The 66409-nt window shown below is 37.2% G+C and overlaps 2 protein-coding genes across 2 annotated transcripts in view; both read left to right on the forward strand.

Moving 5' to 3' along the window:
• Positions 1-5145: 5145 nt before the first annotated feature.
• LOC121387145 (multiple epidermal growth factor-like domains protein 11) lies at positions 5146-37225 on the forward strand. Its single transcript, XM_041518169.1, has 15 exons — positions 5146-5283; positions 6037-6178; positions 13493-13639; positions 17704-17844; positions 18988-19197; positions 19734-19922; positions 24601-24732; positions 26214-26357; positions 27173-27313; positions 28130-28276; positions 31183-31326; positions 32822-32965; positions 33732-33863; positions 35707-35809; positions 37213-37225. Exons 2-15 carry the CDS (start codon positions 6052-6054, stop codon positions 37223-37225), a joined length of 1914 nt encoding a protein of 637 aa, XP_041374103.1. The 5' UTR covers positions 5146-5283; positions 6037-6051.
• Positions 37226-55410: 18185 nt separating this feature from the next.
• Positions 55411-66409, forward strand: part of LOC121387146 (protein draper-like) — a 25835-nt gene continuing 14836 nt past the window's right edge. The window contains exons 1-3 of the mRNA XM_041518170.1: positions 55411-55491; positions 57732-57866; positions 61708-61917. Coding sequence (XP_041374104.1) covers positions 55416-55491; positions 57732-57866; positions 61708-61917 — 421 coding nt within the window. The 5' untranslated portion in view covers positions 55411-55415. The remainder of the gene's footprint in view (positions 55492-57731; positions 57867-61707; positions 61918-66409) is intronic.

Consider the following 66409-nt stretch of genomic DNA (forward strand, 5'->3'; position numbering starts at 1 on the left):
TAGTGATCGATCTACTGTTTTCTTCTACATCGATAAGAATGGGTTCATTCACTCGTTAATATATTTCTAACTCTTTTTTCAGTCTGTCGACCTGGCACTTTTGGTCATAACTGCCGTCAGCTCTGTCACTGTCTGAATGGAACGTGTAACTACATAACTGGAGAATGTACAGGAGAATGTCAACCAAACTGGACTGGAATAACGTGCAGTGGTATGCATTTATTCTTTCAATATCTGAAACTAAGGCAAAAAATGTCAGACCAAAGTTCCAGAATTGATGTGATTATATGTTTTTTTTAAAGCATGGATTGTACAGAAATGGTGGGTATATTTCACACCGAAATAAGGGACACATTTAAATTGAAATCAGAATGCACGCCCTAGTCATACGCGATGGCATTTTGACTCAAAATGCGGTTTTATTACACATATCGTGAAACATATCTTCGTACATATCAAAGTTATACTAGAAGTGGGTCGTAGCACCTCGTCGTCACACGATTGGCTCATGCTATTACCCGACATATATATATATATATATATATATATATATATATATATATATGTATGTATGTATGTATGTACGTCTGTGTGTGTGTGTGTGTGTGTGTGTGTGTGTATGTGTGTGTGTATTTTTATATTTTGAATATCTCTATTGTATGTATGTCGGGTTTTGACTTAAACATACATATATTCAATGACGCACTGGCACAGGGGATATTAACATCCTTTATTGCCTTCACAAATTTCCTCATGCCGTTACCGAGACCCGAACCTGTGGCACCCAATCGCCCGCAATTGTTGGGCCGGAACGCTACCAATCAGACCAACTACGTTCCTGAAAAAACATAGAACGATCGTTAGTCGACCATATTCGTACCGGTCCAACAACCACGCGGTTCTAAGGCCCCATGGCTTGGCAACGTTTGACTTACATGCAGATGTGGACATACCTGGCACTGGCTATATATATATATATATATATATATATATATATATATATATATATATATATCATATATATATATAAATAAAGTGCAAAGTTGCATTTTTTTCAATATAACGACGCCGCTAGACCACATTGAGAATTGATTGATATATGGGGGTTCGGCTATTGGACGTCAAACATATGGGTATTCTGACACGTGTTTTTAGAGGAAACATTTAATTGAAATCAGAATGCACGCCCATAGGCTACTCTTTTTACGACAGGCAGCAAGGGATCAATTTTATTACATATTTGCGCTTCGAGCCACAGGCAGTTATATAGCACATGCTATTAACCGACATATATATATATATATAGATATACCATATAAACCAGTGTATGGATCACTGGTCGGTGTGCAACCACTGTGTAATCTGTTTACAGTATTTGAATACCAATTGAGTTTTGACTTAAACATAGCACTTCAATGACGCACTCAGGGATATTAAAAATCCTTTTGGTCACAGTCCTCATGCCGTTACCGAGACCTCCAACCTGTAAAAATCGCCCCATGCCAGGAACGCTCATATATACAAAAAATTTAATCACCGGACCTACAAAAAACCCGGTCCAACAACAACGCAATAAGAAGTTAATTGCTTGGACGTTTGAGTACATGCTAGAGGATCCAACCTGGTCTAGCATGATATCATTTAAATTATATATATATCCATAATGGTTGATATATATATATTATATAGGAACCAATATACCACAGACATCAAAGCAACATATCGATATGAGGCCAGTCCAGGGTACCATGTTCCACGCTTTTGACATAAGTGAATGTGTGATGATATATACTTGGTTGGAACGATATAAAATTTTCTTTATATATCTAATGTTCGCGTAAATTTCTCTTGGACTGTCCACATTGTGAAAGACTGTCATGTGTTAGTAAACAATTGAGGTAATTTTCGTAGTCATAGGAAACCTGCAACGCAAGACACCTCAAGCAAGCGCTGAGCCGACTGTTGCTAAATCCCGCCCCCTGGTAAAAAAACAAATCGGTTGGTGGAGATAGATGTTTCGACTGCACTTAGCACCTGGACGCTCAGCCGACTGAGCTAAATCCCGCCCCCTGGTAATTGCGAATAATTAGAACGAATAGATGAGAATCTTACTCAAATACGTAGACCACTAAATACGTACCACATATACGAGGTTAACACGGAAATTGGTAAATTACAAGTACCGAGTCTTAGGATCAGAGTAATTCCAGAAACTGTAACAAGTGTTCCAAACCCGCATACACATTCAGCTATCAACTTGTCAGACGAGGTTATTGATGATTTACTTGCAGATGACATGCTACTTGATAACATTCCGGAAAACGAGAATTGACAATGCAAGTAAAAATTGTATTAACGATATTGATCAGTTTATGTCTGTTAATGAAAAGAAAAATACATCCCTAACAACAAAATATGACATGAAAATTCTTAACAATTATTTGACAAAATCACTACAGAAAACCCGAAAAATAGAAGAAGTAGACTTGATTTTATGCAAATTGTTTTATGGAGGTCCGAAAACCTAATGATGATGGACTATGATCCAACCAGTTTTCGGTGTATTCGGTCTAGCATTGATAATCATTTAAAACGTTGCAAATACACACCATCCATAATGGTTGATATATTGGGTACATTGTTTGCAGGACCAATATATGGTGGCATTTTTAACATCAGTGTCAACACCAGATGTCAATCGAATGAGCCCTTCCATTCACCATGTTTAACGTTGTCGCATCATAATATCAAGTGAATCGGAAACTTCTGATGAAAATTAACTTCATTCTGTATTTTAGAGTTCTGATTTAATTTCTTTACACAACTTTTCTAATGTTCGCGTAATTTCTCTCTTTAAAAAAGTTCAAATTCCAAGGAAACATAAATTATCCTTCGTTGACATTGTGAAAGACTGTCATTGTTTACAAAGTTTCATAATTCTTTAATTTGTTAAAACGTATATGTACCATGTTTAATGACCAACCCCCCCCCCACCCACCCCCAAAAAAAAAAAGAAGAAAAAAAAAAAAACACCACCCCCCCCCCCCCGAAAAAACCCACAAACAACAACCCCAAAACAAACTCATCAAAAACCGCAAGGTGGTCACAAAGTATTACAACACTTTATCCACAATGTTTGTTTTCAGTCAAAATGTACGAAAATTACCCATTTTAATTTGAGACTATATTTTGAGGTGAACGAATCAGGCGGCATACAGCTAAACACTGATCACCTGCATTTTCCATAGTGTTTTCCCCAAAAGGTAAACGTTTATTTGTTTTGGTTGTTTTAAATTAAAATCGATAATGGGTAATCATTTTGACAATTATTTCACGAAGCACATAAACATGTTACGAAATAGAAGCGAGTTTAATATCCTATAATTACGTCATCGCACGAATGGCCCGGAAAAAAATCGACGTCATACCGCGAAAAAACAACAAAAACAGATGTTGACGCACGATGGTCAAAATCGACGCGTGCTCTGACCAGGACTCTACACATTTTATTTACGGTTATATGGCGTCAGTGCCCTGACCAGAGACCAGACCTTTATTTTGTTTGGCCTAATCACGTTTGTTTTCTTTACTACTGTATTGTGATATATATGCATATAATTGCATGTACCTACAAATAAAACACGTAAATAAAACTTTATCTTATATCAGCCGTATGTATTTATAAATTTTGTATTTTGTATTTTTATTTTGAAATCATGTCCGTGTTGGCAACAGAAAGTTACAGTCTCGGTTATATTTCGACAATTTAGAATTGACCGTGAATATTATGGCGGAAAACATACTTCGACATCGACACGCACAATCTACGTCACACAAAACATATATCATTTCTGAGTTTTAAACCGATTATTTTTCCATCGGTTTGTGTTACAAAACAAAAAGGTTAACGGAAACGTTTATTTTGTTTAACGACACCACTAGAGTAAATTGGTTTATAAATTATCGGCTATTGGAAGACAAATATTTTGCAATTCTGACATGTAGTCTTAGAGAGGAAGCAATGGATATTTTGTATGCACTATCCCACAGACATGATAATACAGGGTAGTACATACCATTGCCTTCGTTACACCGGTTATGGGGCACCGGCTAGAACAAGACATATCCCAAATTGCAATGGACCCACTGACTGGGATCGATCCCAGACCGATCAGATTAATGGCATATGTTACTGGCTTTATCTCGTGAAGGTAAGAAAGAAATGTTTTATTTAACGAGGCACTCGAGAGTCAACACATTTTATTTATGGTTATATGGCGTCAGACATATGATTAAAGACCACACAGATATTGAGAGAGGAAACCCGCTGTCGCCACTTCGTGGGCTACTCTTTTCGATTAGCAGCAAGGGTTCTTTTATATGCACTATCCCACAGACAGAATAGTACATACCACGGCCTTTGTTACACCAGTTATGGAGAACTGGCTGGAACGCGTGAAGGTGTCGTTTGTTGCTTTTGTTGCGACTTGTTTTAGTTGGGAGTGGGTATGTTTGTTTTTTGTTTATGTTTATGTTGTTTGTTTGTATGGGGTTGTTTGTTTGTTTGTTGTTTTTTGTTGTGGGGTTGTTTTTTTGGGTTTTTTTGTGGGGGTTTTTGGTGGGGAGGGTTCGGGGGTATTGTGTTGTTTTTTAAAAATCATTCAGCATCTCAACAAAGAGTGAACAAATCACCTGTATTCCTGAATTTTGATATAATGTTCAATCTAATAAATCAAACATTTTGTAAAATTCATGACATTATTATTGTAAATTGTAATATTTCTACGTCAAAATATAGTGTCTAAAGTCATAACTTCTAAATAAACATGTACTTTGTTTATATTTATATCTATATCGACCCAGACAGGTCACGTGTCAACCGATACACTGCTTCGTACCACTCGGGACTATCAGCTGTAAATAATAATAATTTTAAAAAGTTAATATATTAACGAACTATTTAAAGAGGAAACATCAAAAGTGTGCAATAACTATGTATATGGCTCGTAAATGTATTTACAGAGTCACTTTAATCAGTCAATACATACAGTGGTTGTCTTGTAAACAAAGTAAACCATCATCAAATGGTCAATTATTTCATTTTTAGCATGTCATTCATGTAGTATGATATATTTCCAGTTTGTGATTCAAATCACTATGGTGAACAGTGTACTGAAGACTGTTCCACTAGACATTGTAATGGAACGTCAACGTGTGACATCATCACCGGACGGTGTCTTGGTGGATGTACAGCAGGATGGATGAATCCAGACTGTAAGACAAGTGAGGCTAACCTATACTTTCTGTTTCTGTTCTAAATATCTGTCTATCAACATCATTTTAATGGTTTGTATGATCTGTTTTATGCAAAATGTTTTATGTGTCAATAACTTTGACAGTACCGAACACTGCGTCATCCATAAAAAGTAAACGTAACAGTGTTTCTCTCTGAATCAATATATAGTTGTCGACCATACGTTCAGATAGTGTAAGCTTTTCTTTAGTCGAGTCGTTAACAGATCACTAGGTGTCTAGAATAAAATGCCGGGAGGTCAATTCTCATTTGTTTATAATAATGTATTCACGAGCTGGAAGACGCCTATGTTGTAATTTCACACTTTAACCATGATGACGCGGATCTGCAAACGGATTCAGCTGCTAGTGTGTTGTCCATGATGTTTGTTAATATAGCATAGTAATGTCTCCATAAAAACACTTATATGTTATATGGGATTAACTGTCTGTAATGTGAATTGAATGTAACGAACTCAGTTATCTTCCTGTTACTATGGATGAGGGTTCTGGTTGCAGTCATTCTTTGCTGGTTTTGTTTATGTGTTCCCTTATTTCTGTCCATCAGTAGGTTACATTAGCAAGATTTTGTAGCAGTAAACGTATCTAATAGACTCTTTCCATGATACACAATGCACACGTGCGCGCCTGCGTGTGTGTGTCACACTTTACTGAAAACATGTAATATTTTCCAGCATGTCTATTTACTGCATTTTGACGTACGTCTGTTTTGTTTATGTTCAGCATGTCAGGCTACCTATGGTTTTCAACTGTAACAAGTCGTGTGATGCCAGACACTGTCTTGGTAGTAAGGACTGTGACGTGTTTTATGGAAACTGTACAGGTGGTTGTCAAGCTGGCTGGGAGTTACCTGACTGCACAACTGGTAGGCAATTACAAGTATTAAATACGAATTATTATACTACATGTATTATACTGTTCTATAAATGCACACAGTACGATTTTCTAGGACAGAAAGGGGGTTTGACGATATTATCTGTGGCTTTATTTTGTTAATTAGTAATCTATAATCGATAAAAGTAGTGAGTCCTTTTTATAACAAAAATAAGTTTATTGTCGTTCTAAAGTTTTAAATAATTTGGACGACAATTTCGAGGGGTCCCTAAAACAATGGACGCAGACATGTGGACCAATTTTGATGCCACGACTTAAAGAAAAATAATGACTGCCCACCCTTGGACCTTCAAGTTATGGGTTTGTATTGTGCGAGGACGTGGTAGCATTGAATAAATACATGAATTAGTGAATGGAGAGAGAGAAAAACCAAATAAGAATATGAATACGATACTAATGACGAAAACTTGTTAAAATACATATATCGCAAGTTGATAAAAAAAAGGGGGCTGGATACATAAACCAATAACATTTTAGAACACAAATAAGAGGAACATTTTAGAAAACAAATATATATATATATATATGGATTTAAATAATGCTAAAATATATCTGATTGACATAACCCGAAATGGATAAAGTGTCGATGATGCGGAAAAATAGAAGGTAATTAAAAAGCAGAGAGAGGGATTAAGTGGATACTTTTTTATATATGTTAATGACACATTCTAGAATATAGTTGTCGATCTGGGGCTTGACATGTTTTGGTGGGTTTGGAAGATATTCTGCAGAGAACGAAAGACCCATAATGTAAATGAAGGAATTTAGAGGTTTCTTGGGATGTTCGAAACCTGGGCAAACCTATACATTATGTTTGACATCTTCGGTTTGACTACACTGAAAGCAACTGGGTGTTAGTCAAAATGTATTTATCAGTATAATGTTCCCCTGCGTGTGCTGTAACCTCACCGTGGTGCAGGGGTGTAACATTCTCTTTGAGAATGGCCAATACAGCACAAAATTGAAGTTTTGAGTAAAATTCATATCCGTAAAATTCTGTGATATTTGTGTTTTTGCACAGTTTTTTACACTGTTTTTGTTTAAGTCTTGAATTTTTATATTGGTGTTGATCATCACTTTATTTATTTGCATTACCATAGTTTGACACCCAATAGCCGATGTATTTTTAGTGCTGGGGTGTCGTTAAACATTCATTCATTCATTCATTCAGTATAATGTTTTGTATTTAAAACATATTGACCATCGGTCTCCAGACTGGTTGGTACTATGTTCTAATCCCAGTCGAGGCATCGGATTATTAATCCAGATACCGACTCCAAACCCCGAGTTAGTGCTCCGCAAGGCTCAATGGGTAGGTGTAAAGCACTTGCACCGACCAGTGATCCGTAATTGGTTCAACAAAGGCCATGGTTTGTGCTATCCTGCCTGTGGGAAGTGCAACTAAAAGATACCTTGCTGCATATCGTAAAATAGTAGCCTATGTGGCGACAGCGGGTTTCCTCTGGAAAAAAACCCGTGTCAGAATGACCATATGTTTGACGTCCAATAGCCGATGATAAGATAAAAAAAATAGATGTGCTCTAGTGGCGTCGTTAAATAAAACAAACTTTACTTTAAAACATATTAAGATACATAAGTGTACGAGACAGGTTGCAGGCGTTGGGCAAACCTTCAGATTCGAGCAATAACGATAGAGCATTACAAGAAGTTTGCTAGCGTGGCGGTCTATTTTTAGATTTATGACGTGCCATCCGTCTTAATACAGAGTAGTTATTTTGCTGTCTGCAACAGAGCCGGTGTATGAGGAACGCAGGTCCCTAGGAACAGTAGTCCTATCGGACCTCCATAGCTTAGGAACCATAGTCCTACCCGGACTTTCATACCTGATTTATTTTAAAGTAGATTTTATCCTAGGACTTGTATTCCTACCGGACTTAAATTCCTTCTACAGCAGTGACAGGAATACTAGTAGATATCCGTTTGTTATGCTCTGCAATTTGCACGAGCTGCCAGAAAGACACGAGAGAAAAAGTGAGGTTTTGGCAGCCTTCCCTCGTAGTGTGATGGATAAGTGTACGAGTCCCTTAAGATTATTGTGGGTTCATATCTCTATGTCAAAATATTAATTTTAAATTTTAGTATCAACTTAATTATTTGTTTACGTCATAGACTTGTGGATCAGATACGTGAGTGAATTTCTGTAATCGTCTTATAGTTTTTGTCAGCATATTGAAGTAGGACGAATATCTTACTGTTTTTTAAAAAGTAAACTAGTGTCCAAAAGAAAGTATACACACTAAGAATATTAATAAGTTTCATCGAAATGAGAAAAATTTGATAAAACAATACATAAACATGTCTCATGTACAAACACAACATTTCCGGGAACAAAACGCGAAACAAATTGACACTGTACGCAAATACCGCATTAAATAAAAAAACGACTTTGGGTGATGTAGCACGAAATCCACGTGCAGACAGGTCACGAGCACAGCAATCAAAAGCACACCAAAGTTATGCCACGATTAAGCAGTATTGAGAGGGAGCGAGCTATTGGAATGGCCCAGCAAGGAGCCACAAACACCGCCATTGCAAGAACGCTCGGCTGCACCCGCGTCACGGTCAGCAGACTGATGCAACGTCTACGACAAACCGGCCACACAGCAGACAGGCCTAAGAGCGGTAGACCATGAGTCACCACGCCAGGTGAGGATCGACACATCCGGACCATTCATCTGAGGGACCGCTTCATGACAGCGACGTCAACGGCAGCGACGGCACTGGGACATCGGATCTGTCGACAGACAGTGTATCGCCGATTAAGAAACTTCGGTATTCGAGCACGTCGACCCTACCGCGGAGTTCACATGACACCTCAACACGGACGTAACCGACTGATATGGGCCAGGCGATATCGACGTTGGCAAGTGCGTAATTGGCGACACGTGATATTCACGGATGAGAGTAGGTTCTGCCTGTTCAGGAATGATGGTAGGGCACGAGTATACAGACGATTAGGTGAATGTGTGGCGCCAAATTGTGTTCAACAAGTCCACCCATTTGGAGGCGGTAGCGTCATGGTTTGGGGAGGGATCTGCAGTGATCTGAAAACGAATCACGTTATTATTCACGGCAACCTGAATGCTCAAAGATATCGGGATGAAATTTTGCTACCCGTTGTGCAGCCATTTATGCAGCAACAACCACATGACATTGTCTACCAGCACGACAGTGCGAGACCTCATACGGCAAGGCTCACCATCGACTTTCTTAATAACGCCAACATCAATGTTTTACCGTGGCCAGCATGTTCTCCAGACATGAATCCCATTGAGCACTTATGGGACTACCTGGATCGGGAAGTTATAGGACGGCCAGTGGCACCAATCACCACTCAACAACTGGAACAATGTCTTCTTCAGGAATGGCAACGCATCACGCCTAACGTCATTCGTCGTCTTACGTCATCCGTGCATCGACGTGTTATGGCGTGTATTAATGCGCATGGTGGGCATACACACTATTAATTCGACATTTGATGACATTTTGCTGAAAATTGAATGACATTTTACAGATTATGAAGACTTGTTAAACAATTATCGTACTGTGCATTTTCACAACCTGACACACACACACACACATCCCCCCCCCCCCCCCCCCCCCCCCCCCCCGTGTTTGTGGGTCTCAGTCAGGCGATATTTCCATGTTTGAATGATTTGACATTGTTCACACTAGATGGCAAGAGTCTCATCTAATGAAATATATACACATTGATTTTCTACATGCTTTTGTTTTCATTCCATGGTTTCCCAAACACAGTGTATACTTTCTTTTGGACATTAGTTTATATAATGCAACTACAGATATGAAGTAGGCTATGTGTTCATGTGTTCAACACGTAGAAATATATATCTAAAAAACAATATGTAACCCAAAATTGTTTTAAAGGCATACTGTCACAGATTTAAGAACCTTATTTTTTTTGTTAAATGGATAATAAGTAAAACATTAATTGTTGGAAACCAAATCTAGCTATTTCATCACTTTAACTGAACCATGATGGAGTGAAATCCATGTCAACCCTCTCGGCAATTTTAGTTTTTGAATTATGGACCATTGCCATAATTCAATTATTTTCACAAAATATCATTAATAAATGGAGTATGGTTGTTATGAAGATGGTTGAAAAAAGTACATTTAGGGACAAATCAAATTGTTTTTGTTCAGGTAATACTTTGTTAGACCATTAAATAGGTCAGTGGTCTGTGACAATATGCCTTTAAATACATGTGTATATATATATGAAAACTGCTAACTCCAAAAAAGTTAACATTTGGCGAACAGCAAAAGACAATTTCTGTATATACCAACATAATTTGTAATAATATGTTTTATAAGTTTATATTTTGAGGGTAAATCACAATCTGATTATTCGTGATTTTCTTAATCTTTGTCCGATCGGACTTCCATTCCTCGGAATCCTAGTCTGTGGGACTTGTATTCCTAGGAATTTAAGTCTGTGGGACTTTTATTCCTGGTACTCCTGGTCCACAGGACTTTCAATCCTAGTATTCCTAGTCCTCTGGAATTTATTTCCGATATTTTGCTTATTACATATATATATATGATTCCTGAAAATCCCTGAAATAAAACTTTGAAAACTGTACTTAGTTCTAGTAGTTAGTACTAATAACTAGTACTATAATGACCAGTTAGGCCCTACTACAATATAAAAATAACAGGAATAATAAGCATGAAAAAATACCTTTTACTGATGAACAATTAAAAATAGCTTCAACACACTTGAAATTAATTATCACTGACTGTCTTATGGCAGTTTTGACCATCATAAGCATAAGAGACGAGTCGGGGAAAGGGTTTCTGTATTGTTATACCTGGCCGTTAGGAACATCATAAGCGTTCGAGACTGGGTGGAGGTGGGGTCCAGGGGGGGGGGGGGTCACGCCCCCAGTGCTGGGGGGTCAATGGACACTTTCGGGTCAAAATGAGCTGGCCTGAAATCTTCATCATGTATTTCCATCATTCTACTCACAATATTAGTTGTAATCCATGCAGACTGATTGGTTTGTAATCCTATATAGCGTCTTGATAGTAATGCGAATATAAATATACGTTGTGTTCCAGATTCGGACATTTTCGTTTCATTCGGGCAATAAAAATCAGCCTGCCCCACCCCACCCCTACTCCCCAAAAGGGAGCCTGAATGCTTATTGTGACCAAAACTGTCAGGTGTAAAAGTGTCATGAGTAGTTAGTCTGTTTAAAAGTATCTTTGTAAATTGTGTGTGCATATTATTGACAGTATGATAATTGTTCAGGGGTTACTGTTTTGTCTTATTCGGTGTAGTGGCCCATTGAGCTGCTAAAACCCACAATTTCTATTAATTGATAAACCTTAATGATAACCATTTAACATAATTTGTTATCGATGGTATGGTTGGTTGGAACTAAGATATCATAGAGCCCAGAGTCTGATATGTCATATGTTAGACCAAATAAATTTTTGAAAATGAGCAAAATTAACAAAGCAGGCACATGTTCAGTAAATTATGCAGGGGGGAGATCTAGACTGTGGCAGGTAGAAATTTGTTTTGAAGAAGGATGTGTAGACCACGCCACCCCACTCCACACCCTATGTACACAAAATGTGTACATACTCTTGCAAATGATATAAATGGAAAATACTGGAATAAAGAGAAAATATTTAAATAAAGAGAGGCGCCAGTATCCCAAGTTAATTAAATAAACCAGCAAGGAAACTGCTTTTCATTTTGTTTACATTTGTAATTTATTTTTTATATGTACCACCGGACTTAAATTTTGATTGTCCAGGAATGCAAGTCCGGCCCGGACATAATATCCTGGCAGTCAGACCAGTAATCCTAAGGAACCTAAGTCCTAGGACTTGCATTCCTAGGTATATTAGACCTGGGACCTGCATTCCTAGGAGACTAAGTCCGGCCAGACAACTATTCCCACGGACTTGCATTCCGTTTACACCGGATTAGTCCAGTGCAGAGAAGGGGTGTAATCATAAAATATTTACTTGCGCTGTACAGTACAATACCGCTGCACGTTGACACTCGGAGTTGAGTGTTTGCGTACAGGGGCATTGTACATAATGTTTTATTTTGTTTATTGGTGTTTGTGTTACAGGCCCACGAAATGCACAGAACACAACGCTCATTCACCCTTTGCTACAGGAGCAATGATACAACTCTCGCATGTCAGACTTTTACCGAACAAGAGACACAAAAAACATTTTCGTGTTGTTTATAAGACAAAAATTGCAAATATTACAGATTTAGCATAATCTACAATCAATCCCTAAGTCATAAGAGCCCATAAAATCGAGAAATTGATACATTTCTTGACACACCTTGACGTTGTCACATTCGCAACCAACAGCAGACAAGAACACGCATATGGAGTGCGCATGCGCTGAGAGTAAGATAGATGGAAAACCTAACTTTTTTCAATGAAAAAATTACTGATCGTGATCTGCACTAATTAACAAATATATTTACACTGATAACTCAGCAAGTATCTCAGGCATTAATTGGCTAGCGACCCGGAAGGAAACCGCCTCCTGTCAAAATGTTTGACACTGGGAATCCCTTGTAGTCTCCGATTTTAGCACGGAATCCTCAAGCTTTTTCCATTAGAAATGGAATCAAAACGATTTAAAGACATGGAAAATCACTATGGAAAAATCAATCGGGAAAAATTTAACAAAAATATTTTCGGGTATAAAAATGTTTGGTTCCATATTCTGAGTGAACTGGCTCACGGCCGCTATTTTATTAAAATAAAAATGGTGTTGACAGTGAAAAAGCCAATGCCAAAACGTTACTTAACCATTGAATTTAATTAGGTCACCGCTCTGTTAGCAAACTTCTTGTAATGATATTTCGGGAACCTATTTACCATGTATTTGCATCATTCTACCCGCACATTTAGTTATAATCTATGTACACGTGTGCACTGATTCCCTTAGAACCCTATATAGCTGTTTGGTAGAAAAGCTAATATGAATAAATGTTGTTATCCAGTATCTGGCATTTTCATTTAATTTGGCAAAAACCAGCCTGCCTCCTACACAAATGGGAGCCCGTACGCCTATGTTAAGGTAAGATAGCATTTAAAAAGAAGAAGCACGATGTGTGTTTATTCTCTTGGATGTAATAAACGGAGGTATTGACAGTGACTAAAAACACGGGGTAGTCCCTTTAAATTTAATATTAAACTGAGCTACTATTCAATAGGTTAACGTAACACGCTGCTGTATGAACATGTGTCTACAGATTGTCAAGATGGTACATTTGGACCCGGATGTCCGTCAAAGTGTAGTGAACGACACTGTAAAGGAGACAACTCGTCTTGTGATGCTCAGAATGGAACATGCCAGCATGGCTGTCAGCCGGGATGGACGAGTCCAAGTTGTAATATTCGTAAGTAATCAAACATATTATAAATTGTATTTGATACTTATGTAATTGTTTTATCTTTAATGGTTAATCTGTATTCCATTACTCGCTAAAAAAAAAATGTTTTCAAATTAAGCATTTTAGTTGATAATATATGCATGCATATATACTGAAAGGAAAAAGAAACGTCGGGTTAACGTTAAAGCCAACAGATAAAATTGTATGACACGACATGTACAATTGTACTTCATATCTATGAAGGACGGACACTAATGATAATACTGGCAATTGTTTTTATTTAAATGTGAAAGAAAATGGCAACATAATCCGATTGCAAATGAGGGTACCCCCCTATAATTGAAATCAAACACTCATGGAAACAATGCATTAATATCCGTCACATGTCATTTAATTCTCGTTGGTCTGTGTATGAGTCCACTAGTCTCACTGGTCTCACTAGTACCGTGTGTGACCACCCCGTGCCTGTGTAGCTGCCCTGACCCTCCTGGTCATGGAATTCATCAAGGCATTCACACTCCTTATTGGAATGTTATTCCATTCGTCTACCACGGCATCTCTGAACTGGGCAAGGGTGATGGGTGGGTTTGGACGATTCCTCACTCTCTTGTCCAACTGATCCCACAAGTGCTCGACGGAGGACGAATCGGGGCTGTAAGCGGGCCAGTCGAGGTGGACGATGTTGTTCGCTGCAAGGAAGTCCCTACACACTCTTGCAACATGCGGCCTCGCGTTGTCTTGTTGCAATGTCAGGTTGTTTTGCTGGACAAAGGGCACGGCATGAGGCTGCAGGATCTCATCCCTGTATCGGACGGCTGTCAGGTTCCCATCGATGACCACCAAAGGAGTTTTCAACCCATGGGAAATTCCACCCCAGACCATGACTGAGCCACCCCCAAATCTCTCCCCACGACGTCGATACACGCGACGTCGCCCGTCCTACCTGGATATTGTGAACCTTGATACATCCGTGAACAGTACACGCCTCCATTGCATCATGCGGAGCCTCCCCGGTGCATGTGCACGCAGCCAATTCATCCAACGTTGTCGACGTAATGGCGTCAGAGGGAGACCAATGTAGGGACGACGCACAACTAGATTGGCCTCTCTCAGCCGATTCCTTACAGTTTTTGGATGGATGGGACGATTGTGGGTGCCTATGGTGTTGCGAGCAGTTTCGGTGGCAGTAAGGTAACGATCGCGCAAATGCGCAAGCCTGATTGCTCGGTCCTCTCGGCGTGACGTTACACGTGGGCGCCCGGACCGGGGACGGTCGGCAACCCTTCCTGTAACCCGTAAACGTATCACAAGACGTTGTATTGTGCGAACATTCACACCAAATTGCACGGCAACTTTTCTTTGTTTATGACCTTGCATGAGCTGTGAAATTGCTTGACCCCTCTCAACTTCGGTCAAGCGTGGCATGATGGCAATTAACGTTTTACCAAATAACGCATCGGATTGTTTTCTCTAACAGGTAACACTACACTGTTGTATGAGTTGTACCCCCGACTTCGTCCGAATCATGCTTTTGCACGTGCTTTTGGTGATTTCCATTGTCTTCCCGTACGCCGCTCCCTATCACACTTCATTGAGTGTGGATTCACGGTATAATGCACAATAATCCAATGAGTTATTTGTACAACTTCCATATAAATCCGCCCACTTATTTAGGAATTTTTCCACAATTTATGACCCAACGTTTCTTTTTCCTTTCAGTATATATCGTTTTGTATCAAATATCATTGTATCAAATAGTTTAAAGCTATCAGCTACACTTATATCTCCGACCTTTTTTTGGTATCTAAATAGTGCCAACATAGACTTATTTGCCTGAGCAGCCAGACACAGATGGTCTTTAAACCAGGATAATTTTGGAGTACACGCAATACCCAAATATTTATACAATGATACTGTATTGCATTATATAGTTTTATTGTATACCACATAATTATAAGCTTTGCTATAAGCCAATACCAAAATTACAATTTGCTATGATTTGGATCAAATCTGTGGTTACCCCAAACGTCCTTCACTAAACATATAAAGTACATAGAAAGGTCATCACGTATGCACCAAAATAGACAAGATGGAAATACCAACATATGTGAAATCTCTCATTAACATGTCGGTTATCCTTATTATTTATCCCAGTAATATAGAGGTATGAAGCTATTTATCCTGTAACTTACCCATGATATCCATGTCATAAACCAATGAGATAATTTAGTGTATTAATCTGTGTAATAATGGCATGCAAATGTAAATTTATATGCACATTTCTATGGTTTCTAGGAAATAACAGTAGTAACAAGGCCTATTGAGATCCATGACCTACTTTGTCGTGACCTTGGCCTACTTTCTATGACCTTGCCACGTCACGGTTTTGGCATGTGACCTCGTCCTACTGACCCGGTCCCGAACTACTTAGACTGGCCCTGACCTACTTAGACTGGTCAGAACCTACTTAGACTGGCCCCGACCTACTTAGCAATGCCCGTGAGCTCTGTCGGTTGAGTGCTCGCTTGAGGTGCTTGCGTCACTAGATCGAACCACCTCGAAGGATCCATTCAGCTGGTTGGATTATTCTCGTTCCACCCAGTGCACCACAACTGGACAAAGGACATGGTACGTGTTTTACTGTATGTGGGAAAGTGTAGGATCCCTTGCTACTAATGAGAAAGTGAAGCGTGTTTCCTCTCTAAAACTGTCAAAATTATGTTTGACATCCAATAGCCGATGATTAATAAATCAACGTGCTCTAGTGGTGTCGTTAAACAAAACCTACCCCTTCTATGTAACCTGTAGGCCTATCTCGCCTTTTCCCCCTTTATTAAGATGAGACAAACACGAACGCGTGTCATTATAATACTGCAGTTTGTGATAAAGATAACTTTTGTTTTTGAAAATTATCTGTGAGTATGATTAAAATACAAAGCAATAGGAATACTCAGAACAATGTGTAAAGTGGTTTATATCGTTTCTATACATGTGCGTGCCTGTGCGTCTAAAATAAAGGTATTTAAAGAAAAAATAGCTGGGGTAATAAATAGAATAATAAACGAGATACCAGTTATTATCAAATTTATGTCCCTCCATAAAGTTCATGACAACTAAAAATTATTTCACTCATGAATTTTGTTTTAATGAAACTGGTATCTTGTTTATTATCATCTACATACCTCGGGCGCTTTGTTGTTAGTTCGCCACGAACATGGTGAATAATTGTTCTGTGAAGGGGTGGATCTAAAAAAAATTACACACCCATTGGTGAGAACATCATTTGTTATTGTTGATAACACATACGTTTAACTCATATGTTTTCAAAACCCTCCGATAACCCAGACATATGAAATAGCCCCTAGAATTTACATTCACAAAGTGTGACAGAAATACGAAATGATTTAAATAGGTGTTAAAAGGAATTATGGACTAGTTACAATCTACAACTCCAGTTGTGTAAGAAGTTACATCATAACATATCTAATTGAAATATAATTGCTTTTACTTTTTGTTTCAATAAAGATTAAATGCCTTTGTGACAGCTAGAACACTTGTTAAACACGTTCTTTCGGCAAACCTCATGGAAAGTAGAGCTCATACCACACGCTCGTACATTAGTATGGCAAAACTGAAACTCACGTTCAAAACATAACAGTTATGAGAATTTTCTGTAATTTCTTTTCAATTCATAGGTGTATGAACAAAAAACATGATAAAATTGTGTGAATCGCTGAAGCCATTTACACAAACGTTTGCCATCCATTTTTGATGAAATGTTTATGGCTATACAGAGATCAACGACTGGTCCAATGAGATTATGTTATTGCTATCTCCACATGAAGATTAATATCCTATTAATCTTCATGTCGAGATGTCGAGATAGCAATATATATATATATAAATGTTATGACGGTTAACAGAGAGATAATGTGTGTGCGTGCGTATGTGAGGAAGGTAGTGGTTATGATGATGGTGATGGTGGCTGTGGTGGTGGTTATGATGATGACCATATGGTTATCGTTCTGATGATCATGATGATAAAACATGAATAATGAATTTGTCTCTAGGATCCTGCCCACCAGGAACATATGGGTTAAACTGTAGCTACACGTGTAACTGTGATGTATCCAGGTGCGATGCTGTCACGGGTTGTTCCGGTGGCGTCAGATTCTGCTACAAAGGATGGTATGGAACAAGATGCACAAAAGGTAAACTAAATTAATTTATATCAGATGTATAGGTAAACTAATAGCGCTATTTAGTAATATTATTGTTTACAGACAGTTCATTTATATATATATATATATATATATATATATATATATATATATATATATATATATATATAATAATAATAATAATAACTAGCATAAACCAGTGTCATCTATGTATATGATGTTTTCAGATTTTATTCGTAATAAATGATATTGCTGATACTGACACACACACACACTCTCTCTCTCTCTCTCTCTCTCTCTCTCTCTCTCTCTCTCTCTCTCTCTCTCTCTCTCTCTCTCTCTCTCTCTCTCTCTCTATATATATATATATATATATATATATATATATAATATAATATAATGAGATTTAATGTTTGGGATGTAAACTTAAACACGGTTTGTTTTCTGTACGGGCATGGTCTCGGATGTGTAGTAGTTAAGCCATCGGACATAGTATGGTGATTTTTTTTTTTTTTTTTCTAAATAGTCCGACACACTTTATTTTGATAACCCGCCTAATTTACTGAAATCATAGTCATCTTTTTTGGCTGAGCATTCAAAGTTTATATGAGCAGAATGATTGTTCTCCTTTTTGGTTTTAGGTCTCTTACCTTCTAAATGTATTCCAAATTCTGCCCACCCCAAACTTACCCACCGCTTCCTGTCCCGGACTTCGTCACTGACGAAGTTGGAGACTAAGCCCATGATGGGCATGCTAACAAACTTCGCGTTATAGGAGCACATAAAAAAAGAGTTCAGATTGAGGTGTTGTTAAACAATGTGGATATACTTTACTTTTAAATTGGCATTTCTTTTGTCACGATCTGGATTTTTTGTTCTTGCAGTCAGATAGCCTATTGTTTATTAAGGAACTGAATACTATTTCACTCTTTTGTCATGTATATTTCAGAAAATGTAACTCTATTGAAAACAACCTTCCTGAGTTCATACCATGATGGCATTCTTCCGAATTCGTCTGTACGTGCTCACGATCTGTGTTTTGGGGGTGTTTTCTCTTGCAGTCAGTTAGCCTATTATTTATTAAGGCATTAAATCTTATTCCACTAAAATGAACACTTTTGTGTTATATATATATATATATATATATATTTTTTTTTATTTTTTTTTCTTCAGAAAATGTAGCTTTATTGAAAACTACCTATCAAAGTTCATACGGTGATGCCATACTTCCGAATTCGTCTGTGCTTGCTGTAGATGGCAACCGTAAGGTTGATGATGCAGACTACTGCATACTAACCGGTGCACAGCCATACACGTGGTGGGAAGTAGACTTGGGAAGAAACTATTACATACACACACTATCTATTTTCTTCCTCGCTAATGGTAAATATTTGCATATACAATACACGTATAAAACGTAAGCTTGCATATTTATTGTGCTTATGGTTGCTTAGTTGGTTATTATATTTATTTTTGATATGTAGTTATTGATGGGTTTTTTTTACGTACGGACGTGTGCCTGAGCATGTGTGTACATATGTGTTGTTATGTACTGGAATGGTTGCAACGCATTCTCCGTAGAAGCAATATTAGATCATACTTTTGCTTATGAGTTCGCTTTGAAATACAAATCATGTTATAATAATCTTTATCATCTGTAGTCATTGTTTTAAACGTACAACTTTGTTTACCATTATTGATCTATCAGTATTTCAAAAGGTTGAGAAAATGCATATGTTGGCAAGCCTTGTAACCTTTTTGTCGAGTATCTCTCAAGCACCACTTCAAACAAATTTTTAACGCATCTGCGTGTGTAGTTATACCCTTCATGTAATGTACTATGAACATGTAAACGACACACATAATGCTGTTTTATGGTAACTATTAAACTGATTTTTATTTTATTATTATTTATGCAGACACAGTTCGTAAAGATGGTGTAAATGTATACAGTTCTCTGTTTGCAAACCAAAGTAACGCCGGGCACTTGTGTGAAAACATAACTCTAAGTAATCAGTTCGTAACCTTTCTGAATTGTGACGACACCGCTAGATACATCACACTCTACGGAAACACGTCAATGGACTTTTGTGAAGTTGAAGTATACGGTAAGACAACCATCTGATGTTTTTAGTAATTAAATATACACGTACATATAGTTCTTGAATACATTTTCTACAAACATATTGTTCTCTCTCAACATAATGATTCAGTGTATTTTCGGACATTGTGAAATATCTTGCACGCATATCAAAAATAATAATAAAGAGGTATGTTTGTAGTAACGCTGCAGGTCGGGCGACAACACGAACAGAACAGAACGTAGTGCGTTTTAATCCTGCTTTAATTATTGAAGATAGACAATCTGCATGCATGTATATGCATGTATGTATGTTTGTCTGTCTGTTTGAATGTATGTATACGTACGTATGTATTGATGTACACGTATCTATATTCTATGTGTGTCCGGTTTGACTAGTACACGCATTGATATCAACTTTAGGAACCGAATCTCCAACAGTTTTAAGACCACCACGGTGATCCCTCGGCCACCGCGTCATTCTTCGGCTCGGGGCACAAGATCATACAGAGGGTATAAAAATCCATAAAGTCCTCGTCATGCTTCTACAACTTATAACATCGGACTACAGGCTGGTAGGTACAGGGTTCGCAGCCCGGTACCGGCTCCAACCCAGAGTGAGTTCTTAAGGGCTCAGTGGGTAGGTGTAAGGCCACTACACCCTCTTCTCTCTCACTAACCACCAACAAACTAACAACTAACCCACTGTCCTGGACAGGCAACCCAGATAGCTGAGGTGTGTGCCCAGGACAGTGTGCTTGAACCTTAATTGCATATAAGCACGAAAATAAGTTGAAATCAATCAATCAAACAAATTATAATGTTAGAACAACCTAGGTGTGCAGCCATATCTGCATTGTTGCTGACATTTTCGATTTTGCGGTACAAATGGACTAAAGGTAGAACTGTGCGTGATTTATATTGGCTGTTCCATCACTAGGCATCATAACTATGTCACAAACGAATATTTAGTCATGGCAATTGTATAGTATTTTGTAGAGAAACGTTTTAGTTTTACTGGCATGTTTGTTTAAAAACAAATGTCTTAAAAGGTAAAAGGACTATCGTGAGTTTGCAACCATTATACGATATTTGCTACTAACAAAGTATGTTTTTTTAAACTTAGAATATCAGTGTCTGTAAATCCAATTTATTTACGATCGTGTGATAATATTTTCTGAACTCATTTTTCATTTTACGTTGTGATATATATTTGTTCGTACGTACGAATTACTTGAGAGTTAAATTCTGGTTCGGGCTACTACAAACATTAACACGGAAATTTAATGTGTACTTTTATTCATCACTATAGGATATAAAACGAGTTTCCATTTTGTATCATGTTTATGTCCCGAGTGAAATATTTTTTAATTGTCACAAGATTTAGCGAGTAACAATGTATATTATTTCTTGAGGGACATAAACATGATACGAAATGGTAGCGAGTTTAATATCTCATTTATTACCCATAATATATCACTCACTTAGTTGACGTTCTTGTAAGGTTGTAGTGCGTCATCGTGTGCCATCGAAGTGTTACCCCCAAATTAGCGTTCTAATGGGACCAATCACTTTCATATGTACCAGTATATTTTTAACTACATGGGTAATAACAAAAGTGTATGGTTCTCAGACACAAGGAACGCGAACACTAAACAGTCACTTTAATGATATGTTTTAAAGGGACATTCCTGAGTTTGCTGTACTTTCTAAGATGTTATCGACAAACAGAGACTTTGTAACGATTGTAATTACATATCAAATATCTGCATACAATATTAGTGGCTGTATAATAAATGTGTTTCTGGTCGTTCTACTAGTTGTACTAGGTTAGAGCACATTGATATATATATATATATATATATATATATATATATATATATATATATATATATATATACATATATATATATATATAATGTTATTACCAGAGTGTTTGTCGGTATCGTCAGTATCATATATTAGGAATACAAATTGTATTATGCGAGCCTCTGGAGAGCATAATACATTATTCTTATTCCTAATATATGATATTGACGATACCGAAATACACGAGGGTAATAATCTCTTTATCATATAAGCTCAAGCTTAATACAACGTGTTTTTGTAAACTGTACACGCAACTTTAATTCCAGTCCGCCATTACTAGATATCCAAATGACGTAAGAATATGTGGCGCGGTGTATTTTTGAATATACATGACGTCAAACTCGAATGACGTCATTTTGGATGTCCTTACATCAAAATAAAGTTATGGCTAACATGTTTTTGTTTTCTGAACGCTGGACAGCTTTCAGTGTCAAATTACCATTGAAATGTTTTTATTTGATGACTGAATGCATACGTCAATCATGGAGTGTCACCCATGTACGTTTGCTTAAATGTGAATAAACCTAGTGCCGAGACCTCGACTAATTTACATCTAATTTGCAAATTTATCAAATTCTTAAAGTATGTGATCTGAAAAATACCACATACTTTGATTGCACTGAAAATGTAAGATATTATATGATATAATATATATATATATACATATATATACATACATATATATATATACATACACATACACATACACATATATACATATATATACATATACATAATATATACATACATACATACATATATATATTATATATATATATATATATATATATATATATATATATATATATATATATATATCCATACATACATATACTCATGGGTTTCCCCAGGGCGGTTAGGCATAGCGGCCCGACACGCCTTGGTCCGTAAAGTAAGCGCTTTGACGGCGTGGAAGCGCCTTAAATCAATTGCCGCTACGCCTTGATTTGAAGTACTTTAGAAAAACAATTATCACAAGTACGAGCGTGGCAGTCGACTACCTCTTGCAAAGAACTTGTGTACCAGTATATCAAGAACACCTTATCATTATGACAGGTATAACACTTCCAAAATACGTAACAATGGACCAGTCGTCTGCTCACAATTGGTGTTTGGTAATTTTACCACATCTACTGGGACCGCTAATCCTCCAGGAAGGCGCTTACGCGTAATGGGATTCCCGTGCCGAGCAATCAAGCTTCAAGGCCGATCAAAGAAGGTGCCAAATGACAGAATCATCTGTACCAGTTAACTGAATAAAGGATAGGTGAATCACTTTTTAAAAGTGCAGTTAAGTTGGCAATTAATCATTTCTATCCTAGCACACACACACGCAAAAAAAACCATCCAGGATTCGCACCATCGGTTGCCAAATTATCCATTGGCAAAGTAAATATTATTTTTACAAAAAAATAGCTAATACAGTTTGCAAGTGGCTAAAATTGTGGCTGAGCCATTTTCTATCTTCTGATGTGAACAAACGGTTACATAATCTATCCGACACCTCAAACATAATAACAATATCAAATGTTCAATTAGCGTAATAGCATTTCCGCGACCGGTAACGAGAAACGGTGTTATCCAGAATACAGCGTAGGCCTTATTATGTTTGCTTCTTTTAATAATCTCGGTTATTAATTTATTAATTTTAACGGCATGCATTCGACATGTATGGCAGCATTTTGACGGTGATTCAATGTCTGGAAGATCTGTAACTTGTTATTTTAACTTTATAAAGTCTTTGAACCAAAGTAATAAAAACAAACCGACAATGCGTGACAATTTGAATACACATGCCAGTTCAGGGCCAAAGCCATGTAGGCTATCCCAAGGCTGAGTTCCACCAGACCGAGCGAAAATAAAACATTCACTACACTGGTTTGTGCGCTTCACGTTAAACCAAAATGGACACGCCGGAGACCAATCAAATAGTTTGCGAACGTTAGGAAAAACATTCGTTGGCTGAACTGAGGAGAGCTCTCAGCGCGAATACACGTCATGCTTCAGAGTCAGCGGACACTCACGTGTCAAGAGACATCGTTGAGGACATTAAACAATACGATTACACAGAAGTAAATCTTCATGTAAATTTGCAGAAAAACAGTAGTTTACCTAATGAATACCTAACTGCAGTTTCGTTTATTTCCTTTGTTTTGTTAATTTTGTACCTATGGTCGAGAGCACGCATGCAGATCGCAATCGCGGGAAATGAACATGCAGTATTTATACAAATTGCAGTTAAACGTACACTGAATTAGTTTACAAAAATCATATTTGTTAGATAATGTTAGAGATATAATTGTAAGACTGTGAGGTGACATTTAATAAGTTAGCGGGATTTTAAAAAGACCGTAAATATTAACTTTATTAACGTGGGTTTTAAAAAAAAAAATTATTCTTATTTTTTTATATAAATGGAATATACTGTGAAGTCAACATTCTTAACCTAGGTATTTTACAAGCAGAAATTACAACACGCATTTAACACTACGCTGAAATCAACAGCAACGACATGGATCAAATTATGAAATTGTTGGGGGTGGAGAATTGAAGGGTTACTTAAAAAAAGTTAAAAAAGCATGATTGGCTGGATTGAAGGCAAACATTTAACTGTTTTCAACCCACTACCCCACTTAGTTTTTGGCTTGATTTGTGTTATACTGATGCTAAACATGTAAGCGCCTTAAAAATATCCTGGGAAAGGCCTGATACTGCTCGGTGTGACTTTTGTTTTCTTAAATAAATATTGTTGTTTATAGTAATCGATCTACTCTTTTTTCAACATCCATAAGAACGTGTGCAATCACTTGTTCATATAGATCTAACTCTATTTTCAGTCTGTGAACCTGGCACGTTCGGTGATGGCTGCACTCAGTTTTGTCACTGCCTGAATGGACCGTGCAATCATAATACAACTGTGGAATGCGCAGGAGGATGTAAACCAAACTGGACTGGACAGGCGTGTAGTGGTATGCAATAAGTACAGTTAATCAAAGCAAATACAAATATCGCAATTTAAAAAAAAAAAAAAACGACAACACACAAACATTCCCATGCGTAATCGTTGGTTTAGTATTGTTTCAGTATCTGAAACTAATCACTTTTTTAACTACTGAGTATTGTGATGTATATGTATATAATTGCATGTACCTACAAATAAAATACGTAAATAAAAACGTTATAACCTATATCAGCCGTACATACATTTTGTATTTTTATTTTGAAATCATGTTCGTGTTACGGGCGTGGACTGCACGTTTTAACTTCACGTCTTTTGCAACAGAAAGTTGTAGTCTCGGTTATACTCGGACAATTTAGAATTAACTATGAAGATTATGGCGGAAAACGTACTTCGACATCGTTTGGATACACGCACTATTTACGTCTCACAAAACGTATATCATTTCTCAGTTTTAAACCGATGATTTTTGCTGCTATTTCATCGGTTCATGTTACACAAAAAAGGTTAATGGAAAATATTGTTTTGTTTAATGACACCACTGGAGTACATTGGTTTATAAATCATCGGCTATTGGAAGTCAAACATTTGGCAATTCTGACATATAGTCTTAGAAAGGAAACAATGGATATTGTGTATGTACTATCCCACATACAGGGTAGTACAGGCTAGTACATACCACTGCCTTCGTTACACCAGTTATGTTGCACCGGCTGGAACTAGACATATCCCAATTGACCCACTAACTGGGATCGATCCCAGACCGACCAGATTAATGGCGTAGGTTATTGGCTTTATCTCGTGAAGGTAAGAATGAGGACCTCCACCGGCGTTCGTTGTTGTTTTGTTTGTTGTTGTTGTTGTTGTTTTGGGGGTGTTTTGGGTGGTGGTGTTGTTTGTTTGTTGTTGTGATTTTTTTGGTGTCTGGGGGGATATGTTTATGTTTTTTGTTTGTATGGGGTTGTTTTTGTTTTTTGTTTTTGTGAGTTTATGGATTTATTCTTAAATGTTCAGCATCTCAACAAAAAGAATGAATAAATCATCTGTATTCCTGAATTTTGATATAATGTTCAAACTAATGAACGAAACATTTAGCAAAATTCATGACTTCATTCTTGTGAATTTCAATATTTTTACGTGCCAAAATAGTTTTTAAAGTCATAATTCCAAAATAAACCTGTATTGTGTATATAACAAGTCGACCCAGACAGGTCACGTGACAAGCGATACATTGCTTTATAACACACGGAACTATCAGCTGTAAATAATAATAATTTTGAAAAGGTAATACATTAAAGAAAAATAGTATTTAAAGAGGAAACATCAAACGTGTGCAGTAACTATGTATATGACTCGTAAATGTATTTATAGAGTCACTTTAATCAGTTAATACATACAGTGGTTGTCTTGTGAACAAAATAAACCATCATCAAATGCTCAATTACTTCATTCGTTGTGAAATGTCATTCATGTAGTATGATATATTTCCAGTTTGTGATTCAACTCACTATGGTGAACTATGTACTGAAGACTGTTCCACTAGACATTGTAATGGAGCGTCAACGTGTGACGTCATCACCGGACGGTGTCTTGGTGGATGTACAGTAGGATGGATGAATCCAGACTGTAAGACAAGTGAGGCTAACCTATACTTTCTGTTTCTGTTGTAAATATCTGCATATCAACATTATTTTAATGGTTTGTATGATCTAGTTTATGCATATCAGTACCGTAAAACGATTATTTACGACATGGTGACCCTTAATATAAAACATAGGCATATATAGTTTTTAGCAGCGTCAGACTCAGGGTGGGAAAAAACACCTCAAGCGAGCACTCAACCGACTTAGTTAACTCCCGCCACAGACTCAGAATGGAAGATTAAAGACTAACCAATACAGCATGACGTTAATAACACAATGCTTTATATGTTTATAATTTTGACAGTAAAAAAAAAATGAGTCATCCATAAAAAGTAAAAGTCTCTGGATCAGTATACAGTTGTCGATCATACCTTCACCTAGTGTAAGCTTTCCTTTAGTCGAGTCGTTAGCAGATCACTAGGTGTAGAACGTACCTTCAGTTAGTGTAAGATGTCTTTTAGTCGTTAGCAGATGTCTAGAATACAATGCAGGGATATCAACTCTCATTTGTTTATCATAATGTATTCACAAGCTGCTAGACGCCTATGTTGTCATTTCATATTTCAGCCGGGATGACGCGGATCTGCAACGCAACTCAGCTGCTAGTGTGTTGTTCATAATGTTTGTTAATAGGTTACATTAGCAACAGTTTGTAGCAGTAAAGGTGTCTAATAGACTATTTCCATGATACGCGAGTGTGCGTGCGTGCGTGTGTGTGTCACACTTCAATGAAAACATGTAAGATTTTCCAGCATGTCTTGAGATAGTTATTGCATTTTCATTTACGTCTGCTTTATTTATTTTCAGCATGTCAGGACACCTACAGTTTTAATTGTAACATGTCGTGTGATGCCAGACACTGTCTTGGTAGTAAGGACTGTGACATGTTTTATGGAAACTGTACAGGTGGTTGTCAAACTGGCTGGGAGTTACCTGACTGCACAACTGGTTGGTGATTCAAAGTATTAAATATGAATTATTAAACTACATGTATTATGCTGCTCTATGGATGTACACAGTATGATTTTCCAGAAGAGAAAGGGGGTTCGTTAAATGGATCTATGGCTTTGTTTGTTTAATTAGTAATCTAATCTACATAAAAGTAGTGGGGCTATTTCGTAATGAAAATAATTTTATTTGAGTCTTTCTAACGGTTTAAGCAATTTGGACGTCGATTTTAACGGTCCCCTAAAAAAATTGAAGCATTATGTAGATCAGTTTTGATTCCACGACTTAAAATGAAATAATGACTAGCCCATCCATGGATCTACGGGTTATGGTTTTGCATGGTGTGAGGACGTTTTTGTTTCCAATTGATTAGTGAATGAAGAGAAAAGAAAAAAACCGAACATAATAATATAAATACGACAATGATTATGAAGAAAACTTGTTAAAATACATATATCGCAATTTCATAAGATCTTTATATTAATTTAAAATATTAAAATATAAATTTATTATTATGTGTAAACTAAAAACAGTAACTAAACGCTAAGTTAAGCACATCCATTAAAAATGGCCAGATACACATACCAATAACATTTTAGAACACCAGACAAGAGGAAAAGTTTGGAAAACACAAATGAGAGCCCGTACGCTTATGTTAAAAGGAAGAAGCAGGATGTGGGTTTATTATCTTGATTGTAATAAACGGAAGTATTGACATTGACTAAACGCTCAGGATAGTGCCATTAAATTTAATATTAAACTGAACTACTACTCTATAGGTTATAATAACACGCTGCTGTATGTATATGTCTGCAGAATGTCAAGGTGGTACTTTTGGACCCGGATGTCAGTCAAAGTGCAGTGAACGACACTGTAAAGGAGACAACTCATCTTGTGATGCTCAAAATGGAACATGCCTAGATGGCTGTCAGCCGGGATGGACGAGTCCAAGTTGTAATATTCGTAAGTAATCAAACATATATATTATAAATATTATTTGACAATTATGTAATTATTTTATTTTTAATAGTTAATGTGTATTCCATTACACACTGATATTGTTTTATGTTGCATATAAAGCAGAATTGTCCAAGTTGCAAGTGACATATTGCAATATTTACAGTGGCGGCACTTTATTAAGAAATAGTGGTACAGTTCGAGGTTGTCAGACTCCTTTCCAATTTTGCTTGTGAAGGACATTTTCACAGATACATCAAATATAACACACACATTTAAAAATTGCTGACCATACCGTCTGCGCCGCCCCTGATTTAATTTTACTTTAACATCCACACATAACTTCAAATTAATTGATACCAAACAACTATAAGCTTTGCATAAAAAACAATATGAAAAATTGTAATTTTCTATGGTTTGGTACAAACTGTGGTTATCATTAACATAGAAAGGTCATCACGTATGCACCGAACTCGACAAGATGGAGCTTCCAGCATCTGTGAATTCACTCATTAACATGTCGTTATCCTTATTAGATATCCCAATAATTAGACTTATAAAACTATATATCCTATAACTTACCCATGATATCTATGTGATAAACCCATGATATACTTTAGTGTAGTAATCTGTGTAAAAATAGTATGCAAATTTAAAGATATATGCAATACCTGTATACTTGAGCGTCACCGTCACCGTTTCATAAGATTTCGTTAAAATGTGTGACGTCAGACTAATTTGTGCTAATCGTGATGGTGTAATATTACCGATGGAGGCGAATTTACTACTGTGATGTACTAACTATTGAAAGAAAATGTTATTAGTAAAATATGAACCTTGTCTGGCTTCTAAAAAATACTGATTAACGTAGACTCGGTTGATATTTTCCATATTCATGACCATACCTCCCTGTATTAGTAAATGTGTTCTAATTTGTATTTATGATCAATAAGCGACTTGTGACTGGCCCTTTTAATCTAACTGAACAGTAATAATAACCTCAAATGCATAATAGCACAGTCATACTATTATAATAGGTTAAGTGGGTGATTTAGATTTGCATCCAGTTTAATACATAATAATACCTTATCGATGGTATTAATACCACAGATCAGTAAACTGCAAATCGGTACAGTAGGTTCAGATCCATGTGAATGGGTGAAATAGGTGCCACTTGGTGCTTTTAAATATTATAGTATAATATGTGTAAGTCTTATTATTTTTTTTATTAACGTATAATAGCATTACTTCCATAATAAATATTATTTCGTCAACTCCATTTTAGGGTCATTCCATTAAGTATTTGCCTGAGATACTTAGGTATATAGGATCGAACCGCATCGTCAGATACATTGGGTTTTCCCTGTGTCATTCAGTGCCCCATGACTGGTACATATCAAAGACCGTGTTTATTCCTTAAAATTGGCTGTCCTCCTATAGACAAGGCACTAGATAGAAATAAATGTTTTATTCAACGACGCACTCAACACATTTTATTTACGGTTATATGGCGTCAGGCATATGGTTAAGGACCACACAGATTTTGAGAGGAAACCCGCTGTCGCCACTACATGGGCTACTCTTTCCGATTGGCAGCAAGGGATCTTTTATTTGCGCTTCCCACAGGCAGGATAGCACAAACCATGGCCGTTGTTGAATCATTTATGGATCACTGGTCGGTGCAAGTGGTTTACACCTACCCACTGAGCCTTGCGGAGCACTCACTCAGGGTTTGGAGTCGGTATCTGGATTAAAAATCCCATGCCTCGACTGGGATCAGAACCCAGTACCTACCAGCCTGTAGACCGATGGCCTAACCACTACGCCACCGGTCAGGCACTAGATAGATTCAAGGAATGAAGGACTACTTTGACAAATGCCCATTTGACTCTGTATTTTGCAGAGATGGCCCTGACAATGCATTACGGTTTTGTTGCTCAGATGGATGCTATCCTATCTTGGGAATTGCAATAGGGATTCATGGAATCGACAACTCATTTTGCCAAGTGCTCATTTTACTCTGCAGTGTGCCGAGATATGGTCTTCATCCCGGATTACGGTTTTGTAGTACACACACACACACACACACACACACACACACATACATACACACAGACAGACAAACACAGACAGACAAACACACACACAGACACAGATACACAAACACACACACAAACACACATACAAACACACATAAACACACACACACACACACACACACACACAAACACAAACACAAAAACACACAAACACAAACACACACACAAACACACACACACACACACACACAAACATAAATACACACATACACACATACACATACACACACAAACACACAGACATACACACACACACACAAAAACACAAACAAACCCACATACATATATATAATATCCGTTGATTTAATGTAGCACATTTCTTATGAAGATTTCTTTTTTTGAGAATTACCAAACTGGTTTGTATCCTATGATCGATGATTAATTGATCAATGTGCTCTAGTGGTGGCATTAGGCAAGAACAAACACACACACACACACACACACACACACATACACACACACACACACACAGACACACACACAAACAAACACACAGATAGACACACACACACACACACACACACACACACACACACACACACACACACAAACAAGCACGCACATACATATATATAATATCCGTTGATTTGTATTATAGGACCCGGAAATAGGACAATGAACGATAAAACAGTAATCATGGCCGTATCTCTGTACAATTCAGAGTTGAATGGGCATTTGGTAAAATTGTGGTAGATTCCATAAATCTCTATCTAGTGACTCGTCTATAAGAAGAAATTAAACACAACCTACGCACAACTTTATGCTATGATTTCTTGAATAGCAATCTGTTAATACATGTTTACCATATTTCAGCATGTGACAGTCATACATATGGCGCTGACTGTACATTCAAGTGTACACAAAGACGCTGCAAAGAGAGTACGACCAGTTGTAACCGTGTGACTGGTTCCTGTGAGGGCCCGTGCCAGAATGGATGGATGGGGATCGACTGTACCGGTATATTCAGCAATAAGTGGACATCAAGGGTTGCGGTTCCACAACATTTAGAAACTTTTATTTATGAATTATATTCGAGTCAATGCGTAAAAACAATAACGTGTATTCAACACAGAACTTAATGTCAGGACTGAAATAATGGAGTAGCATAAACCAAAACTAGAGAAATATATAAACCGATTTCAGTGCGAAAAAGCACCACCTAATTTCCAGTTGTTATTGCTAACACATGTGTGCGGTTGTCTTAAAGCACACAATAAAGGGTCCTCGCATATCAGCCGGCGTCCGCACAATTTTTCTAATCGCAGGAGTCCGAGGGGGATTTAGAGCCCGTGGATGAATCGGGCGAATTTCATGTCTGCGACGTGTGTCCTGGGGCGGATCTAGGGGGGGGGGACCCCCCCCCCTCAAATTTGAGAAGTGCCCCTTTTATTTAGCATTTTAAGGTTTTTTACAAATTTATTTATTCTGTCAATGTATAGAACACTGTAGAATACGTCTGCCAGCGTCCCTGTTGTAGCACTATTATATTATGGTCCATGTGAACCGTGTGTAATTTTTCAATAGTGCCTTTTCATAATGTTATGGTGCCCTTTTTGTCTTGGACCCCCCCCCCCCCCCCCCCCCTCATCAGAAAAGCTGGATCCGCCAAAGGTGCCCTCACATATTAGACGGGGCCCGGGCGGTGCCTTTTGAACATTGGATCGCAGTGGAGACAGTGCGGCCGCCAGGTCGTTGGCCGGACGCCGTTAGATAATCTGGCGGGCGCCGGCTGATCAAAGAACAAGTCGGTAGATGCCCTGGCGGAGCCCGGCCAGGCGACTGGCGATTGAAGTCTGGCTTCCCCCCGGCGTCCGCGCCTCGAGTATATATATATATATATGCGTTGTATAAAGTTGTGGGGGCCGTTTAGAAGCCGCCGGGGTAGGGGGGCCGGTCGATGTTGTACAAATCGCCCGGGATCCGTGAGGGGGCCGTGAGGCTATCGTAGGGTGGCCGTGAGGAGCCCGTGGAAATCCCACGGCGCCCGGTGGATTTTTTTCCCAATAATTTTCGTCAAAATCTTCAGGCGGCCGCCAAATCACCGATCGGTTTCCATCATGCCGCCGGGCGGGGCCCTAGCGACATATCTACGGGATTGCCACGACCTAACATCGCTCTTGGAAAATCGAAGATTTGGGAGTTAGGTTTTCATGCCCGCGGAGTTAGGGCGACCCCTAAAAATCGCAGCGGAGCCCGTAGAAATCGGGTAGCGTCCGGCCGGACACCTCGCTAAAATGCTCTTTTTGGCCTGTTTTAGGAGTCGCGCGGGCGCCGCGACCGATATGTGAGGGCCGCTTAACTCTTGTAATCCATTTTGGCCTTCTTTCCTGCTAACCAATATACATCCATTTATAAAAAATCAGACAAATGTATTATTTTCTTCTTCTCATATCTAGCTACATATCCGACTGCTCCGTTTCCAGTGCTGTTCAGTACATTGTATGTCTTAAAGGTTGTGATGGGAAGTATGGACCAGACTGCAGTTTGTCATGTGATGACAGACACTGCAAAGATGGCGACGCACCGTGTGACCACGTGATGGGATCTTGCAATGGATCATGTCGGGCTGGTTGGCAAGGTGATACGTGTACGGACAGTAAGTATACCGACGTACCAACTTCCACGTGTTACTGTTATACTGCACTGGGCGCATTCAAAACATGTTATAGTAGACCTTTGGATGCTATATCTACTAACCAAAATGGTGGCTGATGCTCTTTCATATTTTGAACTCTCTTAGGTGAAACTGTTGTTCATTTGTTCATCGTTTTAGATGAAGTGACGGACTTGACAGCTGTTGTGGCAGAACCATTTACATCATAGCATATCTATTTGAAATGTGTGCATTTTTTTCTTTTTAATAATGATTAAATGAGTTTAAGACAGCTGGGGATCTTGTTAAACACGTTTTTTTCACAGGGATTTTTAAGGCTCTCACAAAACGTCAGACCTCATGAAAAGTATATCTGATGCCACACACTCTTACATTAGTATGACAAAACGGAAACACACATTTAAAAAAAACTAAAACATTTAATTATATGATTGTGTGTAATTTATTTTAGATTCATAGGAGTATTGACAAAAAAGCATGACACAACGGTGTAAAAATAGAGAAAGCCATTGACAGAAAAGTTTGCCATACATTTCATCCAGAAATGAACAAACTCACATTGATGGGATTGTGTCACTGCCATCACGACATGAAGGTTAATAGGACATATATAAATGATATGAAGGTTAGCAGACAGATAATATGTGCGTGCGTGCTTATGTTTTTGTATGTGTTTGTATTTATAAAATACATAAACAGCATGTTTTGTAAAAGACTCGCCATTTTGTAATTTCATATTGTGATGCAGATCATTTTGGTGTGAGTTGTAAATCAGTGTGTGCAGACAGACATTGCAAGGGGGATAAACTCTGTCATCATGAACTGGGATACTGCAGTGGTGGGTGTCTGTCAGGGTGGACAGGATTTACATGTATTGAAGGTAAGTGTGATGATAAAGTGAAGCAATAAAGCCTGAGGGTTGGGGTACACAAACAAATCACCTTTTGACAATCGTGTGTTTCTTTCGTTAAAATTGTTCTTTAAACATATTGTGCTTTAGATATGTTTAAAGTGCGTAATGAAAACGAATAATTGTTTTGTAGCTTACTAGTGTGTGTTTCTGTATGTGTGTGTGTGTGTGTGTGTGTGTGTATGTTAATTTATATATACAAGTTCAGTTGATTAATACATTATCAAATCACTACTGATATGGACAGATCAATAAGCGGATAACCATAGTTTGACACCCTATAGCCGATGTATTTTTCGTACTGGGTTGTCGTTAAACATTCATTCATTAATTCATTCAATAAGTTGATTACTTAACTGGGATATGCTAATTATACATGTATTGTCCATTATATGAACTTCTCGTGAGAGACTGTCTTGCTATAGACGAGACACTAGATAGAGATTCATAAAATCAACCACTATTTTGCCAAGTGGCTGTTTGTCTCTACTATTGTGAATGAATACGGATGGATTATGGATAATGGTTTTGTTGTTCAGATCTTTTTCACCCTAACACACGTTTATGGACAGCTGCAACCACACTTTATATTGGAACACAAGATGGCTTAATATACTTCACAAAACCCTACTAAGACGTCCACACTGACACGGAAATAAAAGGTAAACATTCCCAGAATACCTTGAATACCTTGATACGGTAGATCCACAGACATCGAAGCAACTGATGAAAAACATGTGTTCGAGTGGTAATATGTGTACCACTAAACGCCTGGCGAACCACTCTGCACGCAAATATCTGGTCCAATCACGTTCTTGCTCATCAAATCAGGACACAAACATATTCATTCAGTTAATGCATACTGCCATATAAATGACGACCAAGACAAAGAACTGTCGCACATTCTGCCAGCGCCATCTACATCTAGTGAATCCTCAAGATTGGTTCCCGCGTGTTCCGCTTCGAAGGAAATCCGACAACACTTAAATTCGAAACAATCATAAATCATCAATATTTCCTGCGGTGTGAACACCATGTTTGGAGGCAATGTCAGTGGGGGCAACACCGTAATAAATGTGGCTCAGCCTACATGTCCTGTTGTCCCCAATAAAACGACGAAGAATCATTTTCGACAGTGATTCCGACTCAGACTGAACTTGATGAAGCTCTTAAATAGGTCAGTGACGTAGGTAGGCCTATGTTTGACAATGACGTAGTACTCGGCAAAATGCCGCGAAAAGATATTTTGAAACATTTGGCTATTGTCAGTTATTTTATTATAATTTCATTGTTTATATATAAAACTGTTAAATTAGTATTAAATTGTCCGCTTTTAACCTAGTTTCAGAAAACATAGATAACCTTCAAGGTGTAGTGACAAACCGATTATCAGCTGAGTGATTGACATTTGCATGTATCCATACGTCATAACAAATTGTTACGTCCGAGTGTTGGGGTTTTGTTTAATAATCATTTAAGTGAAAATAAACAAAATTGACAGTGATGTGATAAATAGAATTCGTCACTCGTATTTTTTTAATATGGTTAATATCGACCTCGGCCTGTTAATCTGTATTTGTCTCCCCAAAGGCTGGACAAATACAGATTAACAAAGCCTCGGTTTATATTTTCCATATTAAAAAATACTCGTTACGCATCCTCTCTCTCTCTCTCTCTCTCTCTCTCTCTCTCTCTCTCTCTCTCTCTCTCTCTCTCTCTCTCTCTCTCTCTCTCTCTCTCTCTCTCTCTCTCTGTCTCTCTCATTACTCATATACATACATAAATACATATATATACTATTTTATTTTCACAGCCCAAGCTGTCACTGACAAAACTGATTCTCTAGGCATCGCATTCGGCATCGTGGCGGGTATTCTTTTTGTACTGTTGGTCATAGTGACAAGCGTTTTAGTCTGGTAAGCAATTGTAATTTTATTCTCATATTGTCGAAGTCAAATAACAAAATAGGCCTATACTTATTAATTTTCCGATGAGGGCGGAGACGGTTCTCCAACGTTGACTTTTTGCATTTAGATTAATTTATGACAAACTGTAAATTCTAGACCATTGAAACTTGGTTTGTAGTTGCATCTTTGAACGTTGACCTCAATCTTTGTTTAGACATTTAAAATATATTAAATGTAATACATTTGTGGTCAGATTAAAATATATTCAATGTTGTACATTTGTGTTCAGATTATAACAATGTATTTATTCAGCTTATGATAAGCGATACTAAATTCCTCGGACTACTTGTTCCTATTTTCGTTTTGGTTTCGTTGTTATGTTTGGGGCGGGACGTAGCCCAGTGGTAAAGCGCTCTCTTGATGCATGGTCGGTCTGGGATCGATCCTAGTCGGTGATCCCATTGGGCTATTTCTCGTTCCAGCCAGTGCACCACTACTGGTATATCAAAGGCCGTGGTATGTGCTATTCTGTATGTGGGATGGTGCATATAAATGATTCCTTGCTGCTAATTGAAAAGAGTAGTCCATGGCGATAGCGGGTATGCTCTCTCCATATCTGTGTGGTCCTTAACCATATGACTGACGCCATATAACCGTAAGTAAAATGTGTTGAGTGCGTCACTGCCATCACGACATGAAGGTTAATAGGACATATATAAATGATATGAAGGTTAGCAGACAGATAATATGTGCGTGCGTGCTTATGTTTTTGTATGTGTTTGTATTTATAAAATACATAAACAGCATGTTTTGTAAAAGACTCGCCATTTTGTAATTTCATATTGTGATGCAGATCATTTTGGTGTGAGTTTGTAAATCAGTGTGTGCAGACAGACATTGCAAGGGGGATAAACTCTGTCATCATGAACTGGGATACTGCAGTGGTGGGTGTCTGTCAGGGTGGACAGGATTTACATGTATTGAAGGTAAGTGTGATGATAAAGTGAAGCAATAAAGCCTGAGGGTTGGGGTACACAAACAAATCACCTTTTGACAATCGTGTGTTTCTTTCGTTAAAATTGTTCTTTAAACATATTGTGCTTTAGATATGTTTAAAGTGCGTAATGAAAACGAATAATTGTTTTGTAGCTTACTAGTGTGTGTTTTCTGTATGTGTGTGTGTGTGTGTGTGTGTGTGTATGTTAATTTATATATACAAGTTCAGTTGATTAATACATTATCAAATCACTACTGATATGGACAGATCAATAAGCGGATAACCATAGTTTGACACCCTATAGCCGATGTATTTTTCGTACTGGGTTTGTCGTTAAACATTCATTCATTAATTCATTCAATAAGTTGATTACTTAACTGGGATATGCTAATTATACATGTATTGTCCATTATAGGAACTTCTCGTGAGAGACTGTCCTGCTATAGACTAGACACTAGATAGAGATTCATAAAATCTACCACTATTTTGCCAAATGGCTGTTTGTCTCTACTATTCTGAATGGATACGGATGGATTATGGATAACGGTTTTGTTGTTCAGATTTGTTTCACCCTAACACACGTTTATGGACAGCTGCAACCACACTTTATATTGGAACACAAGGTGCCTTAATATACTTCACAAAACCCTACTAAGACGTCCACACTGACACGGAAATAAAAGGTAAACATTCCCAGAATACCTTGAATACCTTGATACGGTAGATCCACAGACATCGAAGCAACTGATGAAAAACATGTGTTCGAGTGGTAATATGTGTACCACTAAACGCCTGGCGAACCACTCTGCACGCAAATATCTGGTCCAATCACGTTCTTGCTCATCAAATCAGGACACAAACATATTCATTCAGTTAATGCATACTGCCATATAAATGACGACCAAGACAAAGAACTGTCGCACATTCTGCCAGCGCCATCTACATCTAGTGAATCCTCAAGATTGGTTCCCGCGTGTTCCGCTTCGAAGGAAATCCGACAACACTTAAATTCGAAACAATCATAAATCATCAATATTTCCTGCGGTGTGAACACCATGTTTTGGAGGCAATGTCAGTGGGGGCAACACCGTAATAAATGTGGCTCAGCCTACATGTCCTGTTGTCCCCAATAAAACGACGAAGAATCATTTTCGACAGTGATTCCGACTCAGACTGAACTTGATGAAGCTCTTAAATAGGTCAGTGACGTAGGTAGGCCTATGTTTGACAATGACGTAGTACTCGGCAAAATGCCGCGAAAAGATATTTTGAAACATTTGGCTATTGTCAGTTATTTTATTATAATTTCATTGTTTATATATAAAACTGTTAAATTAGTATTAAATTGTCCGCTTTTAACCTAGTTTCAGAAAACATAGATAACCTTCAAGGTGTAGTGACAAACCGATTATCAGCTGAGTGATTGACATTTGCATGTATCCATACGTCATAACAAATTGTTACGTCCGAGTGTTGGGGTTTTGTTTAATAATCATTTAAGTGAAAATAAACAAAATTGACAGTGATGTGATAAATAGAATTCGTCACTCGTATTTTTTTAATATGGTTAATATCGACCTCGGCCTGTTAATCTGTATTTGTCTCCCCAAAGGCTGGACAAATACAGATTAACAAAGCCTCGGTTTATATTTTCCATATTAAAAAATACTCGTTACGCATCCTCTCTCTCTCTCTCTCTCTCTCTCTCTCTCTCTCTCTCTCTCTCTCTCTCTCTCTCTCTCTCTCTCTCTCTCTCTCTCTCTCTCTGTCTCTCTCATTACATACATACATAAATACATATATATACTATTTTATTTTCACAGCCCAAGCTGTCACTGACAAAACTGATTCTCTAGGCATCGCATTCGGCATCGTGGCGGGTATTCTTTTTGTACTGTTGGTCATAGTGACAAGCGTTTTAGTCTGGTAAGCAATTGTAATTTTATTCTCATATTGTCGAAGTCAAATAACAAAATAGGCCTATACTTATTAATTTTCCGATGAGGGCGGAGACGGTTCTCCAACGTTGACTTTTTGCATTTAGATTAATTTATGACAAACTGTAAATTCTAGACCATTGAAACTTGGTTTGTAGTTGCATCTTTGAACGTTGACCTCAATCTTTGTTTAGACATTTAAAATATATTAAATGTAATACATTTGTGGTCAGATTAAAATATATTCAATGTTGTACATTTGTGTTCAGATTATAACAATGTATTTATTCAGCTTATGATAAGCGATACTAAATTCCTCGGACTACTTGTTCCTATTTTCGTTTTGGTTTCGTTGTTATGTTTGGGGCGGGACGTAGCCCAGTGGTAAAGCGCTCTCTTGATGCATGGTCGGTCTGGGATCGATCCTAGTCGGTGATCCCATTGGGCTATTTCTCGTTCCAGCCAGTGCACCACTACTGGTATATCAAAGGCCGTGGTATGTGCTATTCTGTATGTGGGATGGTGCATATAAATGATTCCTTGCTGCTAATTGAAAAGAGTAGTCCATGGCGATAGCGGGTATGCTCTCTCCATATCTGTGTGGTCCTTAACCATATGACTGACGCCATATAACCGTAAGTAAAATGTGTTGAGTGCGTCGTTAAATAACACATTTCTTTCTTTTTTTCTTTCGTTGTTATGTTTGTGAAAAATTATCTTAATATTCTTTGGTTTTGACATTTTATCATTAATTGTACAAGGTATATACTGGTATTTGTTTAAATAGATATAAAAGTGCACAGTGTCCTAAACAGCTTTATTCAACGTTCTTGCGGAAAGTAAATTGTACATGTCCACAACAGTTTCCATCCAAATAATTTCATTTGCTACAATTTATAAATGTATATTACTGCAAAATAGATATGGGAAATTAGTGAACAAGAACACATCGAACTTTGATAATGTACCTATAATAATGAGGGTAAGTGATAATCATACGATATTTTAATATATATTGTAGGCACATGAAGACTCATAGAGCGAAGTCAGACGTGTATCGGCTAGATTAGTGATAAACAAACTCATTCAGGCAACCTACAGGCCTCAGTGCTGTAGAATTTGAATTCGTCGATAGACAAGATGGCAGTTCCTGAGGTTCCACGCAGCCAATTTTGCTAATTCCCGGACACCACGTGATTAATCGGAAGCCCAACAGGGAGACTTTGGTAGTGGAGGTGGCCATGTTAATGAAGATCAAACGAATAAATACGAAAACAATTGATTTATCCAACTCACCGGAAAATGAGGGTTTTTTTTAGACAGTTGGGAATGAAAACCTTAGTGGAATATTACTAATAATTCAACATTTATTATCTTAGCAGGAGCGAATGCAGAATGCTTCTACGGAGGGAGTGTGACGTACACAAAGGTGTTCGGTATTCCAAAATACACAAGAAACAATTGTATAGATATTGATTGTTTTATAATTATTTATTTTTATTTGTGTAGTGATATATATATATATATATATATATATATATATATATATATATATATATATATATATATACAAAGGCACATATACAAGTAGTTTACAAACAATATTAATATTGATTTTATCAGGACTATACAAAAGTCATCACCAAAAACCCAACAGAGGCAAAACAGGCTATTTCATGTTTTCTTTTTTGTTTTCAAATACGATTTTTTATGTAGACGAGTGATGTGTGAAAAAAAATAATTCACGAATTGTGAAACGAATGTAATCGATTACGATTACTTAGAAATGTCACGATTTCGAGAACAGAACAGTACAGAACTTTATTACACCCAGACCATTATGCAACGGCGTAAGGGGAACATACATAATCTGATTTTGACAAGATGGTTTACAAGTGGGTACAAATAATAGGAATACATTGCTTGGTATAAAATTATGACATTACATTATAAAGATGTGTGTATTATCAACACAAATACATGAAATTACATTATAGAGATGAGTGTATTAACAATATAGTAACCTTCCGTGATGTAACAGAGTAGATATAGAATATTTCAGTTATAACTGTGTACAATTATTGATATTACAATATATAGATATAAATATTTAGTGCATTTCAATATACTGTTGATATAAAATATTTAGTGCATTTCAACTTTTATAAACGTGTATAATTAGATGTGAAAAATTAAAGTTTCATAAATTAACTCTAAAGATGTAAAATAATAGAATACCTTTTAAAATACATCAAATATAATTGTATGTTGACCCTTAGTTTCATAACTGGTTAAAGTATTGTAATTTTGGGTTGTTTTGGGGTATTGTTGTTATGGGCGTTTAAATACTTGAATAATTATATTCATGAATTTAGCTAAATTGTTTTACAGTGCTTATTATTTTACTGCTTGTAATATCTCTACATTTATATAGATTTATCAATTAAAGAAGAAGTAATGAAAGAAAGAAAGAAACAGACAAATAAAGTAATAAAGAAACTGATATCTTCATGTAATATTTACGCAAGTTGCTAATTTCATTTAATTTTTGACACTCGATATTATTACCAAGTGTTTGCAGTTATGTTTTTATTAAATTACACAATTTTGAGAGAAACAAATTTATCTTGATCGACCACCTTCAAATAGGTGTTTTCTTAATTAGTTACGTGATTTGTGGTTGTGAGTGTAAGCATAGCTGCCCGCCTGCAGTCTTAACGAGACTAACAGAATACAGTAATTCTTTCAGCCCAAAGTCAATACAGAAATTGAAATTGAAAAAATGGTACTGTTGGTGGACTTTCACACGTGTGACCGAATTATGTATCTTAGTTGATAATTCAGACCAGTGTACACGCTTTAAGTGGAAAGCAAAATTTTAAATGATTTCATTTCATTATTGTGCGGCAAAGAATTATGACAGGGTGACGATAACCCGGGTCATGATGGCAACAAACAGCAGGGCGGCATAAACCTGTGGAAGGATGCAGCTAACGCCCTTCTATTTATTGCCAGCTGGAACACTGTATTCATTCAGGTGTTTTTATATCAAAAGTAAACAAGATAGATGCTTTTATGTGAATGTGCGGCTTCATCCCCATGTGTTTTATTAATTTGACAATCCAGTCATAATGAGTTCCTGTTTTTAAGGCAAATGATAGCAGTAGTAGTAGTAGTAGTAGTAGTGGTAGTGGTAGTGGTAGTAGTAGTGGTAGTAGTAGTAGTAGTAGTAGTAGTAGTAGTAGTAGTAGTAGTAGTAGTAGTAGTAGTAGTAGTAGTAGTAGTAGTAGTAGTAGTAGTAGTAGTAGTAGTAGTAGAAGACGAAGCCAAGTTGTTTTATTATTGTGTCATGTGGTAACAACAACAAAAAAACGACATGTGTCCTGACATATATACACACGTATTAAATCCAAGACCATACAATAGAATGTAATAAAAATTTAGAGCTTGTACTCTCCCTTGGTCTGTTGAAACGGGAAGATAAATCAGGTCTCCGATTTCTTTAAAGGGACACGCCCTAGTTGTTAAACATTACATCGTTGTTTTTCGCTATTAAACCCATTTTTTCACAAATAAAATTGCACTTTACTTACATGTTATTATTTAGAATATACATTTCCATTCACCTGAAGTGGGTTTTTTGTTGTTGATAATCCAGGTAATCCTGGTGTTTGTAATACCACAAAATGCATTTTTCGCGTTTCTTAAAAACGCATGCGCGTCTGAGAAAAAAAACGTTGAGCAGACAATGTCTAATCTATTTTTAGAGGGGATCTTCCCGTTTCAACGTCACAGAAGTTGGTATACCACGTGACCGTTATCATTCCAGCAATGGAGTGAATGGGCACACTGTCCAGGACTTACTCCGCCTGTGTCAGTCGCTGACGTGGTGCAGCCAGAAATTACTAATTAGCTAGCCAAATGCGAGTAAAAAAATCACAAGTACTAGTTAAACAATATAACCACCAGTCCAACAGGCGACATCATTGTTTTGATTGACTGTAGTCTGCAATTTAAAGCGTTTATTTTATGTTGAATACTTGAAACGAATGCGTGAGGACACAGTGATGTTTCGCCGTGAAATCTGTTGTGCTTCAAATTTAGATAGTTTGTGTCGTGCATGGTTCAGATTTGTTGTAGTCTGCTTTGTGAGGTCCCATCCTCCTACAAAATTGTTTTTGTAAATAATTTCTGTTTGGTTTCACGTAAGACGAAAAGTAAAAGTGTTTTGGAAATAACAATATCGTCAACGTCCCTAACTGCGTTATGCTTCCAACTCCGTTCGGTTATTTTTCTCGTCCACGGTTCGCGCAATCAACATCCGATTTGTTGTTGTTTGCTTGTCGTTCATTTGTGAGATTTTTCTTAACAGTTTGTGAACATTTTCATTAACAATGAAGTTCAGACAATGAAGTTCAGACAAGTAAGTATCTCAAAACCAATAATTTTGCTAAGTCTTACGATATCTGGAGAGGGGATACAACCTTGGGGGGGGGGGGGGGGGGGGGGGGGTGAGGGGCACAAGCTATATTGTTACCTTTATTTAAATAGAGTAGCAAAAAAAAAAAAATACCGTACATTTTCGTCCTGGGAAGGGGAAGTGCCTCCCCACCCCTTGTTCCTACGGTCTGTACTACTACTACTACTACTACTACTACTACTACTACTACTACGACCACCACCACCACCAATAATAAACGGTGCATATAATTGCTAATAACAATAGGTCAGGCACTAGTACCCGGTGCCGAATAGCAAATGTAGGCTAATTGCGGTTTATACAAAATATATATAATTTATTATTTCAAACACTGTAATATAGTCAACATGGTCAGTGACGGACTATCAGTGTTGTCTTATTTCGATTCAAGTATCATGATTACTGCAGCAGCCCCTTCCTCAACAGAAGCATCCATGTTGGTGAAGTAACTTCCTGTTCCAAACTCATTCCTTTCGCTGTCCAGGACAGAACAGTTGGAACATGTTCAGGAGAGGTGAAAGGAACGAACCCTAAGTCTGTGTGCACTCTGGGAAATTTGTCGTGACGTAGGTATTTCTGTGCTTCGAGAGACATCTACCGGTGACATCAGAATACTAACTTTTAAAATTATTTCAAGTAATTGTTATGTCACGGGGATTCCCATGTTATTTATCGATATAAAACCTGCTTTTTCACTCTATTTTATAATAACGTGATCTAAGTGTGTTACAGGTTTGTAGATTAACCAATATTAGAATTAATTTTCGCGGGCTGAAACTAGGGCGTGCGACTTTAACATATCGTGTCTGTTTATTTTGTGAAGATTAATTGCACTTTTATTGTATTGCCCAATAGACGAAGATATTAGATATGTTTTAACTGTACATATGCATTCCTCACGTGAACATTATGACACTTTCTTTAAATGAAGAACTAGTGTCAATAATGAATGATGACACACAATCTTTAGTTGTTCGTACCATATTTAATATGCCCCAAAGGCATAAAATCTTTCTTAATTAAATACAAATGCATTTTTTGTTTCATCTGTAAATACTAATTAATTAGTATTGTAGCGTATTTATAATCTTTTGTTCATCTTTTTTATTATTATATATATATTTTTTTAATTGTTTTAAATGTTTTAAATATTATAATAAGATTTTTAGAGATATAACAGTTTGAAGTTCCATTTTATCTTTTTAAATGTATCTATTTTTGCCATTATAGTAGATGTTAATATATGACTATTAGCAGCAGTTACATTATTATAAGTAATGTATTACATACATAGATATATAATTTGTTTTGTTATTTTGTTTTCTCTATAGCTTTACATCGTAACATTACTTTTAAGTTTCATATAATAAAATGATTGAGGTGCCCAATAAGTCTATTTAGGCTAGGTGGCAATAAAATGTATGTCTGTTTTGTATAATGTTATGTATATTGTCATTTGACACTTTAAAAAACAATTAAAGCATATCAGTCATCATGAAGACATCACGATCATAAATAATATAATATAAATATATGTATATATACAAATGTTAGAAAGTACAGAATCCGGTGAAACAGCCCACGAGACACTCCAAACATTTAAACTTCTAAAATATTTAAAAGCATATTGTGCTAATTTATAAGTAAATGTAATTTGTTATGTTTTTCTTATAAAGCGAAGTTATCTACGTTCTCACGTCTATCAATGTACTGACATTATAAAAAAGATTATATTTTTGAAAATTACTTGGATAATATTTATATATTGAAGTTTCGTATTTCATTGCTTAATTTTTTATGTGGTGTGTTAAATATTAATATGGAAAATGTTACATTTGAAAATATTCCAAGAGAACAAAGAATCTGTTCAGTTTGTAATATGAATACTATAGAGAATGAATATCACTTTTTTGCTTGTACGTCCATGTTACAGAGACCTACGAACTAAGTATTTAAAGAAATATTATTGTGCATGGCCTTCGATTAATAAACCTATCAATTTGTTATCATTAAAATCCAAATGTGAGACACTACAGTTAGCTAAATTTATTTATTTTTCTATGCAACGTAGGCAGATTTTAACATGACCGTCCGTGTTTATCTTCTGTTTATATATATATATATATATATATATATATATACATAAACGATATGAAGAGTATTAAATAAAGCACTTCTTCCTTCCCGGTGTTATCTTTTTTTTTCATCATTATCCCTTGGAAACCCTGCCTTGTGTAGGTTTTAACTAGTCAGATCAATCAAAACAAAATACTCTGACTGAAAGGTTTAACTTCACTATCCGCTATAATGTCGATTTTATATTATTTAATAACAGCTAGCACGATAAAATATTAAACACCACTGATTTACCCACCAAAGGTGGACATAAAACATTAACCACTGCAGATACAGTGCTAAAATTTCATCTTTATAACAATACAGTTTATTTATTCTATAACTTACCCATGCTATACGTGTCATAAACCCATGTGATAATTTAGTGTATTAACCCGGTTAATAATGGTATGCAAATTTAAAGGTACATGTATATGCAAATTACGTCTCTCGGAATAATGTGTTGCTGTGAATGGGTCATTTGTTTACAAACTATTAAGACATGTATACCTGAGCGTAATGTGTTCATAAGACTTAGTTAAAGAGCGTTACGTCAAAGTAATGTGTGTTAATTGTGATAACGTCATATTACCGATGAAGGTGACTTTAGTACTGTAATTTACTAAATATCAATGAAATTTTTATTTTAGAAGTGTTATAAGATAAATAGAATTCGCTACACGTGCTTTTTAATATTGAAAATATCAACCTCGTCTAGTTAAACGGCATTTGTCTCGACAGAGCCTCGAAAAATACTGATTAACATAGACTGTTAATATGTTCCATAGTAAAAAAAAACGCTCGTGACGAATCCTCTATATATTTATATTTGCATGTACATTGAATATAATTAGCTAATTGTTAATCTGACGTGGGTGTTTTTTTTTGTTGTTGTTTGTTTGGTTGTTGTTGTTTTTTTTTGTTTTTTTTTTTTACTTGGCTGTTAATCAGACCAATTAGTGTCAAGCACTAATTATATATGTTACGAGCAATCAAAGTTTGTTTCACGGGTATTGCGGGCGTTTCAAAGAGTACACCACAACAACGATATATTACATGGGTATGTGTTTAGTACGCGTGTTATTAATAAAAAATAATTTACCCATGAACGACAGACACAAGGGGAGATTCATGGAGGACCCGTGATGTTTTCAGTCGTAATGTCAACTCTATCTGGAGACCTGTGTGTCATTCACCGAAGAGCTGAGACTGATATATTATCTGTATTACCATGTTGTTAACTAGTAAACGATGCTTCATGTTGGAAACAAAATAGAAACTACATCACCAACGTCTGACGTTTATTCGGTTCGTTCATTTACATGCATCAGAAAATAATAAAACAAAGAAAGACTACACTGTGTTAATACCAAGCCAGTTTCAAACTCAATCTATGCATATAGATTAAAAGTAACACTGTCCCCAAAACTAAGCTGTATATCAAAACGGATGAGTTCACCTTTTTTAATAGTCAATGTTCCAATATATCGAGCAGCAATGTTTTAGCTCCGGTTTTTAATGTTTACGTATTACCTACTGAGATGAATATTTGTGCATTTTCAATATGTGTCGATTTCAAACAATGACATGCTATTCAGGCATAGATGTTTGATTGCAAATAAAACGTTCAAGGACCCCTGAGTCTTAAAGTATTATGGTAGATATTTAGATGTTATTTCTCAATATAATACGTTACTGATTGTAATGATACCTGATGATATGTTATGGTCTATTTGTAACTTTTACACAATAGTTAGTATAATGTGCATTTTTTTTATCATCACTGATGATGACGATATTCTTCCCAACTGTAGATTATGTTCATATATCTGAACATCAAAATCATCTTCATACGAAAAGCAGAAGCTGAAAAACACTTGTTTTGACCATTTTGGTGGCCATCTTAATTTTGACCATTTTGGTGGCCATCTTAAGAAGATATGAAAAACACTTTCAAACCCTTGTTCCCGTACATTGGTCACATTGGTACATTGGTCACGGAACTGTAACATTGGTCACGGAACTGTATTATGTTGTCCCTACTAGACTCACTGTCAATACATTGCTGAAGTAGATTGCATTTGTTTTAGAAATTTGCGATTTGCGAATCCCTGATGATTGAAAGATGTGGCAAAACATCGACGATATATATTCTGTTAGTCGGTTTAGCATTAAAACTAGCAATAACAACAACAACACTAGCAAAAACAAACAAATAAATAAACTAAGAAAAAACTAAAACAATGTTAGAAACACCCCCTCCCCTCAAAAAAGCAAGAAAAAAAGCAACAACAACAAAACAAGCACCCACAAACAAAGAAAATCGTGTCCTTTTTTTAGGAACCAGTTGCAATAACGTACACATTTCTCCAAATGTTTGACTGGTTTAGCATTGTTAGGTTTTGTCATTTCAGCCTGCATGATAACATTTAGACGAGTCAATATATAGAGGGACATTTTGTGAATTTTATTAATTCCAGGTAATCGAGATAACAGATCAAAAATCTACCAAAATTGAGCAATGGGAACGATGTAAGTTTTGCACTGAAATGATTAAAGAATAGATTTTGGGGTCACCCTCGATAATCAGCCAGATTCGTCTAGTGTTTTTGTGTCTTTTGACGGCATTTTTTTTTTTTTTTTTAGTATACAACAGAATTGAATAAATACCATTAAGTATCTGGTGGTTTAGTTCTTTGAGAAGAGGCTATTGACCTTCTGAAGCAAAAAGTACAGAGCAATAGTGTTTCTATAAAACATGTTAGAACATAAAAAAATATTAATGTCTCCCCTCTACCAACTCACACCACCAGCACGAACGTATCTTTACACTAAAGAATGTAAAATGCTTGGCACATCTACCGATTAACGCCCACTCGACATTCGTATCGGCGTTAATCGGAAGGGCAAGGTTCCAACAGTCGCGTCTAATCTCCAGTTTTTTCCCGTATTATACTGTTGTGTCGCCTGGTGTGTGTAGGTGCACATTGTGAGACTACTGCCGACTCGACGGTCGAGGTGGCGTTAATCGGTAGGTGTGCGCCAAGCATAAAGACATCGTACTAGCTGGATGGCGTCGCCATGGTGTCGAACGATCAGAAAAAGAACACAATAACAACATACGTGTAATTTATCTAGAGGGCGGGACCTAGCGCGGTGTTAAAGCGATCGTTTTACGCGAGGTCGGTCTGGGATCGATGCACGTGGGTGAGCTCATTGGAGTATTTCTCATTCAAGCCAGAGCGCCACGACGGGTATATCAAAGGCCGCGGTATCTGTGGGATGATGTTTATCAAGATCCCTTATTACTAATGGAAGAAATGTAGCGGGTTTCTTTTAAGACAGGCCTTGGTAGCGTCGTCGTTAGGCCATCGGTCTACATGCTGGTAGGTACTGGGTTCGGATCCCGGTCGAGGCCCTGGGTTTTTAATCCAGATACCGACTCCAAGCCCTGAGTGAGTGCTCCGCAAGGCTCAATCGGTAGGTGTAAACCACTTGCACCGACCAGTGATCCATAACTGGTTCAACAAAGGCCATGGTTTGTGCTATCCTGCCTGTGGGAAGTGCAAATAAAAGATCCCTTGCTGCTAATCGGAAAGAGTAGCCCATGAACTGGCGATAACGGGTTTCCTCTCAAAATCTGTGTGGTCCTTAACCATATGTCTGACGCCATATAACCGTAAATAAAATGTGTCGAGTGCGTCGTTAAATAAAACATTTCTTTCTTTTCTTTTTTCTTTTAAGACTACGAATTAACAAAACAAATTACAAAATATTTGACATCCAATAGCCGATGAATACTAAGTCTATTTGCTCTAGTAGTGCCGTTGAACAAAATAAACTTTTAGTTTTATTCCTTTTATTTGTCCCCTCATTTGGCTATGGACTGAACTTTACAACATTGTCCCATATACATATATACTGCCAGTATCTTAAACGCAGGGGGCGGGACGTAGCCCCGTGGTACAGCGTTCGCTCGATGCACGGTTCGTGTGGGATCGATCCCCGTCGGTGGGCCCGTTTGGGGTATTTCTCGTCCCAGCCAGTGCACCACGACTGGTGTATCAAAGGCCGTGGTATGTACTACTCTGTCTGTGGGATGGTGCATATAAAAGATCCCTTGTTGCAAATCGATAAGAGTAGCCCATGAAGTGGTTACAGCGGGTTTCCTCTCTCATTATCTGTGTGGACCGTAACCATATGTTTGACGCCATATAACCGTAAATAAAATGTGTTGAGTGCGTCGTTAAATAAAACATTTCTTTCTTTCTTTACTAGCTGGATGACGTCGCCATGGTGTCGAACGATCAGAAAAAGAACACAATAACAACATAATGTATCTAGATGAGAAAGCGATCGTTTAATGCGAGGTTGGTCTGGGATTGATTCACGTCGGTGGGCTCATATTTCTCATTCAAGCCAGTGCACCACGAGTGGTATATCAAAGGCCACGGTATGTGCCATCCTGTCTGTGGGATGATGCATATCAAAGATCCCTTTTTACTAATGGAAAAATGTAGCGGGTTTCTTTGAAGACTACGAATTACCAAAACAAATCACCAAATGTTTGACATCTAAAAACCGAGGGGCGAGACGTAACTCAGTGGTAAAGCGCTTGCCTAATGCGCGGTCGGTGTGGTATCGATCCCTGTCGGTAGGCCCGTTGGGCTATTTCTCGTTCCAACCAGCGCACCACGACTGGTATATGAAAGGCCGTGGTGTGTACTATCCTATCTATGGGATGGTGCGTACAACAGATCCCTTGCTACTAATGAAACAATGTAGCGGGTTTCCTCTTTATGACTGTGTCAAAATTACCATAGCCGATGATTATTAAATCAATGTGTTCAAGTGGTGTCGTTAAACAAAACAAACTTCTTAAACTCAGCTACTCCCGCACAAACATTTTGTTTTTCTCCCATTCACGAAATGCTGCCTTCACTCAGCATAAACTACTATGTCCATGAAACGTGATGCATAATGCAAATAGCCCGTACAGAATGTATACTACTAACTGTGTCTACGAACATGAGGGACAATTTTCGTTTAATCAGACCGTGTAGAATGTTCGGGAACGGATCAAGGATTTTGTCAAGGTGGAGGTCACTAAGTTCTAAAAACACCTAAAGGATCGAAATCCGTGGGTAGCTTCTGGGGCATGCTCTTCGGAACTGTTTCAAATAAAGCCACCTTCTGACGCAGTTTCTTAGCAATTTAGTGTTGTATATTGTGAATGATGAATTTTAAAACAAACAAGCCTGTGAACCACCACTCACTCCCCCCCCCCCACACACACATTTCGATTCACCGATGAATGTCGGGGTTATCTGTTCCTGTTAGGTGAGTTGCTCACTGGTGCACAAAAGAAAAACGAAAGAGCGCTGCATAATCGTTCAACTTCCTGGTTGGAGGGATGTCACAAAATGTCGAAGTGCTGCGTGATATAAAATATTCATTGTCACCTATCAAAGCTTATTTCACATGACGTATAGGGGATGCAAACTGTTGGATGTCAAACGAATTTCGATTTTAGGTTATGGGAATGGGTGTAAAACATGTAAATACATATAGACGTATATATACGCACACATATACACATACAATAAACAAAGACACATAATTATGCACACACAGAGTGAATGAATGAATGTTTAGCGACACCCCAACACGAAAAATACATCGGCTGTTGAGTGTAAAATTAAGTAGATGCATGAATGAATCCACAACCAAAATCAACACAAAAATTCAACAGTTAAAGACGCACACATAGACAGACATAGACATGCATTGCACGCACGCACACAAACATATATTCATACATGCATACATACACAGTCATCTATCCATCTATACATCCATACTATATAGATATATTCATACATCTATACGTACACACACACACACACGCACGCACACATTGAGCGGTCTTTCGTTGTATAGTAAAATTAACTAAACTCATGGAAAATTTGCATTCGTATGTAGTCGTGCGAGTCGATGGACCTGACCTAGCATTATATATGTCTTTATCAGGCCGACAAACCGGTTATATCATAAAATAGCAGCATTTTAAGCAAAGGAAAGTAATATTTGTTTAACGACACTTCAGCACATTTTTAAACTAAGGCTATTTGGTGTCTAACATATGGTTATTTTGACACTTGGTCAAGAGTGAGAGAGGAAAGGAAAGGAATGTTTGTTTAACGACACCTCAGGACATTATAAACTAAGGCTATTTGGTGTCTAACATATGGTTATTTTGACACTTGGTCGAGAGTGAGACAGGAAAGGAAAGGAATGTTTGTTTAACGACACCTCAGGACATTATAAACTACGGCTATGTGGTGTCTAACATATGGTTATTGTGACACTTGGTAGAGAGTGAGAGGAAAGGAAAGGAATGTTTGTTTAACAACACCTCAGGACATTATAAAATACGGCTATGTGGTGTCTAACATATGGTTATTGTGACACTTGGTAGAGAGTGAGAGAGGAAAGGAAAGGAATGTTTGTTTAACAACACCTCAGGACATTATAAACTACGGCTATGTGGTGTCTAACATATGGTTATTGTGACACTTGGTTGAGAGTGAGAGAGGAAAGGAAAGGAATGTTTGTTTAACGACACCTCAGGACATTATAAACTACAGCTATTTGGTGTCTAACATATGGCTATTGTGACACTTGGTAGAGAGTGAGAGAGGAAAGGAAAGAAATGTTTGTTTAACGACACCTCAGGACATTATAAACTATGGCTATGTGGTGTCTAACATATGGTTATTGTGACACTTGGTCGAGAGTTGGGGACGGGACGTAACTAAGTGGTAAAGCGTTCGGTTGATGCGCGGTCTGTCTGGGATCGATCCCCGTCGGTGGGTCCATTGGGCTATATCAAAGGTCGTGGTATGTGTTATCTCGTCTGTGGGATGGTGCATATAAAAGATCCCTTGCTGCTAATCAAAAAGAGTAGCCCACGAAGTGGCGACAGCGGGTTTCCTCTCTCAATATCTGTGTGGTCTTTAATCATATGTCCGACGCCATATAACCTTAAGTAAAATGTGTTGAGAGCGTCGCTAAATCAAGCATTTACTTCCTTATTTGGTCGAGAGTGAGAAAGGAAAGGAAAGGAATGTTTGTTTAACCACACCTCAGCACATTTTAAACTACAGCTATTTGGTGTCTAACATATGGTTATTTTGACACTAGGTCGAGAGTGAGGGAGGAATGGAAAGGAATGTTTGTTTAGCAACACCTCAGCACATTTTAAACTACAGCTATTTGGTGTCTAACATATGGTTATTTTGACACTTGGTCGAGGGTGAGAGAGAAAAGGACACCTCAGCAAATTGTAAACTACATCTATTTGGTGTCAAACATATGGTTATTTAGACTCCTCAATGAAAGCGACATTTTGTCCCTCAGGATGGAACTGCTGTATCTATACCTCTGATATATATATGGTTATTTTAACATTTGGTCGAGAGTGTGAGAAGAAAGGAATGTTTATTTAACCACACCTCAGCACATTTTAAACTACGGCTATTTGGTGTCTAACATATGGTTGTTTTGACACTTGGTCGAGAGTTAGAGGAAAGGAAAGGAATGTTTGTTTAATGACACCTCAGTACATTTTAAACTACGGCTATTTAGTGTCTAACATATGGTTATTTTGACACTTGGTCGAGGCTGAGAGAGGAAAGGAAATGAATGTTTGTTTAATGACACCTCCGCACATTTTAAACTACGGCTATTTAGTGTCTAACATATGGTTGTTTTGACACTTGGTCGAGAGTTAGAGGAAAGGAAAGGAATGTTTGTTTAACGACACCTCCGCACATTTTAAACTACGGCTATTTAGTGTCTAATATATGGTTATTTTGACACTTGGTCGAGAGAGAGGCAAGGAAAGGAATATTTGTTTAACGACACCTCAGTACATTTTTAAACTACAGTTATTTAGTGTCTAACATATGATTATTTCAGCACTTTGTCTAGGGCTGATAGGAAACGAAGGGAATGTTTAGCGACACTTCAGCGCATTGTAAACTACGAATATTTGGTCGGGAGAAAGAGACAGCGAAAGGAAATCCGCTGCCGCCACATACGATACTGTTACCAACAAAGCAGCAAGCACAATTTAAGCTGGGCCCCCAAAGTATTAGTAACTTGGCGAATTTGATAAGAACATTAGTAATGAAATACATTTTGGCGATGCGGCGTACGACAGAATAAAGGCTGACCTCTGGATCTTGTGTATGCGCGTTCCCATTGATAGGGCAGTACATACCACGGCCTTGGATGTATCAGTCTAAAGACACTATATGCGATTCCGTAGAGTGCAAACGATCCCGTCAACTCATAGCATCGCAGGCGAGCACTCTACCCACTGAGCAACTTAGCAGTTTCGACCAGATTTTAAAGTCATTTCGAAACGACTGCCGAGTTTAGTATCGTATTGTAGATCGCTTTAGCGAGTTTGTACATACACTATAATTAAATTGAGACAGTTTTGTGAAAACTAATATAAATGTATCTAAAATATGATATATTTAACTTTATTTTTTGTAATCTTCTTTTTTTTTAATTGATCATCCGCAACATACAACACGAAACTGTTCCGAAAATGCGTATCCGAGCATCTTTATTTCAAAACTTTAAGGAAGGATGTCCCAAACCCACTATATATCTGGCTTCTTTCGCGAGATCGGCTCACTACATTTCGACTTCGTCGAATTCAAATTACCATTTTATAATTGTGCTACCTTCACCCCATCCCATTTACAAGGTTTTGTATCCGACCCAGCATGCTGCTCTTTTCTTGGGCCTATGACGTCACCAACGACATTCCGACACTGCATGCACGTGCAATATGTTTTGTAGCGATAGATATGCACCCAGATGTTATTATAGAGCGTTGATTTACAATAGTATGTTGAAAACAGAATTCTAGCGTGTATATTTTTTTTCTTAAGTTTAGTATAGTATAGTAGAAAATGTAAATGTTTTTATACTCAACTGCGGGGGTGGGTGAGGGGATAAGGCATGCTCCATCGCCCTCACACGGAAAACATTTGACTTGCATGCTCGTTAAAGTTTGTTTTGTTTAACGACACCACTAGAGCACATTGTTTATTAATCAAAAGCTATTGGATGTCAAACATATGGTCATTTTGCGAGGTAACAGCGACATTTTTTCATTTGTAGCAAGGGGTATTTTTTATACGCAGCATCCCACAGACAGGATAGTACATACCACGGCCTTTGATATACCAGTCGTGGTGCACTGGCTGGAACGAGGAATAACCCAAAGGGCCCACCGACGGGGGTCGAAGCCGAACATGCATTAGGCGAGCGCTTAAACACTGTGTTACGTCCCGTCCCTGCGTGTTCGTAGACCGTAACGTAAACCGGTTTGTGTGTTACTATTATCTGTGCACATCTAATAGTATCGCTTGCATATGAAATTTAAAAAAAAAAAAAGTTATATACTAGTCACAAGAAATTAAGGGGTGGGGTAGCTAATTCGCTGTACTAGTGGTATGTAAACTGTTATTACGAAATGGCTCGCTACTTTGATACGACAGCATTCACAATCCAGAATGTTGTTTACGTCCTGCTGGAATGGCTATCTGAAAAGAGATTAATATATATATATATATATATATATATATATATATATATATATATATATATATATATATATATATATATATATATACCCCGTACACACACACACACCCTTATCAAACATTTCCACCATGCCGTTCCCAGGCTGGTGCCCTACTTAGCAGAAATAAAAATGTTTAACAAAGTCGAACTATTTAGGATTGTATGCAAATTTCATACGTTTTCTACTGATTACCAAACAATGTGTGAATAAAGGGATGATATACATGCAATCTGCAATGCTTTAGCCATGTCTGTTACTGTAACCTACTTTGTATTACCTTTCACCACATCCGAATTTTTTTTTTTTATTGTTTGAAAAAGAAAACAAGCTAAAATTGTATACTGGCTATTAACTTGTTGTGACTGTTATAGCTACCCTGTGTGTCGTGTTGTCTATCTCACCTTCCTGCTTGACGCAAAATGTCGGGACGTTGGGCGTATTTAGGCCTAATTCTAGTTGCATTGTGGATTTGTTTAAAACCAGACTCTGTGTCAGGTACGAGTGTTTTGTTGTTTGTTCTCAACACTATTTTTTACTTTAAAAGTTAAATGGCGCGTGGTGAATTCTGTAAAGTTGTGTATACATATTGTAGATCAGACAAAAGTGCACACACAAAGACACATGCATACACAAACACACGAGAGAGAGAGAGAGAGAGAGAGAGAGAGAGAGAGAGAGAGAGAGAGAGAGAGAGAGAGAGAGAGAGAGAGAGAGAGAGAGAGAGAGGGGCACATACAAAAAAGTAAATTTTGTTTTATTTAACGACGCCACTAGAGCACATTTGTTTATCTTATCATCGTCTATCGGGCGTCAAACATACATGTATGGTCATTCTGACACTGGTTTTTTTTTAGAGGAAACCCGCTGTCGCCACATAGGCTACACTTTTACGACAGGCAGCAAGGGATCTTTTATTTGCTCTTCCCACAGGCAGGATAGCACAAACCATTGCCTTTGTTGAACCAGTTATGGATCACTGGTCGGTGCAAGTGGTTTACACCTACCCATTGAGCCTTGCGGAGCACTCACTCAGGGTTTGGAGTCTGTATCTGGATTAAAAATCCCATGCCTCGACTGGGATCCGAACCCAGTACCAGTGTTCTAGCTAGCAATAAATAGGAGGGCGGCGCGCCCTGCCCGCATTTTGTGCCGCCCTGCCCCGACTGTTGCCTCCCGAGTTGGCTCCCCTGGTGTAGGAAATTGGTTATTTTCAATTATTATGAAAACAAGTTATAAAAGTTACAAATACCACTACTTTTTACACAAAATGTTATTTAACCATGCCAACACGAGAAAGGAAATTGACAGCGTTACAGAAAGCGGCTGGATCGTGCAAAAAATTCCCTTTGGATTTTATTTTTTACGACAATTTACATCCGATGCAGAATTAATATTTGTATAGTTACAGAAATATATGACTTTCTGATCGATATACTTTACAAGTACTTACTGAGTACCTACCAGAAGCACATTATGACATACATACACGTATACACAAACACACGCACACGCACGCGCGCACATATGCGCACACAATGTATTTCACTGAAGTTTGAACATGTAATAATAGTAATAATAATAATCGTAATCATAATAAATAGTAACAATAATGCATCGCACTCGTTCTCAAACCTAAAGGAACGTTGGTGAAGCATATTCTCCAGTTCCTTCATTCATCCAGTTTCCACCTTAGACAGGAGTTCGTTCATTCATTTATTCTCTCATTTCAACTTATATTCGTGCTTATATCCAATTAAGATTCAAACACATTGTCATGGGCACGCACCTCAACTATCTGGGCTGTCTGTCCAAGACAACGGACTAGATGTTAGTGGTCAGTGAGAAAGAGAAGTCGGTGTAGTGGTCTCAGACCTACCCACTGAGTCGTTAAAACTTGCTCAGAGTGGGAGCCGGTACCGGTTCAAATTACCCCCCGGTTCAGGTTACCCCCCCCCCCCCCCCCCCCCCCCCGGGTAATTTGAACCTAGGTTCAAAGTACCCCCCGTAGTTTCAAATTACCCCCACCCAACAACCAGTAAATTTTCACAAATAGGGTATATTTTTTACATCGAAACGTTGATATATATATTAAGTATTCCTATAAAATATGAAAATTTATATTACAAGAACACATATTTTGCATAAAAAGTATGGTATCAGAATTTATGTTTAAGCAAATATTTCGAGACTACAAACCAAAATGTGACATCTTACATTGTACACGATGAGTGATAGTGGGGTCGTTTGAAACTAAGGTGGGTAGCTTGAAACTAGGTTCAAACATCCAGGGGTAATCTGAACCAAGGTTCAAACAACCCCCGGTAATCTGAAACTAGGTTCAAACAACCCCCGGTAATCTGAAACTAGGTTCAAATTACCGGGGAGTAACTTGAATACGGGAGGAATTTGAAACTGGGACAATTGGCTGTGAACCCAGTACCTACCAGCCTTATGTCCGAAGATTTAACTACGACACCACCAAGGTCGGTAGACATGAGCAACGACTGGGCAGCTACATATTTAGAAGTCCTCTTGACAGAAACAGGTTTCTTCGTTGCCTGTCGCTTCTCTGCAGGGACAAAATGGCTCTGCTCCAATCGTCGCTACTCCATCTGTCAAATATAAACAACACAAAATGTATTTCTGCAAAAAGCAGAGTCAAGAGTTTTTATTATTATTATTAATAATAATAATAATAATAATAATAATAATAGTAAGTGTTGTTTTTTATTTAGGAGCGTGTCCACCAGGAAATTATGGGGTGGAATGTGGGTACACGTGCCACTGTAACCTATCCAGATGTGATGAGGTCACAGGGTGTATCGGTAATACCTGCAACAGACCATGGTTTGGACCAAGATGCAGAACAGGTAATATAAGATTACGTACTATATAACAAACTGAAAATGTGCTGCTTATTTTAAAATGTCTCTAATACTAAAAACATATATATATATATAAAAATGATAAAAGAAAACAAGTGTACAGTATATATGTATTTTAAAAAAACAATTTAAAGAAATAATTATCCTTTTACATGTTTCAATGTTATCTTCAGAAAGAAAACAAGTGTACAGTATATATGTATTTTAAAAAACAATTTAAAGAAATAATTATCCTTTTACATGTTTCAATGTTATCTTCAGAAAGGATCTACATATATATATATATATATATATATACTCTTGCAAAAACAGAAACGCATAGTCGAAATATTCATGGAATTATTTCTTTAAAACAAAGTGGCATAATTTTGTTATTTATGATCGTATTACAGTCAAATTTGACATGAGTATGTGACAATGTTCTTGCTATGGACTGACGGCAGTGGAGGTGTTTTCGTCACCAAACAGCGTCGCACGAGGGCGCTGAAATCAGTACCTTGTGTGGCCACCAGCAGCAGCAATAACTAAATGGTTTGTGCAAACACCCTTCTCAAACCAGGTATGCGTCCAGCAGTGTCCGTTGCTGTGCCAGTTCGGTGACGCAAATGCAGAACCTTGATGTAGCGATCTTGTGCTGCAGTCTTCAGCTGATTGAACCTGCTGGTACCTGTCCCAGAGACGTGAAATGGTGCTCTGGTGGACATTCATGTGGCGTGCGACTGCTGACTGCGATTCATCTAACTGGAGGCGGCTTATTGAATGTTTCGATTCGGCAGGCTTAGTCTTGGCAGCTTGTAACTTGTCTACGTCGAAATGGAAATGAGGCATCATTGCGAGCTTTAAATACTCATCACTAGCCCAATCTTTTTCCCGAGTTTAACGTGCATTCGCCAAAATCTGACCATTTCACGCCGATTTCCTGCAATTGTCGCACAACGTGCGTTAAATTTGTTTTAGGGTGCATTTGTGCATGCTGTCCCATTCCTAGAACATGAACAAACATGTTAATTCAGTAATATTGTACAAAAAACACACGATATTTTGTAAAATCAAACACTTTTGTTCTTTCCCAATCACCTATGCGTTTCTTTTTTTTCTTTCTTTATATATATATTTGTTTTTGTATATATAGGCTATTTCATGGGTGTTTTTCGAATACGATTTTTATGTCAATGAGTATTGTGTGAAAACCGTATTTTCACGAAAACTATGTTTTTCTGTTCATTGCCATTAGTTATGTTTGACATACAAATCGTATTCGAAAAAACCCACAATGAAATTGTCTATTTATTATATACATCTTTCCTAATTTTTGTGACAATATCATTCACATTTTTGTAATATTATCCTATCCAAAAACAACTTATTATAATCTGTCTGTGATATTTGTATTTTTTTAACTGTTTTTATTTGACTGTTGAATTTTTATATTGATGTTGATGATCACTTCATGCTTTGACTTTACCATAGTTTGACACCCAATAGCCGATGCATTTTTCGTGATGGGGTGTCGTTAAACATTCATTCATTCATTCATTCATTCCTATCCAAAAACACGTAACGGGATGTTATATTTGTTATGATGAAATTTGTGCAGAAAATGTACTTGACCATGGACGTTTTAAAAGAAATATGAATACAAACTCACTTTATTTAAATATTATATTAATAATTATTAAATTAATAATTATTTAGCAATACTGATATGCAAACATACCTGACAAAGCGATCGTCCAACGCACTAAAACATGAAGCCAACTCGGTTGAATGTGTAACATACACTCAGTGGCAGGTCATTCTGTTACTAGTATTAAGTTTCGTACTAAATCGATTGTAGATGTTTCACTGTAATTGTACTTCATATACATTTTTATAGGTACAATTGTCTAAATTAGTCCGGTTTTTTTCAAATACGAACATATGCATTGGTAATCATGTAACCGAAACCCGACGAAGGAAAACCGACCGCAATAATTAAAACGTAAATACTTTACATTGGAAATAATTGAATCATGATTTTTTTCCCAGAAAAAATATAAATATGATTTCTATATTTTCACTGCATCTAACATACAGTGATAATATGACTTTTCACCGAATATCACTTTTTATGGTTTCTGGCCTTTTGGATTACTAATTGCCTGGCAGAATAGAAGGTGACGTTTAAGGGATTTTTCGCGGATTATTTATTACGTCTTCATGTTGTTATGGTTGTTGATGTTGTTGTTGCTTTTATTTTATTTTTTTCGGGGTTTTTTTTTTTTTTTTTTTTTTTTTGGTGGGCCGGGACGTAGCCCAGTGGTAAAGCGTCCGCTTAATGCGCGGTCGATCTAGGATCGATCCCCGTCGGTGGCCCAGTTGGACTATTTCTCGTTCCAGCCAGTTCTCCATAACTGGTGTAACAAAGGCTGTGGTATGTACTATCCTCTCTGTGGGATGGTTCAAAAAGATCCCTGACTGCTAATCGAAAAGGGTAGCCCATAAAGTTTCCTCTCTCAATATCTGTGTGGTCCATAACGCCATATAATCGTAAATGAAATGTGTTGAGTGCATCGTTAAATAAAACATTTCCTTTATTCCTTCATTTCCCGCCCCCATTCTTATCTCTCTCTCTCTCTCTCTCTCTCTCTCTCTCTCTCTCTCTCTCTCTCTCTCTCTCTCTCTCTCTCTCTCTCTCTCTCTCTCTCTCATCTTCATTTTTATATGTGATTTTTTTCCAGTCTATTTTGTTGCTTTATATAAAGGTATACTACTACTACTACTACTACTACTACTACTACTACTACTACTACTACTACTAATAATAATAATAATAACAATAATAATAATAATTAGTAGTAGTAGTAGTAGTAGTAGTGGTAGTAGTAGTAGTAGTAGTAGTAGTAGTAGTAGTAGTGACATAGCGTGTGTTTGGATCATAATGGATAACATAACAATATTTGCAACCGATTACGCAAATCGCCAAATCGCCAATCAGTCAAACTTTACATGAACTTAATCGTAGGGTTATCGTCAAATTTAAAAGTTCCCGTTTTTAAGTTCATGGGCTTCATTTTGCGTATACTTCAGTGCGAGAAATCCCTGTACTTTATATTCAGTATACTACCAACTAAAATAAATAAATAATTACCAAATTAGGTACTTGCGTAAGTGTCATGTAACTATCATGTTACTGAAAAAGGAAAACAGTTTAGAGAATAAATGAAATAAACTCAGCTACTTCTACATTTTCTAAACTACATTTAACTTCCATTGTATTAATATTTTATCTTATCTCCTATTAATAAGCGTATTATTAATTTAATTTTATTAGGAAGTTAGTTATTCTTTTGTTTACATAGGGGGTTATGTCATATCCACATAAAATTATGTTCTTGTTTTTTGTTGTTGTTTTTGTTTTTCAAAATCAAGAGGGGAAGTAATAAAATAAATGGCAGCATCACTTCTTAAATGATGTGTTTTTTGCGAGTTTACTCATCCTGTCAGTTATTTATTAGCACGTACGTGTATGTATTCATAATTAATAAATACTACAGATACTTTTCTTTTCTTTTACTTCCCTATGTCCGACGTGTATTTTGTGCTGGGGAGTCGTTATAAATTCATTCATTCATTCATTCATTCATTCATTCATTCATTATTTCCTTCCTTCCTTCATTAATTAATTCATTTATTCATTCATTGGGGACGGGATTGGGTTGCCACATATTTAGCTAGAATATTTTCTTACAAAGCTATCTTCAGTAAAACTTGTTCTATGTGAAATATGTGTTTGGTAAATATGTGTTGTAAATATAGTATACCAATTTTGCTCTGTATATTTCAGAAAATGTGGCTATGTTCAAAACTGCATACCTGAATTCATACTCTACGGGCATCCTGACGAATTCGTCCCAGCTTGCTGTAGATGGCAATAATAAAACCGATATGTCAAACCAGTGCATACCGACTGACCGAGATAACTTCACCTGGTGGAAAGTAGACTTTGGGAGAAATGTCTTCGTACACAAATTAGCTATTTTCTACCGCGCTGACTGTAAGTACAAAATGTATAAATCGATAACCTCTATATTATTATTACGCGCATAGTTATCTTCCTTGCTATATCTAGATAATACGATGCATCACTGACTATAATGATGGTTGATGCTATTCCATATGTTGGGATTGCGCATACTTTTTAATCTCTTTGGTGCACATTTGTTTTCATCATTTTAGATGAAGAAGGGCGGTACGTAGTCTAGTGGTAAAGCATTCTCTTAATGCGCCGTCGGTCTGGAATCAATCCCCGTCGGTGGGCCCATTGATCTATTTCCTCGCTACAGCCAGTGCACTACGACTGATATATCAAAGGCCGTGGTATGTGCTTTCCTGTCTGTGGGATGGTGCATATAAAAGATCCCTTCCTGCTAATCGAAAAGTGTAGCCCATGAAGTGGGTGGCGACAGAGGGTTTTCTCTCTGAATATCTGTGTGGTCCTTAACCATATATCCGACGCCATATTATAACCGTAAATAAAATGTGTTGAGTGCGTCGTTAAATAAAATATTCCCTTTCTCCAGATGAAGTGACGGGCTTGACACCTGTGGTGGCAGTACTGCTAACGGGTGTCATAGGTGGGGAAGGATATGTTATCTTTTCGCGGCAGTGCTTCGTGAGTGAACGTCATCACAGTTATACTTGTTCCAGTCAGCTCTGTCCTATGCTAGTTTTGCTATCTTTTCGCGGCAGTGCTTCGTGAGTGAACGTCATCACAGTTATACTTGTTCCAGTCAGCTCTGTCCTATGCTAGTTTTGCTATCCTTTCACAGCAGTGCTTCATGAGTGAACGTCATCACGGTTATACTTATTCCAGTCAGCTCTGTCCTATGCTGGTTGTGCTATCCTTTCGCGGCAGTGCTTCATGAGTGAACGTCATCACAGTTATACTTGTTACAATCAGCTCTGTCCTATGCTAGTTTTGATTTAGAACTTTATAAACTAGTCTGGGAGTAGCAGTCCTCAGTTTGGCAGTTGAGAAAGGCTGTACTGTCCAGTAAATGATCTTTGAAGCGGCTGTTCTATCATGGATGAGGCACTAGATGGCGATTCATGGACTTAATCACCATTACGTGAAAAGGTCATTCGACTATGCATTGTGCAGAGAAACGATCTTGATCACGTATAGCGGTTTTGTCGTTCACATTTGTTGCACTAGTTTGTGATATTTAGTTTATCGGTCTTGATTTATTTGCCACACCCTGTAGCCGATTTCTTGTCTATCTCCACAACCCTCACTTTCCAAAGGATTTGTATGTGTAATTGTCACCAGGGCTACGTTTCACGAAGCGATCTTAGCGCTAACATCACCTTAAGTGCATAGCTACCTTCTACACTTAAGATCATCTTCGTTAAACAGTTATTTTTAATTTACATTTATACAGATCTTGTAAATGGACTAAGTGTATACAGTTCCATGTATGCAAACCAGAGTAATACTGGACAGTGGTGCAGAAACATAACTGGTAGTCTGAACCCAAGATATATGCTCTGCAACAACACCGCTAGATACATAACACTCTATAGAAATGCAGAATATGGTAACTCAACACTGGACATCTGTGAAGTTGAAGTATATGGTAAGACAATCGACCAATATTAGTGTGCAATTATATAGCACTTGAATATGTTTTCTTCAAATATATTTTCTGTTTCAAGATAATGTTCAAGCCAGTTAAGAGAAAGTGAAAATTGTCTTTGCTCAAATCTCCTAAAAAATAAAGATGTGTTTGTTGTATCCCTGTAGTGCGGAATAAGGGGTGTCATGGACTGTATAGATCGCAGTATTGTTTAATTCCGCCTTATGACAAACATATGTGCATGTGTCTGTCTGTCTATATGTATGTATTTATGTATATCTGATTGGATGCAAGAATATCTATATATCATATGTATGTCGGGTTGATACACTGGCAAACGGGATAAAATTCCTTTTGGCCTCACATCGTGACGTTGCTGGGTCTAGAACTTACAGCATTCCCATCCCCTGCCCCCGACAATCAGGATAACCATTCGACCACCGAGACATATTTATAAAATCATGTTTAGTTTACCTACGATATACTTGGAGAACACAGATCAAGGAGTGGTGTACGTCTGTATGTATGTATTGATGTATGAATATCTATATATTGTATGTATGTACATACATAGATATCAACGCACACAGGACAAAATCCTTCCTGGCTTTACAAATAATTATTGGCTCATGGCATTGGTTGGAATCGAACCTTAGGCAACGAATCGCCCCCAGTTCCAAGGCAACCACTGTAACTACTCGGCCACTGGGACATTCTTTTAAAAAATGTATTTAACCTACAAACCACCCTTTAACGTGCATCTATTTGTGGGCAAACCTGGCGCTGGTGTGTGACCGGCCTCGTTGGTGTCGTGGTTAAGCATTCGGTCATAAGGCTGGTAGATACTGGGTTCGCAACCGATTACTGGTTCCAATCCAGAGCGATATTTAACGATTCAATGCGTAGGTGTGAAACCACTCAACCGACCTCTCTCTCACTAACCACTAAACCACTGCCGTGGACACACAGCCGAGATTGCTGAGTTGTGTGCCAAGGACAGTGTACTTGAACCTTAATGGGATATACGCACGTAAATAAGTTGAATGAATGCTGGCATGTATGTATGCATGTATTGTAGGTATGTATGCATGTATATATGTATATATGTATGTGTGTGTATTTATGTATATACCCCTGCGCGTGCTGTAACTTCACCGTGGTGCAGGGGTGTAACATTCTCTTTGAGAATGGCCAATACAGCACAAATTGAAATTTAGAGTAAAAGTCAGTATCTATCTGTGATATTTGTATTTTTGTACAGTTCTTTACACTGTTTTTACTTAAGTGTTGAATTTTTATATTGATGTTGATCATCACTTTATTTGTTTGCATTACCATAGTTTGACACCCAATAGCCGATGTATTTTTCGTGCTGGGTTGTCGTTAAACATTCATTCATTCATTTATGTATATACATGCGTACGTAAGTACGTATTTATATGTGTATTTATGTATGTATGTATGTATGTATGTATGTATATATGTATGTATGTATGTATGTATGTATGTATGTATGTATATATGTATGTATATATGTAGGTGTGTGTATTTATGTATATACATGTGTACGTAAGTACGTATTTATATGTGTATTTATGTATGTATGTATGTATGTATATATGTACGTACGTGTGGTTGTACCTGTGTGCATGAATATAAGAATGCATATGTGCATGCTTGCTATAGTAGTAAATATACTGCTCAACATGTCCTTTTTAATAAATAAATAGATAAATAAATAAATAAATATTATTTGTATAGTAATTCATCAACTGTTTCCTTCTACGTCCATACATTTTCAGTCTGTGATGATGGCACTTATGGTAAAGATTGCTCTCTGTTCTGTCACTGTCTGAATGGAACGTGTAACTATCTAACTGGAAGGTGTATCGGAGGATGTAAACAAAACTGGACTGGAGAGTCGTGCAATGGTATGGTACAAATACATACAAACATACAGCAAAATAATAATAATAATAAAAATAATAAAATAAAATAAACACACAATAACACACAAAACAAGACACAAAACAAGACAAAAACACCAACAAAAACAAAAGCAAAACACAAAGAAACAACACTTAGTCCTATATATATATATATATATATCTTGTGACAAAATCCCCACGTCTTTCCCCGAAATTTGTACTCTCTTTGTTCTGTATTATTTGTCTCTTTCCTGTGCTATATATATTTAATCTGTATCTCTTTCCTGTACATTACTTCTCTTCTCTAATCTGTATTTCTATCCTGTACTATATATCTCTTCAATCTGTATTATGTATTTCTTTCCTGCACGTTACCTCTCTACACTAATCTATATTTCTTTCCTGTACTATATCTCTTTAATTCATGCTATGTATTTCTTTCCTGTACATTACCTCTCTACTCTTAATATTTATATTTTTTTCATGTACTATGTCTCTTTAATATGTTTACTTACAGTGGCCTTAATTCACAACACAGGTTGTCAACAGAAAATAATTTAATAAATTTGAGAAATGTACTCTCAAATTGGTAGATGGGAGACACACAAAGTCAATATAAATAAAGTGTAATTATTACAGTAACTGTCCTGTAATTAAATATGAAGAAATTAAATGAAAGAAGAACAAAGTCAGGTAGACTCAAGAAATGTATTCTTGTAAATAATTAATAATATTAACAGCAGTATAATAGTCACAATATATTAACTACACAAAATACATCAGTTTAGTATTTAGAATTAAATTATGATTTCATTAATAAACTTTCTAATACCATAATATGGTTCATTTATTTATACTTATTTACACAATTCTAAGTTTTATCCTACCCCGTCACTCAGTTCGTCAACCGTCACTACCTGTAATCTATGTCTGTAATCTTTAATACGTTTTTCTTTTTTCTGTATTTCTTTATTTTTGTTAC

This window comes from Gigantopelta aegis, chromosome 13 (genome assembly GCF_016097555.1).
Source record: "Gigantopelta aegis isolate Gae_Host chromosome 13, Gae_host_genome, whole genome shotgun sequence".
Lineage (NCBI taxonomy): Eukaryota > Metazoa > Mollusca > Gastropoda > Neomphalida > Peltospiridae > Gigantopelta > Gigantopelta aegis.

What these genes read in the sequence shown, in the direction of transcription:
- LOC121387145 (XM_041518169.1), top strand. Translation starts at nt 6,052, where the DNA reads ATGGTTTTCAACTGTAACAAGTCGTGTGATGCCAGACACTGTCTTGGT. An exon ending in TGGAACAAGATGCACAAAAG is followed by an intron (nt 17,845 to 18,987) that starts GTAAACTAAATT and finishes TTTTTTCTTCAG; the next exon opens with AAAATGTAGCTTTATTGAAA. An exon ending in GTTACCTGACTGCACAACTG is followed by an intron (nt 27,314 to 28,129) that starts GTTGGTGATTCA and finishes ATATGTCTGCAG; the next exon opens with AATGTCAAGGTGGTACTTTT.